General features: G+C 40.9%; 1 protein-coding gene across 1 annotated transcript; it reads right to left on the minus strand.

Annotated features, from left to right (window-relative positions):
* Window positions 1-49991: 49991 nt before the first annotated feature.
* On the minus strand, window positions 49992-50459 carry LOC145099107 (uncharacterized). Its single transcript, XM_079036694.1, has 2 exons — window positions 50351-50459; window positions 49992-50281 (listed from the first exon to the last, which is right to left on the minus strand). The coding sequence occupies exons 1-2, from the start codon at window positions 50457-50459 to the stop codon at window positions 49992-49994; spliced, it is 399 nt and encodes a 132-aa protein (XP_078892820.1).
* Between the last annotated feature and the right edge of the window lie 21630 nt (window positions 50460-72089).

Raw genomic sequence — 72089 nt, forward strand, 5'->3', positions numbered from 1 at the left:
TGCGCCATCAAGCCTTGCCCTTGCCCTTGGGCTCAAATGTACCTGAATCAAATCCACAAACTATAAGCTAATGCTTAGTGAGTTCCCCAAAGCATACCCCACACACAATCCACATAACACATATCATATTAGCTACAAAGCTATCTCTACCATATATGCTATGCATACAAACATATAAGGATGCCATGGGCTCCTCCCAAGGTCTTACTCTAGGATGCCATGAGCTCCCCCACATGGTCTTACACCTAAGTGTCATGGGCTCCCCCATGGTCTTTAGATGGACAGTCATGGGCTCCCCCATATGGTCTTACATCCAAGTGACGTGGGTTCCTCCTATGGTCTTTAATTGAAAAGCCATGGGCTCGCCCACATGGTCTTACATCCAAGTGTCATGGGCTCCTACCATGGTCTTTACTTTAAAATCCATGAGCTCCCCCACATGGTCTTACCTCTAAGTGCCATGGGCTCCCCCATGGTTTTTCCCTGCAAATGTCACATATATAACTAGCATATCAACAAACATATCTAACTATCATACCACATATCTCTACAACAAGTAGACCACACATCTCTACACAACAAGTATACCATCTATCATAAAATAGGCCGACCTTGGTGCCTTAGATGTATTGGTATGGTGAGAAGACTCATCTCTGGTGAATGTAGAACTAACAAGCTAAAATTATCTAATCCCCCACGTGCTACTCAAAATCTACCGCCTATAATCATCATGTGATTAACTCGTCAAAATCTAGTAGACACCCTTAATGGCAACCCTGGTCAACAGTCAAGGTCAACAGTACATGTTAACCTCAACTCGTCAAGTGCATCCACCAACTCGTTGAGTTTTCTAAGTAATTCATCCACTCACTGAGTTACCTACATAACTCGCCGAGTCCCTCTGGAAACTCATGAATACCGAACCGAAAACTCATGACAACCGCAAACTCATGAAACCTAAAACTCACTTGAAAGACCTGAAAACGGGTAAACCCTATTCGACTCTTAGAGTCAGCTAAGGGACTAGACTAGTTCCTTCAGTCTCCTTCAAGTTCAACCCTTTCCAGTGGGATCTAAGGTCCGAAACTTCAGATCCAAACTCTTCTAGTGCAGATACCACGTAAATTTGCAAACTTTACATGCATGCAAGGTCCTCCAAGGCTATAACTTCAAAACTAGGCTTCCTACAAGGTTCTCATGCATGAAAAGGGGCTAAGCTGGATAAAGTGAGTGTCTTTATGTCCTTGGGGATCTAGAGAGGTCCAGATCTAGAACCACTATCTTGTGATAAGTACAGATCTGAGTTTGTCCCTATTTTACACCCAAAAGTGACCACATTCTACCATGAAATGATATCTAAGTAATTACAGATCAAGGTGGCAAATTTTTACCTCTAAATGAATGCTCACAACCTGTAGATGCTGGATCCCAAGATTTGTCCCTCCTTCAAGCTCTTCTATCTTCAAGTTTCATTTTTCAAAGGCACAAATTTCACTCTCTAAGGTCCACACACACTCAAAGAAGCTCAAATATGCAGCTAGGGTTTCTTTCTGGACTGTAAGGATGATAAAGAGGCTACAATGAGCCATAAGTCCTTTAAGTAGGGTACCAGCCCCTAAAATTTAGGGTTTTCCTTTACAACACCTACTCATCGAGTTGGGCCTTCTGACTCGTCGAGTAGAGTCGAAATCCCACGTCCACCAAAATGTCTTTACTCGACGATTTGGACTCCCAACTCCCCGAATCCACGCACAAAACCCTAAAACTTAATTAAGTAATACGTGGAACAGGAGTTACAAATCTCCCCCACTTGAACTAGACTTCATCCTCGAAGTCTTCCGACCTAAACAAATCCGAGTAGTGGTCTCGCATCTCGTCCTCCGGCTCCCAAGTCCACTCGGAGCCCCTGCGGTGCTGCCATTGCATCTTCACCAGCTTCACTTCCTTGTTCCGAAGAACCTTGGTTTTCCTATCTAAAATTTAAACCGACCTCTTAATGTAGTTCAGGCTCTCATGCACTTAAATGTCATCCATTGAATTGACAGCTGCTTCGTCAGTGACACACTTCTGAAGCTGTGACACATAGAAGGTGTTGTGAATCTGGCTACGCTCATCCGATAGATCCAAATGATATACCACTTTGCCCACCCATGCCGTAATCCAGAATGGGCCTACATATCGGGGTCCTAGCTTGCCCCTTTTTCAAAACCTGATGACCCCCTTCCATGGTGGCACTTTCAGTAACACAAAGTCCCCCACCTGGAACTCAAGATCCAATTGCCGCCAGTTGGTATAACTTTTCTGACGGTTCTGCGCGACCTGCAGTCGGTTGTGCACCTGCTGAATCAGCCCGATGATCTTGAGCACTACCTCAGTGCTCCCCGTGACCCGGTGTCCAACCTCGCCCCAACAAACCGGGGTTCTGCATCTCCTACCATACAACATCTCGAATGGTGGTCGGTCGATACTGGCATGGTAACTGTTGTTGTATGAAAGCACTTCCAACAAGAGGTATGTATCCCAAATCCCTCCAAAATCCAACACGCATGCTCGAAGCATATCCTCAAGTGTTTGGATAATCCTCTCGCTCTATCCATCTGTGTGGGGGTGGTACGCCGTGCTGAAATGCAGCTGAGTGCCCATTTCCTCATGGAACTTATTCCAGAACCTATGTAACGCCCCGATTCTCAGGTATTGTTTAAATAAGACTTATTGGGTTAAGCTCTACTCGACGAGTTGGTTGACCTACTCGTTGAGTAGCAGCGGGGTGGGATCGCGTGTTAAGTGACCTACTCGACGAGTCCATATTGGGACTCGGCGAGTAGGAGCTGGCAGATGAAACCCTAAATCCCGTGGTTTGCACCTCTATTTAAAGGAGCCTCAGCCTCCTTTGGCCTCTTTGCAGTCGTTGAGAGCCCCTTAAAACCCTAATACGTGTGTGTGTGCCCATTGTGTGTTTGAAGCTTGAAAAGAGGATCTTTGGAGGGAGAAGGCTTGGAGGAGAAGGAGATTGGAGCAAGTAGAGTGTGGGAATCGACTCTTATCTCAATTATCATCATCTGGAGGTAACCACATCACCTTTTTCCTTATGAATCTCTTCTATTGGTTGAGTTTTAGGGTTTTTGGTGAGATAATAAGTTGGAAAGATGAGCTATGGGCTAGATCTGAGGTTGTAACTTCAGATCTGGACCTTCCTTGGATTCTAGAAGCATAAAGTTACAGTTTTGGACATGATTGAGGTCCCTCTTGAGCACAAAGCTCCATTAAGAACATAAAATAGGCATTTAGAGCCTTTATAGCCATGCATGCATGTAAAGTTTGCAAATTTACGTGATAAGCATGCCCTAGAAGCTTGGATCTTTAATTTGGAGCCACTGCATGGCTCAAAACAAGTCTATATGGAACAAGGACTGAATGGAATCGGCGAGTCGCAGGGTTGACTCGACGAGTCACATGAAGATGGTCGTGAACTCGACGAGTTGGATGAAAAACTTAGCGAGTCCGATGAAGATTACCATAAGACTCGACGAGTTGAAGAACAACTCGGCGAGTCGGATGAGTTTTCCGTAGGATATGTATGCGTGTGAATCCGTCGAGTTGCAAGGAGGGAACTCGACGGGTGGCCTTGAAGTTCGAGCGAGAATCGAAGGAACTCGACGAGTCACCCTGATGAGTCGGCGAGTTGGAATGTAGTTTAAGGAAATCGGGGAGTAGCCGAGGGTACTCGGCGAGTTGGGGTCAACATGGACTATTGACCTTGACTGAGGACTTTGACTTTGACTAAGGGTTGACTGGTGGGTTATGGAGTACCGTATAAGCTTAAGCACTTATGAGTATATTGTTGTATGATCATAGGTGGTGGAACCTGTGTCAAGTGATCCGAGAGTTGGAGTTTATCTTCCGAGTTGACATCTATAAGGTGAGTTACCCTCACTATATCGATAGGGTCTACGACACCGAGGCTGGTCCTTTAGTAGTTATTGTTATGGTATGCTTCATGTGGTTATGATCTGTTAGATCGGAATCAGGGTAGACAGTATGTTATGCTCTTATGATCCGTAAGGATTGGTATGTTAGTGACCTGTTAGGTCGGTACTCTAGTTACGAGAGAATTCTATGATTGATGATCAGTGTGATAGATATGTTTGATGTTTGTATATGTCAATATATGATAGTTATGCGCACATGGTTATTTGCTTGTTGGTTGGGTTGAGGCGGTCCTGCTTTGTGATGAAGGCCAACATACCCTATGAGCGGTCCGGGGAGACTGCAGGCCCACGAGGCGGACCAGTCATGCCGAAGGCTCGTGATAGATTCAGATACACTGTAGGCCCAGTAGGGCGGTCCAGTCAGGCTGATGGCCAGTATGCATGTTTATTGGTTGATTGTTACTGATATGGCATTGTCAGTGTGGTAGTGGTATTTTGGGGGTTGCTCACTAAGCCCTCGGGCTTACAGTTTCGGTTTATTGTTTCAGGTACTTTAGGAGTTCATGGCAACGCGAAGACGTGACCGTACCGCTCCTCATCCTTATGTTATGATTTTGGGACATTCTGATGGATATTGATTTGAAAACATTTTTGATTTTTATTTATGATCGAAAAAGTTTAAATTTGGTGTAAAATTTATTGATGTTACAAGTTGGCATCAGAGCCTTGGTTTGAGTGAATTGGAGGAACACTCCTGTGAATCCAGTCTCAAATCAGGAGATTTTCGAAAAGTAAGTTTTAAAAATGGTTTTCAAAATAAAGGATGGAGGATGTAGAGGGTACGATCAGCCGGAGCCTGTAAGTAAACCCCAAAATACCATACTGTTATTTGATATTTTGATATGTTAGAACAGCATGCTAGTGCTAGGCTAGGGATCTTCAGGAATCGCATGTTAGATTTGCCTTATTATATGATACCTAATACCCTAGGGTTTCTTGTATATGGAATTGACATCATAACTATAGATGTTTAGTATATGCATCACGACTATGTATAGCCAAGATCTTATAGCCTGAGAATGTTTGATTCGAACTTAGTGTAGGATTGGATATTCGAAAGTCTATCGGGTCCAGCGTTATGTGCGGCTAGCAGACCCTAGCGCTGCTGGGGCTGATGGAAGTTCCATGGAGGTGTGAGTTGTGCAGAGCTGTGGGATCAGTTGTGAGATAGGCAATGTCCCCTAGTAGTGAGGGTTGAGCGCACATTATGTTGAGTATAGTATTAGGGCATTGTGGTGATACTTGAGACAAATATGGGTAGGTGTGGAAGGTAATATGGGCCCATACTACTGGAAGCACAGGACCCATACACGTAGCAAGGAAGTCACAACCCCTAGGGTTTGTGGGTTTTGGTCTCCCGATATTATGTTGTTTATCTGATGTCTTGAGCGTACCTTTCAGTATGGTGGTGATGAGACGTTTTGCTGCCGGGTCCAGATCAGGATCGGGATCCGGATCAGGGTCAGGGTCGGGAGACAGAGGGTCAGAGGTGCCGGTAGCACCTGAGCCCGTGGTTTAGATAGGGACTGAGGAGCTGGATGCCAGGATCCGGGAGATTCTGCACGATGAGGTCGTTGCGGCTTTCCGAGCGTAACTACCAGAGATGTTTGGGTCGATCAAGACCGCGATAGTCGAGTATTTTGATGAGCGATATGCAGCTTTGGCAGAGACATCAGCCGCTGCAGGAGGAGCCGACAGGGCTTTCCAGTATCGGGACTTCGATAATACGAAGCCCCCGACATTTGATGGTACACAGGATGCGATCAGAGCTATGCGGTGGTTGTCTGACGTGGATGGCTATTTCTTCACGTGCTCATGTCCTGCTGACCAGAAGGTCAGGTGTGCTCTGAACCTGCTTAGGCTCGGGGCAAAGGACTGGTGGAGATTGATGAAAGGTTCATATTCAGATGATCAGCAGGTTGCTATTATTTGGGATCAGTTTCGGGATATGTTTCGCACCCGCTACGTTCTGCGCGTGGAACAGGAGCGGCTTGCTCAGGAGTTTTTGACATTAAAACAGGATGCGGAGTCTGTGATGGAGATTACCCGGTTGTTCATTGAGTGGGCTATGTTTTTCCTGGAGTTTGTGTCTGATCAATCTCAGATGAATCGTTATCTGAGTATGCTCAAGATGGATATAAGGCAGTTTGTGGCTACACAGTGTTGTGATACCCTCCTGGATCTACAGGAAGCCGCGAGGCGGCGTAAGTTGGAAATAGAGCTGCATCTGAAGGAGTAGTGTCAGGCACTGACACAGTCTTAGTCGACGCCTAAGTGGTCTAAGACCGCTGATATTGATCTGGGAGTCAGCAGAGCCGCACTTGTGGAAAGTGTGGCAGGAGTCATTCGGGAGATTTTCGCGCAGGAGGTGGGTGCCACAAATATGGAAAGGAGGGGAACTATGCCAGGGACTGCCATCAGTCCGCCCCTCTAGAAGATATAAGGATTTGTTACCATTGTCATCAGGTTGGTCATGTGAAGAACAACTGTCCGCAGCTCGCCGCCAAGCCGACGCTGGGTCCCACGCCAGCAACTGTGAGGATTGGAGATGGGAGGCCAGTTAAGGTGGAGCCTCCGAAGGCTCAGGGTCGCGCCTTCCAGCTCACGCCCGAGGAGGCCAAGGCAACACCGTATGTGGTTGTTGGTACGTTTCTATTCTATGTCTCAATTATTGTATTTGTGTTATGCTTATGGATTGTGCCTTTGGTTAGGTACGTTTTTAGTGAACTCTTTTCCCGCTTTGGTATTGTTTGACTCGGGGGCGAGTTGGTCTTTTGTATCTCAGACCTTCTTTAGAGGGTTCAGTGTGTCGATAGATGATCTTGACTGTCCGTTGCGAGTTTCGATCGCTAACGACCATAGGGTTTCTGCTTCTTCGGTCTACCGGGGATGCGAGTTGAAGATTTTTGGGGTGTCCTTCCCGATAGATTTGATTCCTATCCCAATGGGGGATGTATGCGTGATTGTAGGGATGGATTGGCTTAGCCGTTTTGGTGCCATGATCGACTGTGAGGGACAACAAATGGTGGTTCGAACCCCAAGTAGGGGAGAACTGGTAGTATATGGTGAAGGCACTAGGTCAGGATCAGGGTTTTGTTCGGCAGCCAGGGCACGATATATTCAGCATGGGTGTGCCGGTTATTTGGCGTATGTGGTAGATACGCGGGTTAGAGAGCAGCTCTCAGTTTCAGAGGTCCTGGTGGTTAGAGAGCTTGCTGATGTGTTTCTGGAGGAGTTACCCGGAGTGCCTCCGGTGAGGTAGATTGAGTTCAGGATTGATCTAGTGCCAGGTGCGGCCCCTATCGCCAAGGCGCAGTACCGATTGGCACCTCCGGAGATGCAGGAGCTATCATCTCAGTTGCAAGAGCTGCTGGGTAAGTATTTTATTCGTCCAAGTAGCTCACCCTGGGGAGCACCGATCCTTTTCGTCAAGAAGAAGGACGGTTCGCACAGGATGTGCATTGACTATAAGGAGCTGAACAAGTTAACGGTGAAGAACCGTTATCCGCCCCCGAAGATAGATGATATTTTTGATCAACTGCAGGGAGCATCTTGGCTTTCTAAGATCGATTTGAGATCAGGATACCACCAGGTCAGGCTGAGGGAGGAAGACGTGGAGAAGACCCCGGTTCGGACTCGTTATGGTCATTATGAGTTCGTGGTGATGCTGTTTGGGCTCACCAATACACCAGCAGTGTTCATGGATTTGATGAACCGAGTCTGCAGACCGATGCTCGATCGCTCGGTTATTTTGTTCATAGATGATATCTTGGTGTAGTCCAAGACCCGAGAGCAGCATGAAGACCATCTCAGGGAGCTGCTGGAGGTTCTGAGGCGAGAACAGTTGTTTGCCAAGTTCTCGAAATGCGAGTTTTGGTTACGAGAGGTCCAGTTCCTCGAACATCTCGTTAACCAGGAGGGGATTTTGGTCGATCCGGCCAATGTGGAGTCGGTTATGCAATGGGAGACTCCGAAATCTCCCTCAGGCATCAGAAGTTTCTTGGTTTTAGCAGAGTATTATCGGAGATTCATTCGTGATTTCTCCAAGATTGTTGTACCCTCACTCGTCTAACGAGGAAGGGGGTGGATTTTCGGTGGGGCCCTGAGTAGCAGAGGGCGTTTGAGACCCTCCGGCAGTGTTTATGCGAGGCGCCGGTGTTGACACTCCCCGAGGGAGTGGAGGATTTTGTGGTATTTTGCAATGCATCCATCGCAGGCTTGGGGGCAGTCCTCATGAAGAGAGGACGGGTGGTAGCCTATGCATCACGACAGCTGAAGCCGCATGAGACGAGATACCCTACGCACGATCTTGAGTTGGGAGCGGTGGTTTTTGCTCTCAAGATTTGGAGGCACTATCTGTACGAGGTTCGTTGCACTATATACATGGATCACAAGAGTTTGAGACACATCATGGATCAGCCGAACCTAAACATGAGGCAGCGCAGGTGGCTAGATGTGGTCAAGGACTATGATTGTGAGATCCTTTACCATCCTGGTAAAGCGAACGTGGTTGCGGATGCTCTGAGCTGCAAGTCAGCTGGGTCCTCGACCCCAGCCAGGTGTATGAGGATAGCGGTGGATTCCTCGCTGGTGGGTTTGGTCAGGGATGCTCAGATTGAGGGTATGAGACCAGAGAACTGGAAGTTGGAGAGGATTAAGGGCGAAAGCGCCCGATTTGTTCAGGATAGCCGCAGATTGTTGACCCGTTACGATTGGGTTTGGGTTCCGATGTCCGGAGGGGTCCGACAGACAGTGATGGAGGAGGCTCATAAGTCTCGTTTTTCGATTCACCCGGGAGCCATTAAGATGTACCGTGATTTGAGTTCGAGTTATTGGTGGCCTGGCATGAAGCAAGATATCGCTTGGTTTGTTTTGAGGTGCTCGACATGTAGGATGGTCAAGGCCGAGCATCAAAGGACGCATGGTAAGCTGCAGCCTCTAGAGATTCCATGTGGAAATGGGAACGGATCGTGATGGATTTCATCACGAAGTTGCCGAAGACGGAAAGGGGGTTCGATGCTTCATGGGTCATCGTGGATCGATTGACCAAGAGTGCCCATTTGCTAGCCATACGGGAGAGTTCGTCGGCAGACAAATTGGCCGACCTGTACGTCAGAGAGATTGTCTCTCGCCATGGGGTTCCAATTTCTATCATTTCCGATCGAGATGTCAGGTTTACTTCCCGTTTTTTGTAGAAGTTCCATGAGGAACTGGGTACGCGACTGCATTTTAGCACGACGTTCCATCCGCAAACTAATGGGCAGAGTGAGCGGACCATTCAGACCCTCCAGGATATGTTGAGGGCGTGCGTCATTGATTTCGGTGGGAGTTGGGATTCCCACCTACCGCTTGCAGAGTTCGCCTACAACAACAACTATCATTCCAGTATTGGCACCCCGCCTTTCGAGCTGTTGTATGGGCGGAAGTGTAGGACCCCAGTTTGCTGGGGCGAGGTTGGGCACAGGGTGATGGGTCGGACAGAGGTAGTTCTGCAAACTACCGAGATGATACAACATATTAGGCAGCGACATCAGACCGCTCAGAGTCGGCATAAAAGTTATGCTGATCGGCGCCGATCTGAGCTGGAATTTCAGGTGGGTGACACGGTTCTCCTGAAGGTCTCACCTCGGAAGGGTGTCATCCGCTTCAGGAAGAGGGAAAATTGGGTCCCCGTTACATTGGGCCGTTCAGGATTGTTACCAGGGTTGGCTGGGTGGCTTATAGGCTAGAGCTTCTAGAGGAGCTTAGCCGGATCCACAACACATTTCATGTTTCGCAATTGCGAAAATGCATTATGGACCAGGCGGCAGTGGCATTGTTGGATGACATTCAGGTCGATGAGCGTCTGAACTATGTGGAGAGGCGTGTGGCTATTTTGGAAAGGAAGAAGAAGATTCTGCAGAACAAGGAAATACATTTAGTAAAGGTACAGTGGGAACATCGGAAGGGATCCGAGTGGACACGGGAGCCGGAGGCGGAGATACACAAACATTACCCGACATTGTTTATTCTAGCGGACTACGAGGGCGGAGTCTAGTTCAAGTGGGGGAGAGTTGTAACGCCCCAATTCTCAGGTATTGTTTAAATAAGATTTATTCAGTTAAGCTCTACTCGATGAGTTGGTTGACCTACTCATCGAGTAGCAGCGGGGTAGGATCGCGTGTTAAGTGACCTACTCGACGAGTCCATATTGGGACTCGACGAGTAGGAGCTGGCAGATGAAACCCTAAATCCCGGGGTTTACACCTCTATTTAAAGGAGCCTCGGCCTCCTTTGGCCTCTTTGCAGTCTTTGAGAGCCCCTTAAAACCCTAATACACGTATGTGTGCCCATTGTGTGTTTGAATCTTGAAAAAAAGGAACTTTGGAGGGAGAAGGCTTGGAGGAGAAGGAGATTGGAGCAAGTAGAGTATGGGAATCAAGTCTTATCTCAGTTATCATCTTATGGAGGTAACCACATCGCCTTTTTCCTTGTGAATCTCTTATATTGGTTGAATTTTAGGGTTTTTGGTGAGATAATAAGTTGGAAAGATGAGCTATGGGCTAGATTTGAGGTTGTAACTTCAGATCTGGACCCTCCTTGGATTCTAGAAGCATAAAGTTATAGTTTTGGTCATGATTGAGGTCCCTCTTGAGCATGAAGCTCCATTAAGAACTTAAAATAGGAATTTAGAGCCTTTATAGCCATGCATGCATGTAAACTTTGCAACTTTACGTGATACGCATGACCTAGAAGCTTGGATCTGTGATTTGGAGCCGCTGCATGGCTCAAAACAAGTCTGTATGGAAAAAGGACTCAATGGACTCGGCGAGTCGCAGGGTTGACTCGACAAGTCACATGAAGGTGGCCGTGAACTCGACGAGTTAGATGAACAACTCAGCGAGTCCGATGAAGATTACCATAATACTCGACGAGTTGAAGAACAACTCGGCGAGTCGGATGAGTTTTCCCTAGGATATGTATGCGTGTGAATCTATCGAGTTGCAAGGAGGGAACTCGATGGGTGGCCTTGAAGTTCGAACGAGAATCAAAGGAACTCGATGAGTCACCCTGATGAGTCAGCGAGTTGGAATGTACTTCAAGGAACTCGGCGAATAGCCGAGGGTACTCAGCGAGGTGGGGTCAACATGGACTGTTGACCTTGACTGAGGACTTTGACTTTGACCAGGGGTTGACTGGTGGGTTATGGAGTACCTTATAAGCTTAAGGACTTATGAGTATATTGTACTATGATCATAGGTGGTGGAACCTGTGTCAAGTGATCCGAGAGTTGGAGTTTATCTTCCGAGTCGACATCTATAAGGTGAGTTACCCTCACTATATCGATAGGGTCTACGACACCGAGGCCGGTCCTTTAGTAGTTATTGTTATGGTATGCTACATGTGGTTATGATCTGTTGGATCGGAATCAGGGTAGACAGTATGTTATGCTCTTATGATCCGTAAGGATTGGTATGTTAGTGACCTGCTAGGTCGGTACTCTAGTTACGAGAGAATTCTATGATTGATGATCAGTGTGATATATATGTTTGATGTTTGTATATGCCAGTATATGATAGTTATGCGCACATGGTTGTTTGCTTGTTGGTTGGGTTGAGGCGGTCCTGCTTTGTGCTGAAGTCCAACATACCCTATGAGCGGTCCGGGGAGACTGCAGGCCCACGAGGCGAACCAGTCTTGCCGAAGGCTCGGGATAGATTCAGATAGACTGTAGGCCCAGTAGGGCGGTCCAGTCATGCCGATGGCCAGTATGCATGTTGATTGATTGATTGTTACTGATATGGCATTGTCAGTGTGGTAGTGGTATTTTGGGGGTAGCTCACTAAGCCCTCGGGCTTACAGTTTCAGTTTATTGTTTCAGTTACTTCAGGAGATCATGGCAAGGCGAAGGCGTGACCATACCGCTCCTCATCCTTATGTTATGATTTTGGGACACTCTGATGGATATTAATTTGAAAACATTTTTGATTTTTATTTATAATTGAAAAAGTTTAAATTTGGTGTAAAATTTATGGATGTTACAACCTAGATGTAGACTGAACATCCCTGTCAGAGACTACCAACACTGGCACCCCGTGTCTATCCACCACTTATCGCACATAAATATCCGCCAACTTCTCAGCGGATATACTCTCAGAGATCGGAATAAAGTGGGCACTCTTCGTCAATCTGTCCACAATCACCCATATGGTGTCCGCACCCCTCTCCGTCCTTTGTAACTTCGTGATGAAGTCCATAGTGATCTCTTCCCACTTCCACATGGGAATGGATAGTGGCTGAACCTTGCTATGAGGCCGCTGATGCTTGGCCTTGACCTTCCTGCAGGTCAAGCACCGCTCCACAAACCAGGCGATCTCCTGCTCCATGCAGGGCCACCAGTAAGTCAGTCTCTGAAGGGTCTAGTTAATGGTTTGGTCTAGGCTTTCATTGTAATCGGTTCTTTTGAGTCTGTATGCAGTTTTGGTAGGTTGGTTATTAGTTTACGGCCATGATGTGAGTTTACATTCATAAGCGTGTTTACGGCCGTAAACCTAGAGTCGGCCCAAGTCCACTATATATAAGGGTTATGTAGGTCATTTGTGGTTGTTGATGCCACCAGAGTTCACGGTCACAGAGCAAGTTGTACCAGACGTCTTTATTCAATATAAGTGTGTGTAAGCTTGTTCCAATTTTTTTTCTACTCTATTTCTCATTCCATTGATTGCGTGATTGCTTGATCATTGGTAAAGATCCATTTTCAGGACCTTACAAGTGGTATCAGAGCGGAACTGGTGTCAAAGCATCATTTAATCGAAATTTGTTAGCCGTTTGAACTCATATTCGTTAGTGTTCGAGATTAGGGTTTGGTGTTTTCATAGCAAAGGGGGTCAAATCGGAATCAAGCTTGCATTTACTGCGATTTTTGGGAGTTTCCTGCCAAAGGCTTACGACCGTAAGTGTCACACCCCAACACCGGAACGGCGGAAACGTTCTGGGGTGGATGACGTCATGTCTAGTATCACAACATATGCAGTATAGTAATCAAAGTACAACAACCATTGCATTAATAGTAATAGTTTTACATGGTTTACATTTCATAGAGACATTAAAGTAATACAAGTAATAATATAAGTGCAGCTTGGTACTAAACTGTCTTCACCAAAAGCTCCTGGGTTGTACCTGTCTATTGCTGACCTGAGAATACAAGTTATTTGAAAGTGAGTATCAGTATTTTTATAAATGCTGGTGAATTCATAAGTATTTAGTGTCATTTTATTCAAATAACTTTATGCAAGTAGTAGTTTAGAATCAACAGTGTATTAGAGTCCTTTCCAGAAAATCCTATATTTTCTAAATAAAAGTAGTCTTCTACCAAGACCCGATAGTGTTATGTTTTAAAGAGAATTTCCCGAAAATATTATCATTACCAAAATACGGTATTTGACTTTAAAGAAAGTAGGAGAATATTACTAGTTAAAGTACTAAGGGAAAATAACATATGCCTCAGCAGAAGATACTGCTGACTAAGGCAAAGAAATCATAGACTCCAGGAGAGTATGGAATGAACGACATGCCTGGCTCAGTCTAACAAAAGGAGACACAGACCCCCGACGGTATCAAATGTACGATACGACTAGCAAGGTCAAAAACAAAGAAACGCAGACCCCAGAAAGTATCAAACGAAAGATACAACTAACAATGTCTAAACAAGAGTAATTCTAAGAGTGAGATAAGACCATTTAGCATCCTAGAACACCCCCACCATGAGTTTACGGCCGTAAACTCATGGGGAGTTAGTCTTAGGGCCGTGAACTCTATAAAGAGTTTACTCTTGAAGAGTAAACTCCTTATCTAGTCCATACATACCCATAGATGTTACCCGGGACAGCCCTAGCACTTAATCAAAGTGTTTTCCGCACTTTAGGATGCGTATACGTGTTTAATTAGTATTATATTTACTAATTTTATGTAAACATATGTCATCATATGTTAATAGGTCACTAAGTGTGTTCAAGCCTTTACTTGACACCGAGCACCCAACCCGCACCTTCACCCGATCCACTTACACCAGGTGAGTTCACACCCCTGAATTAACCTTTTAAATATTTTTACATGCTTTTATGGGGGTAATACAAGTTAAAACATGCTAGTTATCATATCAATCGCATGTAATTGATAACCCGCATGCACAAAGATTTATTACATTGTCAACTGATTTACCAAGTATGATACTGTAAATGGTTTTCCAAAACGTCTCTAATTGTTCAAAGCTTTTCTCAAATTGTCTCTCGTGCTGTATGTTTTATTTCAAATTCAGTTACAGCGGCATTTTAAACAAAGGTTTTCTTTACTTATATTGTTTTATCAAAGTTATAATTAAAACTTGTTTATGAAAGATTTTCAAGGGTTTTTAAAGGTTTTCAAACTTATTTTACAAAAGATTACCAAGTCATGATTTTCTTAAGTATAAAGGTTTTCCAAAGTTTTCATCAAAGTTTTCTTCCATGTTTTTACACTCCTACTTTGTTAGATACTACTGCTTCGTTATACTTCTACTTAGTTAATGCTCCTACTTAGTTAAATGCTACTACTTTGTTAACGCTTCTACTTCGTGATACGCTTCTACTTTGGTAACGCTCCTACTTCGTGAAACGCTCCTACTTATTAACGCTTCTACTTTGTTAACGCTTCTACTTCGTTAAATGTTTCTACTTAGTTAAATGTATGCCTGTGCTTGTATAGTTATATAAATAATGTTTAAAGGACTTAGGAAGGCTAGTTCACCCTATTTCCTTTTCCTTGTTTGGATGTGGTCTGGTGGGATCGGATATCCGTCCGAAGGTCGTTTGATCATTAATTATATATTATGTATACATGTATAGACATATAGGTTTACATCGATCAGTTCAGCTATGAGTCTCTACTGCTAGTCTAGCACTTACATTAGAATTCACTGTTCGAGATACATCTTCAAGACACGGATCTCCCCGTCGTCGAGTTGGTAACCAAAGTCTCTTGTAGGGAGAGCGGACATTGTGTGTATAGATCTATACGGGAATGACACCCCCGCACCTTGACTGCTAGCTATAGTCCACGGCCTACCAAGCCAACGGGTGACAAATGTCATACTTACACCGACGCTTGCAGGGCGTCAAGTACTCTAGTGTCGATCAGTATGGTTACGAGTATCTCCATGTTTACCTTATAATTCATGGCCTTAAGGTAACGATGTTTAACACTGTATGCTGGAAACACACTCTTAGAATTACTCTTTTTTAGACCTTGCTAGCTATATCTTTTGTTTGATACTGTCTGGGGTCTGCGTTTCTTTGTTTTAGACCTTGCTAGCCGTATCATACATTTGATACCGTCTGGGGTCTGTGTCTCCTTTTGTTAGACTGAGCCATGAGTGTCGTTCATTCGATACTCTCCTGGAGTCTATGATTTCTTTGCCTTAGTCAACAGTATCTTCTGCTGAGGCATATGTTATTTTCCCTTAGTACTTTAACTAGTAATATTCTCCTACTTTCTTTAAAGTTAAATACCATATTTTGGTAATGATAATATTTTAGGGAAATTCTCTTTAAAACATAACACTGTCGGGTCTTGGTAGAAGACTGCTTTTATTTAGAATATATTGGATTTTCTGGAAAGGACTCTAATACACTGTTGATTCTAAACTACTACTTGCATAAAGTTATTTGAATAAAATGACACTAAATACTTATGAACTCACCACCATTTATAAAAATGCTGATACTCGCTTTCAAATAACTTGTATTCTCAGGTCAGCAATACACAGGTACATCCCAGGAGCTTTTGGTGAAGACAGTTTAGTACCAAGCTGCACCTATATTATTACTTGTATTACTTTAATGTCTCTATGAAATGTAAACCATGTAAAACTATTACTATTAATGAAATGGTTGTTGTACTTTGATTACTATACTGCATATGTTGTGATACTTGACATGATGTCATCCACCCCAGAACGTTTCCGCCGTTCCGGTTTTAGGGTGTGACAGATTGGTATCTGAGCATTGTTTATAGTGAGCTAAGTATATCAATTCATAAAAGATATACAACCTATAAATACATAGGGATAAAACACTCTGACCAAGTATTATACTTTAAAATATAACCACATTTTACCAAAGTATAAGAACATCCATAATCTAAACACTCGAACAAAAGTATCACAAGAAGAACAAGAATAAAAGTCTTCGAATGTTGAGTATTACCGTCAAACCTGGGCAGTTATGTAATCGTAAGCTGGAATAAATGTAACCTGATCAACTACATTTATTCGAGATGCGATGAACGTTTGCTTGGGAGTGATAGTAGTGTTGCAACAGGTCTGGAACTTACCAACTAGGAATGCTAGAGCCAAACATAAAGTTTAAAAATACTATGGGAGTATTTTGGAATACTAAAAGACTCACATTAATCCCAGAAGCATATTCAGAAGTTAAGAAACAAACAAGAAATTAAAATACCATAGGGGTATTTTAGGATCCATAGATAACCTTGTGTGAAGAACTAAAAAGATCCTTATTGATATACCTACAATTACAGAGGGTATACTCCCAAGGTTATATATAATAAGGATCCCATAGGCTAAGAATGTGTGGTTTCGCTCTACTTCCTTTTCCTCGTTGGGATATAGATATAGAGTAGTATCACATATTCGAAGGCCTATCGGATCTAAGCTATATATGATTTGTAAACCCTATGTAATCATAGCAGGACTCGATATGGATCACCTAGTGAAATGTTAATAATCTCTTAGGATTCTTTAGACATTTCCATTCTTGCACGAACCCTGTAGAAAACCCTATCCACTTCAGTGCTTTACAAAAGAGTTGATTCAGACCCAGAAGAGGTTCATTGAGAAGATTTCCAGTTCGGAAATAAATGAACTAGGACGAGACTATTGAGACCACCAAGTGCATATATCTTTTTAGGGACATGGTGGGAAATCCGCCTAAACTTCCGAGAATTCCAGTCTTCCATCATGAAGTGACGACACCCAGAGTCGGATTCAGAAGTAAGGTGGGGTAGAAATTCAATATGTCTATAGGAGAAGAGAACCCTAGGTAACTACCCGAAGGAAACCAACGCCGGTCCCAGTCAAAGATACGAGGTAGACAGAGGGAGCTAGTACATGGAACCCGAGAAGTGTCGTTTCCTCGTGTTCGTCACGCTAATACACCCATAAAATGATACAATTTAGTGAGTTAGTGATTACACTACTCACACTATGTGTTAGGTAAATCGCCTTTTCCCGTTGCAAGTAATACGATTAGAGCGGATCCCCACACCTCTGTTGAGGGTGTTTAGCCATAAGTCTTCATGAGCCTTTCTTCCCGCGGTCTTCGTTCCAAATTGTTCTCAAATCTTTCCAAGCCAGGGAGTGAACCTTTCCCAGCATAAAGGTAACTTAGTAGGAACGATTCCCATCTTATGGCTTTTTCCGATACTCATACTCCTACCTTGAATACCCGGACTACATCATAGAGATGTAGGTCGACACTCAGACAACCAATATCCGAAGCACGGGAAAAATCTATGCCTAATATAGTAAGGATTGATACATCCAGGGTTAACCATCGTCTCTCATCAGCTTGTGTTCTTTTCCGTGCAGGAAAAACCATGCCTCCGAAGAAACGTAACCCATCTGCTGGCAAGAAACCGACTCCTCTATTCGATGAAGCTATGTTCCAAGCTGCAGTCTCGGTAGACGTAGCAGCTGTCATGGCTCAACTGAATGCTAACAACGCCCACGTTAGCAAGAGCCCTATCGGGAATTCTGATCCAATTAATGGACAGCAGCAAGAAACCTCTGTGTACCCAGCCACCCAGGAACCTCACCCAAATCCGCTAAAAAGAAAGTTCAAGATCGAGGAGGGAAGTACCTCGGCTCAAGGACCTTTCGAAGGGCAACGAGCTGAGACAGTCAATACCCCTGCCAGCTCTTCCATCCCGACTTCAAGAAGACCATACCTAGGAAACCTTCCCCACTGCAGCAAATGTAGCTACCATCATCATGGTATATGCCGGGAACTCTATTGTGCTAGGTGCAACATGAAGGAGGCATACTGCTCGTGTCTATAGAACCCCGGTTGAGTTTATTACATCAACCACCAATGTGGCGGCCAATACAGTTTGCCGTCTATGTGGTGAGGTTGGACACTTCAAGAAGGACTGTCCAATGGAAAGAAAAGACAAGGACACAGGAGGATTCTAACTCTAAAGCTTGGAGAGAAGCATCAAGGAACCCGATAGATTTTTGGTACGTCTCTCAATCTCAGATAACTAACCGATAACATTAAAAGACTAATTCTAAATGTAATTACTTCCCCGTTAAGGCGAAAGTCGCAACACTATTATAAAATTTAAAAATTTCATCAGGTAAAACTATAATGGCTAGATATATACGTTACGACCATGTATAATTGAGATGGATAGACCTAGAGTGAGTGAATGCCGCCTCATTTCCTGTTCCTTGTTTGGTTGTGGATTTAGGGCGGAGTCGCTCAGTCAACAGTCCTCCCCACCTTAATTATACATGACTAGTATATGTTAGGCGATTATAGAAATGCCTCGTGAGAATCCATTCATGAAAAGGTACTCTACCCAGAGACACTCAGGACCCTCTACAGTCCGTGTCGACTCTATCGGCCCGAGTATTCGCGATAGAGATACACGGGACGAAACCCGAGATGCCTAGAACTTGTGTGCTTGTTCGGCACATGACTCTATGGAACCTCATTCTATGTCATGTCGAAGTGTGCCCACTTCAACACCTCTATCAATCATGGTTCGACTTCGTGCAACCATGTGTAACTCCCTAGTGCTGTGTAAAACGAACTTTCACCGTAGCCATTTCGGCAGATAAAGGTTCTTCCGAACCTAAACAAAATAAGAATAATAAAGACTAATGCGATCCGTCGGTCGTCCCTCTTATTTCAAACCTTCCGAAGTACCCAGGAGAAGGGTACCGCGCGCTGTTAACCAACCCTCCTTAGATAGAAAGAAACCGAAGCGAAGACACTGCAGGTATTCCAGAAGACGATAACCACCCGAAGCAGCCACCATAGAAACCCAGAAAGACTCTCGCACCTCGCAATCGGGTTCGTGAATCAAGAGGATAGAACTCATAGGACTGACCACTATAAATGAGTATATGCATAAGGGTGGTATATAATTGAGATCATAAAGATTTAAGATGTGTGCTTCCTCCCTACTCCCTGGTCCTCGTTGGGTTGTGGGTCTGGGGTGGAGTCGCACAACTGAACGTCCTGTCGACCTCAATTATATACGGCTTGCATACACCAAGTATTAGTGGTTAAGCCAAGTATGAGCTCTACCACGAACCTCATATTAAAACCCTTCATCCTATCCCACAGAATAGGAGCTAGAGTCAAGAGAACCACGGCAGGTTGAGCTACTATAATGACCACAAATCCGAAATTTGTTGTCATCCTGGTTGAACCAACATAGTAGCTAACACCCTCGGTTGGTAAGGAAATCTGAGTCGTAAGAGTCAAGGACATTGACTACGATATCCATTCACGCTTAATTCCCCGAATTGAGCATCTTAGCGAATATCCCGGAACCCTGGAAGGTATGATAAGTTAAACTCTGAGAAGAGTAGATGAGGAGATTAAAGTTCCGAGTGATGGAACCCTATACTTACTAGATTTGACCTTGAACGAGAAAACTCAGAATCTTCGGAAGAGTAGTTGCAGAAGATGTTCACACTACTCAGGCACTTCGTCCACCCCGTTACCGACGAGTAGTGCCTAGGACACTCCGCCCCCTTACGTGGAAGAAGTCATTGTCGCCCTGTAGACGATATACTACATTTTCCGAAGTGAACACTAGAATACCAAGAACCACAGGATAACCTCCGAAACCATGAATACTTGAATAAAGTGCGAGAGTAGGTTGCGTTAAGCCTTATAACCCAGATCCCGAAGAGATTATAGACTTGACACCAGTCTAGGTGTTAGTCGATGGGTTATACAAGAGCACGCACTTTCTGTAACTGAAATAAACCAACGCCTTAGAGAATAGGACATGTCTTAGAGATCTATTGGACTGTTAGGTGCTCCACGAATACTATCTCACACGGAAATAGTAGAACCAACTCCCGAGATAGTCCAACACTTCAGAAAATCTCTAAGGATTGAGTTAGCCCGGAGCAGAGCCTGATGTTCATGAAACAACAAGGCAAGTAAGAGCATGATCCTTTCCCGTTAAGGATCATATCATGAAAGCGCTAACTAGACGATGATGTAAAGTTTAAAAATTTTCTAAGCACTCGTTTGGTGAAACCCTATCTCCCCGACCCCGAGGGTTTCCGTTAGAAATATCTCAAGAATCAGAAGTGCAGGTTCATTTTGCACAAGATTGAGATAGACACTCTGCAGCAAACAGATACCCGTAGGCATGCAATCCATCCGATGACCCAGAAAACCTCGGAGAGCCGATCAACAGGGAACATGAATCCAAGGACAACCCGAGCTTTCTAAGAAACAACCTGAAGGACTACACTTCCAGTATGAGAGAGAACGGTTGGAAATTCGGAATGGCGATCATGCCAGTGATGATCTCGCCATAGAAGTACACTATGTTCTAAGTACTAAAAAGCTCTACCCTTCCGAGTGCTTAGGACCATCCGAGATTCTTTAGGTAGATTGGTCCAACCCTCATCAGACCACTACTACTTTCGGAAATTCCACAAGTTTGACCCCAAATCAATCCACTTCTTAGACTTGATAAGTGTTGTCTGACGTCACTCTTTGTATCCCAGTCATCTTGATAGAAACCAATGGGAACCCTAACTTCGTAGACGAACCTGTAGGAATCACTAACTGATCAAATCGGATTCTGCATCCCGTAAGTGAAGGTTTGTCAGAATGACAAGCAAAGGACAAAGTTCACTTGGGAGTGCGAGGACGAACCGAATAGGAAGTTCCCTCATACCTCTACCCGATTGTTCATGATTACTTCCTTGCCTAAACTTGAATTTCGGGAAGAAATTCCCTCTAACGGGATGATGATGTGACAACCCAAAAGTTCCCGTTAGTTTTAACGTCGAAATTAATTACGTCAAAAATTAGCCAAATTTATCACAAAAATATTTTTGACCGGAATTAAACCTGTTGGAATATTTTATATAATATTCGTCAAGCAAAAATAAACTCGTAAATTATCTTTCCATTTTATTGGAAAAAGTTTATTTTTAATTACTACCATTTAATCGGGTGCGACCAAAAGCCCCGTTTAACGGCAGTATCGGGTAGATTTCCACTGAGCCCCAACTCAAACCCCTATATAAGGGTGAGTGGAGTCCATTTGAGACTTTCCACTCTCTCTCTACACACACTCTCTCTCTACAACTTGTTTTCGAGCCAAAAACGCCGGTTTCGAGCCCCAAACTAGTAAGTAATCTATCCCAACTTGTTGTATAGCTTAGTTATCATGCAAATTCGTGTTTGAGACATCAAATAGGGGCAAGATTATGTGTTTACGACCCAAGAACACTCTTGGACCGTGAACACCCTTAAGTGGGGTTTTAAGCCCCAAAACCCCTCTAAACTACCCCTAAGGCTTAGATATGACTTGTGGACTTACACCTTCGAGCTTAGAACACTAAAACCTTGCATTTTGGAGAGTAAACATGAGTTTACGGCCCAAGAACACTCTTGGACTGTAAACCCCTCTTCAGAGGCCGTGAACACCTTTTAAGGTGTTTGAAATGCCCTCAAACACCTCCTATGGCCTTGGAAAATGTCTAGAAGCAACCCCCATTGTAGTAAAGACATTAAACATCAATTAAACCAAGGAAATAGGAGTTTACGGCCGTAAACCCCCTAGAATTGGTCCATCGGCCGTAAACTCCCAAAAGGTGGCCAAATGATGCCGTAACACCCCCATTTGACTTGGAATAATGCTTAGAACTTTATACTCTATCAATTAACTTAGGTCTATGAAGGAAATGACCAAGTGAGAGTTTATGGCCGTAAACTCCTTGTTTAGGGTCGTGAACTCCTTAAATGGTCCATTTGTTGCCTTAAACCCATTCACATGCTTTATATTTGGACCTAGCCTAATTCTATGAGTGAGATAAGACCATTTAGCATCCTAGAACACCCCCACCATGATTTTACGACCGTAAACTCATGGGGAGTTGGTCTTAGGGCCGTGAACTCTATAAAGAGTTTACTCTTGAAGAGTAAACTCCCTATCTAGGCCATACATACCCATAGATGTTACCCGGGACACCCCTAGCACTTAATCAAAGTGTTTTCCGCACTTTAGGATGCGTATACATGTTTAATTAGTGTTATATTTACTAATTGTGTGTAAACATATGTCATCATATGTTAATAGGTCACTAAGTGTGTTCAAGTCTTTACTTGACACCGAGCACCCAACCGGCACCTTCACCCGATCCACTTACACCAGGTGAGTTCATACCCCTGAATTAACCTTTTAAATATGTTACATGCTTTTATGGGGGGGGGGGGGGAATACAAGTTAAAACATGCAAATTATCATATCAATCACATGTGATTGATAACCCGCATGCACAAAGATTTATTACACAGTCAACTGATTTACCAAGTATGATACTGTAAATGGTTATCCAAAACGTCTCTAATTGTTCAAAGCTTTTCTCAAATTGTCTCTCGCGCTGTATGTTTTATTTCAAATTCAGTTACAACGGCATTTTAAACAAATGTTTTCTTTACTTATATTGTTTTATCAAATTTATAATCAAAACTTGTTTATGAAAGATTTTCAAGGGTTTCTAAAGGTTTTCAAACTTATTTTACAAAAGATTACCAAGTCATGATTTTCTTAAGTATAAAGGTTTTCCAAAGTTTTCATCAAAGTTTTCTTCCATGTTTTTATACTCCTACTTTGTTAGATACTACTGCTTCGTTATACTTCTACTTAGTTAATGCTCCTACTTAGTTAAATGCTACTACTTTGTTAACGCTTCTACTTCGTGATACGCTTCTACTTTGTTAACGCTCCTACTTCGTGAAACGCTCCTACTTATTAACGCTTCTACTTTGTTAACGATTCTACTTCGTTAAATGTTTCTACTTATTTAAATGTATGCCTGTGCTTGTATAGTTATATAAAGAATGTTTAAAGGACTTAGGAAGGCTAGTTCGCCCTATTTCCTTTTCCTTGTTTGGATGTGGTCTGGTGGGATCGGATATCCGTCCGAAGGTCGTTTGATCATTAATTATATATTATGTATACATGTATAGACATATAGGTTTACATCGATCAGTTCAGTTATGAGTCTCTACTGCTAGTCCAACACTTACATCAGAATTCACTGTTCGATATACATCTTCAAGACACGGATCTCCCCGTCATCGAGTTGGTAACCAGAGTCTCTTGTAGGGAGAGCGGACATTGTGTGTATAGATCTATACGGGATTGACATCCCCGCACCCTGACTGCTAGCTACAGTCCACGGCCTACCAAGCCAAGGGGCGTCAAGTACTCTAGTGTAAATCAGTATGGTTACGAGTATCTCCATGTTTTCGTTATAATTCATTGCCTTAAGGTAACGATGTTTAACACTATATGCTGGAAACACACTCTTAGAATTACTCTTGTTTAGACCTTGCTAGCTGTATCTTTCGTTTGATACTATTTGGGGTCTGCGTTTCTTTGTTTTAGACCTTGCTAGCCGTATCGTACATTTGATACCGTCTGGGGTCTGTGTCTCCTTTTGTTAGACTGAGCCAGGCGTGTCGTTCATTCGATACTCTCCTGGAGTCTATGATTTCTTTGCCTTAGTCAGCAATATCTTCTGCTGAGGCATATGTTATTTTCCCTTAGTACTTTAACTAGTAACATTCTCCTACTTTCTTGAAAGTCAAATACCGTATTTTGGTAATGATAATATTTTCGGGAATTTCTCTTTAAAACATAACACTGTCGGGTCTTGGTAGAAGACTGCTTTTATTTAGAAAATATAGGATTTTCTGGAAAGGACTCTAATACACTGTTGATTCTAAACTACTACTTGCATAAAGTTATTTGAATAAAATGACACTAAATACTTATGAACTCACCAGCATTTATAAAAATGCTAATACCCGCTTTCAAATAACTTGTATTCTCAGGTCAGCAATAGACAGGTACATCCCAGGAGCTTTTGGTGAAGAAAGTTTAGTACCAAGCTGCACCTATATTATTACTTGTATTACTTTAATGTCTCTATGAAATGTAAACCATGTAAAACTATTACTATTAATGCAATGGTTGTTGTACTTTGATTACTATACTGCATATGTTGTGATACTTGACATGACGTCATCCACCCCAGAACGTTTCCGCCGTTCCGGTTTTGGGGTGTGACAGTATGCCTTGTTTATGGTCGTAAACTCAAGCACATTCAATAGGCATAAAGTGTGTTCTTGAATCGTAATCAGTGCTTCTTAAATAACTGTAAACTGCCTAACTGTAAACACCTCAACCGTAAACACCCGACCGTAAACACAGTTTACGGCCATAAATACATTAACCGTAAACTCAAATTTTGACAATTTTTATTTTTCTAATTTTTAAGTTTGAAAAATCAGAATAAATGGATTCTCAAAGTCAAACACATCATCATGAACTGGATTCTGTTATGGTGTGACAACCGTCAATTTTCGGTCAAGTCAAAGTCAACTAAAGTCAACAAGTCAAACCGGTCAACTCAATTTGCTCGTAGGTACTAGAGTTTACGTTATGTAATTTCTAAACAACTCTCTATTCTAATGAGAGATCATAAATCGAAAAGTGCGTACATCTAGATCTCCTTAACCTAAAACGGTGGTACATGGAGAGCCAAACCGATAAAACAATGTTACATACTCATCGGGAGTATGCAAGATCCTTAAACAAGGCTTAACGGGGTTTACGGACCTTGCATTGCGAAGCCGGACACTCAAAAAGGTCACCAATGAAACCTCTCTCAATCGTTTTCACTCCATCTCTTCTTATCAGAAATCTCTCCCAAATCTCTCTAAGTATGTGAAATCTCTCCAAAATCTCTCTTTGTATGAGAAACCTCTCCAAGAATGTCAAATCTCTCCCAAATCTCTCTAAGTATGTGAAATCTCTCCCAAATCTCTCTTTGTATGAGAAATCTCTCCAAGAATGTCAAATCTCTCCCAAATCTCTCTAAGTATGTGAAATCTCTCCCAAAGCTCTCTTTATATGAGAAACCTCTCCAAGAATGTCAAATCTCTCCCAAATCTCTCCAAGTATGTCAAATCTCTCCCAAATATCTCTCTATATGTGAAATCTCTCCAAGTATGTCAAATCTCTCCCAAATCTCTCTAAGAATGTGAAATCTCTCCCACATATCTCTTTGTATGAGAAATCTCTCCAAGAATGTCAAATCTCTCCCAAATCTCTCTAAGAATGTGAAATCTCTCCCACATATCTCTTTGTATGAGAAATCTCTCCAAGTATGTCAAATCTCTCCCAAATCTCTCTAAGAATGTGAAATCTCTCCCACATATCTCTTTGTATGAGAAATCTCTCCAAGAATGTCAAATCTCTCCCAAATCTCTCTAAGAATGTGAAATCTCTCCTACATATCTCTTTGTATGAGAAATCTCTCCAAGTATGTCAAATCTCTCCCAAATCTCTCTAAGAATGTGAAATCTCTCCCACATATCTCTTTGTATGAGAAATCTCTCCAAGAATGTCAAATCTCTCCCAAATCTCTCTAAGAATGTGAAATCTCTCCCACATATCTCTTTGTATGAGAAATCTCTCCAAGAATGTCAAATCTCTCCCAAATCTCTCTGAGTATGTGGAATCTCTCTCAAATCTCTCTCGAAATCTCCCCCAACTTTCTATAATCACTCGGGGCATTCCGACCCTCGAATTTGGCGAAAACAGCCCAAAAACGGAAGTCTACGCGAAAAACGGACTTAAGGAGCCGAAACCCCTCTTAGGAACCGAAACCCCTATTAGGAACCGAAACCCCTCTTAGGAACCGAACCCTTCTGAGCCGAAGGCTGCTGAACCGAACCCGAAAGGTCCTCTCGGGCCCGAACCTCGCCTGCCTTAACCGAACCCGAATGTTCGGCACCTTTCGGATTTGACCTCTTCTCTTCTAATGGCTACCGAACCTTCTCTTCTGATGGCCTGCCGAACCCTCGCTTCTAACCTTCGGATCGAGCCCTCGGACTAAGCCTCGCCTTCGCCTTCTTCTTCTGGCTCGCATTCGCTTCCGGCTCGGCACCAGCCTGACCGAACCTCGGCCTAGGACCGAGAGGTCTCGCTGGGAATGCTTTTTCTCCCGGTTTTCGACTAAATTTGCATTTTTGGCCTATTTTTAATTGTTTTAGCACGGGATTTTCACCCAAAACTTTATTTTAACATATAAGGACCCTTAACTATTAATTAATCATGTTTTTAAGGATAAAACCTTATCCAAAAGAGAGTGGGTGAAGTACAAAGGTAGAGTGTTGACTTTACCTTATTTTATGACACAAGCAACCACTCCCATACCCACTCCATGTCACTATTCACCACCAGCCCATCCCTAGTCACTTCATAGGTCCTTTCTCACTATTTTCAACTATTCCCACGTTCTTAGGGCTGGAACATCCATCCTCTCTCCTCACACTTTAGTCATTCTCTCATTTTTACCAAGAATCACACTCCAAACTCTCTCATCTTTTTTCTCTTTAATTCGAGAATTTCAAGGCATACTCCAAGACTCTTCTCGTACAATTAGTAAGTATCATCATCTTTCTTATGATTATTACACATCCTCCTACTCAAAATCAAAGATTGCTTACACAAACATCATCACATTCTTGTTAGATCTTCGAATCCTCAAGTGATTCTTCAAGTGTTCTTGGGTTGAACACTTCTCTTCTTCAACACTTACCTACTGAAATCACTCAAGGTGAGTTCATACCCCTACATTTTTATGTTTTCTTAAGTTTTTAGGGGGGGAATACAAGTTAAAACACCAAGAACATAACTAAATTTTTCTAACATCTTTCATCAGAAAAGTTGGACTCCATTCACGGACTGTTTTGGACAACTTAAACATTTTTGTTTGAAAAACTGTTTTAGGTGTAAGTAGTTCCAGTTCTTAGCTTTAAAATGACTACTTGCACATCTCCATACGATTTTTCTACAATTTATGGTGATTTTTTACAAAACTGCCTATCATTTCAAACACCAATCCGGACCAGTCTGTGATTATGGACTTTTTCACCCAAGTTGGAGGTCATTAAAAATCATGATAAAAATTATGAGTAAACTAGACACATTTTGGGAACTCTCAGAATTTACGGATTTAGTTTTCAACTTCGTATGATTTTTCTATGACTTTTCAAAAACAGTGTAGAAAGGTTGAAAATTTGTTAACAGCTTATAACTTTCATAACACTTTGTATTATGTTGAGCAAAGTGTATAACGATAAGTTCTAAATATTGAATGTGTTTCCTTGTTAGTTTATCATCATAAACTGAAATATAGTCATTCATGATAAGATTATTCATTCATTTAGAACACGTATATTAAGCTATAATGAGCTTAGTTTATGGATTCATAGCATTAAGGCATTTTCATAAAAGAATTCTTATACATTACAAACGTTTTGGATAAACTATAATAGGTATAGTTTATGTATCATTTACTTCTCAAACTTATTTACCAAAGGTTTTCAGTTTAGTTCACGTAAATCTGTTAATGAATAAATTTGTGAGTCATTCCCTTCGGGTTACTTCCAAAGTAACAAAGTCAAAAAGTCCTGTAAATTGTAACCAGAGTCTCTTGTAGGGAGAACGTGATAGTTGTGTATAGATCTATATTAGGTTTGACAAACCCACACCAGAGCTGCTTGCAACAGCTAGACCGGCAGGTCTGTGGTGACAAGTGTCATTTAACGGCGACGCATGAAGAACGTCGTATTACGAGGCCGTCTATGTCAAGTATGGTTATGATAGCTCACATTTGGTATTAACAATCATAAGATTTACGGGTTCTAACTTTAAATTAGCGAGTTATGTCTATTTAGCTCACTGAAATTACTTTAAGTATGGAAAAATACTTATACGCCTTCATATCAAAAAGGGTTTTATGTCGATTTAAAATCACTTTTTACATCAACAATTACATACTTTATTATATACTTTCGGTCTTGGTATTTAAGACTACACATCATTCATTAAGGGATTTTTCTCACATCAGAAAGGGTTTTATGCCGATTTAAAACCACTTTTATATCTTTAAGTATGACAAATAGTTGTTCATTTTCGGTCCTGGTATTTAGGACTACATAACTTTTGTAAGGAAAATATTGGATTTTTCTTGGTATCATACATCTCTTTACAAAGATCGATTTTCAAACTCTTACTGTCAAAAGCTTATGAACTCACCAACCTTTGTGTTGACACTTTTCAAAACTACTTGTATTCTCAGGAATTCAGTGAAACAGGAAATCAACCACGTTTTGAGGATGGGACGATAAATCGTCGAACAGTTCATTTTGTATCATAATGTAATTGATTTGAATCATGTAAACATATACTTTGGTGTAACTTTTTCAATTATATTTATGATGGTTGTATTTACTTTGAGCACTATTATACTCGTTGTTGTGATACTCTACATGAAGTCCTCCAGCCCCGGACGTTTCCTCCATCCTTGGTTTGGGGGTGTGACATATGGGCACTACTACACGCATTCCAAGACTGCTGTTTGCTGATGGTTTTCCTGAATGGAAATACCAGATAGAAAAATATATTAAAATGAAGGACTTCAAGATTTGGAGAAACATCATTAAGAATCCCGTCAGAATAACCACCATTGTTGCAGGGAAAGTAGTTGACAAAGCTGTTGAAAATTATACAGATGAAGATTTTGAGAAAGTGGAAGAACAGGAAAGGGCTCTGGCCACTCTAACCATGGCTCTATCTCCTGATATAGCTCAAGGTTTCAGAGAGTATACTTCAGCAAAAGCTTTGTGGGAAGCTTTGATTGAGGTATATGAGGGTAATGATGACATGAAGGAAAGCCGCCATGATATGCTGCGAAAAAGGTTTAATATGTTCAACTACATTCCTGGAGAAACCCTGAAGGCACAGCTGCAGCGATTCACAACTCTCACCACTTAAATGACTGTAGCTGGGATCTTCTTCACAAAGTTTGAAATAAATAAAAAACTACTGAATGCTCTCCCAAAGTCATGGGACATGAATGTGTTTGTTATCAAGAAGACTAAAGATCTAAGTCGCCTTACTCTTGCTGAAATGATGGCGATCATCAAGGCCTGTGATATTGATGATAAACAGCGGGAGATAAATCATGTGAATTCGTACTCAACTACAAACCTTGGGATCTCATCTAACAATGCTCTTTCATCTTTCACCTTTCCCTCTACTGGTTAGCATTTTGCTGCTCAGCAAGCTCAGACTTAATCCTTTTCCACTCCATCAACTACTTCACTTCCTGCTGCATCATCCATGCCTTTTTCTCAGAACCAATCGTTTGTTGCTTCTCAAGCTGCTTCTTCCTCTAATGTGGCTTCTTCCTCAAACTCCAAGGAGTGTGATGAAAATCTTGCTCTCGCGACAGGACTTGTTAACTGCTACAATGCTCTTGTAGCTGGAGATCTTCCACCGTAATTGTCATTTGCTGATCTGGATCAGATTCATCCATAAGACATGGAAGAAATGGATATTACATGGCAAATTGCCATGGCAGTTTTCAGGGCAAAGCATTTTGCGAAGAAGACAAGGAAGAATAACTAGGGGGATGAGTGCTGATAAAAAGGTAGGGTTCAACAAAGGAAAGTTGCGTTGTTTTAACTGTCATGAGCCAGGTCATTTTGCTCGTGAGTGCCCGAAGCCGGATAGAAGATTAAACAATGACCGGACAATGGTTGCAGTGGGAAACAATCGGGGAGGTGCTTAGTTCAATAGTGAGAAGGCTATGGTTGCTCAGTCATTTGAATGGGAGGACCAGATTCAGGCCCTGAATATATCAAGACCTGAAAATGCTCACTTGGCTCTAGTTGGTGATGAAGCTTCCATAGAGAGTGTTGCTGCTGATGATAAAGTGATGGAGCTGCAGTTTGCGCTGATGGTCTCTTCTACTTCTGAACCGAAGAAAAATGAGTTAAGTCTGCCTTCCTGTTCTCAGGCTTGTGTTGATTATGTTAAGATTCTTCGTGATGAAATAGATTCTTTACGTAGAGAAGTAGAGGACCTTAAATATGAGGGCTATCAACTTAGAAAAGGACAAAAACCCTTTAAAGCCCAATTAGAGACAAAAATAAAGGATTTTTGGAAACTTCAGGAGGACTATAGTAATAAATGCAAAAACTATGACTATAGTAAGAGACAAAATGTTGAGTTACTTACTGAGCTCGATACATTAAAAGCCAAATTTGAAATTCCTGATTTTGATTTTAAAAAATTTGATGTGTCAAGCGAAGTAGTTGTAAATATGATAGATCATTGTTTACAATTCAAAAATAACTAGCAGAAGGTCTAGGATATGATAAAGTGCCACCTCCCTTTGATCATACATATCAGTATCAACCTTTGTCCAAGGAGGAGACTGCTAATGAATCATTCATGGTTTCTGGCAAGCCTTCTGGTTTTGTTTCTGGAGGATTTATTAATGTTGAAAGTACTAACATTTCTACTTCCCCTACAGATCAATTCTTAGATCAGTCAAAGCACGAAGTTGAAGGATCTGTTTCTGATAACAAACCTGAGTCTGAATCTGAAGTTTTAGTTTCCAATAAAGATTTTTTTGTTTTTGATGTTCAAAAAGACAATGTTTTTCATGATACTTCTACATCTGTTTCTTTGATTTAAATTCTTTTGAAGTGTTTGATGAGTTGGTTGATGATTCTATTGGTTGTGATGTTTCTAATGAAAATATACCAACTCCACAGGTGATTTTATCTGATGCACCCTCACTTATCTCACAATCTGCTTCTTGTTCATGTTCATGTGGGAAAAGTAAGGGTGTCAGTAAAGAAAATTAAACTGAACAAAATTGTACAAATTCATATAATAACAACCATACTTGTTTTAATTGTGGTGTTGGTGGTCATATAGCTAGAAATTGTCCAAATAGGATCTTTGTACATTATATGTCACCCAGAGGAGAGAACGATTCTAGAGGAAGGTCTTTAATTAGAAAGTCCTCAAGAACTCGTTCTCAGAATGATGATTGGAAGGATGATCGAATTAGAAAAGGGCAGTTTTTAAAAAGAATAAAAGGATTTTTCATGACAGAGTCACCAACTATTTGCCAAAATCGAACAAGGCTCCGCCAAGAATGGTTTTGTCAAAGAGTAGTCCTGGGTCTTCAATCACTTTTGGTAGAAAGCCCAGGTGCTCAATGCAAACAAATAAGAACCACATTTCAAAATCTCAAGTGACTGTTAAGAAACCAAATTATCAATGGATGCCCGAAATAACTTCCTGTCAATCATCAGCATCCTCGAAAAAGACTTCAAATATTGATAAATCTGAGAAAATGAAGGGTAAACCAGGGAAAGTAATGACCTGGGTTCCCAAATCTAATTAAGCCCACTCATCTTGCAGGGACAGTTGTGGGGGGATGTCGTCAGACCTTGGTTCGTCGACAACGGCTGCTACCGGCATATGACAGGAGATATCTTTCAATTGAACAACATTCAATCTTTTTATGGGGGATATGTTTCCTTTGCGGGCGGAGAGGGTGGCAAGATCACTCAGAGAGAAACCGTTACAAATGGAGTGTTAAGTTTCGAGAATATCAACTTTGCTCCCGAGTTAAAGCATAGTTTGTTGAGTGTGTCTCAAATGTGTGACAAAGGCTATTATACACATTTCACTAACAAGGAATGTATGATTCTCAAGCCAGGCATTGTCATCCTAGAAGAATGGATTCTTGTCAAATCTAAGAGGGATGGAAATGCTTACATTATAGATGTGATAGCAACCTTCAAGAACAAGTTATGTGCCTCTTTTCAAAGGTCTCAGAATAAAATGCAATGCTGTGGCACTGAAGACTCGGTCATGCTAACGCCAAAAACCTAAATCGTCTTGAAAAGAATGAGATGGTTCATGGTCTACCCGTAAGAGATTTTTTAACGTTTGAGAAGTGTGTGTCATGTGCCCAGGGTAAACATCATAGAAAACAACACATGAGAAAACATGTTAACTCAATCAGTCAGGTGCTCCAATTATTACATATGGACTTGTTCGGTCCAATCAACGTCCGAAGTATCAACAGAAGTTCGTACTGTCTGGTTATGATTGATGATTTCTCTCGTTTTACGTGAGTCTTCTTCTTATCCAACAAATATGGGGTTTCAGAACTGATAAAGAAGTTCGTAGTGCTAATTGAGAACCAAACCAACAATCGGGTGAAGGCGCCTCGTACCGAAAACGGAACAGAGTTCAAGAATTCTATTCTAGATCATTTTTGCGCAGAAAAGGGGATTATGCGTCAATACAACTTTAAAAGACGCTGCAAGGATGATGCTGTGTGACTCCAAGTTACCAGTTTTCTTTTGGGCCGAGGCGATTAACACTGCTTGCTACGTTCAAAATCGTGTGTTGATCAACAAAGCTCAGATGAAGACTCCATATGAGATTTTGTATGGTCACAAGCCATCCGTCAGTCATTTCCGTGTATTTGGCTGCCCTTTCACCCTTCTTCACCTAGAATCCAACCCAAAGGTTAATGCCAAAGCCGATGATTGTTACTTCATAGGGTATGCTGCACGCACCACATATAGGGTCTACAATAAGAAGACGAAGCAGATTGTGGAATCCTATGACGTGCGCTGGTTGGAGGAGAATGAAACGGATGCTCGAGTGGGTCCGGATTGGTTATTTGATTACACATCACTTTTCAAGTCCATAAATGCATCTTTGGATAGCTCATCTGGGTCTTTCTCTAGTTCGAAGAATGTTTCTAAAGACAAAGACGAAGAAGTTGTATACAGACCCCCAATGGTATCCTCTTCACCATATGAGGGGGAGTCCTTTGCCTCACCTGAGGGGGAGTCATCTGTACCACCTGATAGTCCAAAATCTCCAGTTAAGAATGATACACCGCTCACTCCTGTTGAAAGAGAGTTCATGTCTAGAGATGCTTCTGATGTCACTTCAAATTTTATGGAACTACTCTTTCCTGAAGACATTTCTAATGAGTTTGTAGTAGATTCGTTTGGTGTGGAACAAACAGCAAATGAAGGAGGTTTCAATATTCACAATCTTCCCGTCTCACTTAATGATATCAGCCAGGAGATACCCTCAAGAATTCAACACGATCATCCGATCGAGAACATCAATGGTCAGCTGGGAGATGGAGTTAAAACCAGAAGTCAAAGTGGAGATGTCAATACATGTCTCTATTCTTGCTTTATCTCTCAGATAGAGCCCAAGAATGTTGAAATGGATTTGAATGAGCCAAGCTGGGTAGATGATATGCATGAAGAGTTGAATCAGTTTGAAAAACTCGGGGTTTGGAAATTTGTTGAGTTACCAAAGGGCAAAAAGTCTCTTGACACACGCTGGGTCTATCGAAACAAGCAGGATGATTCAGGGGTTATAGTGCGAAATAAAGCTAGATTGGTGGTTCGCGGGTTTCGACAAGTCGAGGGTCTTGATTATACTGAGGTTTATGCTCCACTAGCTCGCTTGGAGGCTATTCGTATCTTCCTTGCATATGCCTCCTACATGAATTTCACGGTTTATCAAATAGACGTCAAGACAACCTTCTTGTATGGAAAGGTGAAGGAAGAAATCTACGTTGATCAGCCCCCTAGGTTCATTGACTCGAAGTTTCCTAATCATGTCTACAAGTTGGACAAGGCATTGTATGGGTCACATCAAGCTCCTCGAGCGTGGTATGTGACTCTTACAAAGCATTTGCTCGAGCATGGATACTCTCATGGCACTATCGACCAAACTTTGTTTATCAAGCATGTTGGTAATGATCATATTCTGGTTCAAATGTACGTTGACGACATTATTTTCGGGTCAACCAGTCCGCAACTTTGCAAGGAGTTTGAAAGCGTCATGAAAAAGCGGTTTGAGATGAGTTCGTTGGGAGAAATGACCATGTTTCTGGGGCTTCAGGTTAAATAAAATTCAACCAGAATCCTGCTCCATCAAGCTAAGTATGTGGAGGATATTCTTGAGAAGTTTGGGTTTCAAGACACAAAACCTACATCAACACCGATGGCCGAAAGACTCCTACTGACTCCAGATACAGATGACGAATCCGTAGATCAAACTCATTACAGATCGATGATCGGATCGTTGACGTATCTTACTGCAAGCCGTACAGACATCATGTTTGCAGTTGGTCAATGCGCACGTTATCAGGCTAATCCTAAATTTTCACATCTTATTGCTGTCAAAAGAATTTTTCGGTATATCAAAGGCAGTCCAAAATTGGGTCTTTGGTATCCGAAGAATTCCGAATTTGATTTATATGCTTTTGCTGACAGTAATTATGGAGGATGTGAGCTTGACATGAAATCTACATCAGGAGGGTGTCAATTTCTTGGAGACAGGTTGGTGTCATGGCAGTGCAAGAAACAGCATACCGTCTCAACCTCAACAGCAGAAGCGGAATATGTTGCTTCATCTGCTTGTTGCTCTTAAGTTATCTAGATCCAACATCAGCTGTTGGATTACGGTTTGAATTATCTAGAAACCCCCATCTACTGTGATAATGAGGTTGCGATTCAAATTGCTAAAAATCCTGTTCAACATTCCAAAACCAAGCACATTGATATCAAAATTCATTTTATCAGAGATTGTTATGAGCGTTCACTCATTCGGCTGGAACAGGTTCCCACTGCTAATAATGTGGCGGATCTGTTCACCAAGCCTTTTAACAAAGCTCGATTCGATGTACTAGTGGGATTTTTGAAAATGATTCGTTTTGAGGATTAAATTTTTTTTTATTTTTTTCTCTTCTTCACTTATTTTAAGTTTTTTTTTTATTTCTTTTTCTTAATTATTATTTTCTAGTTGATTTTTGGCTAGGTTGGTTTAAATTTGCCCATTTTTATTTCATTTCTGTTTCATTCTCAACCATGACCAAATTTAGGGGGAGAAATAATCAAAAATCCAAAAACAATAAAAAGTCCAGAAAATTAAAAAAACTAAGTTGGTAATAATCTTGTTTGTAGGTGTTGTGATGGGAAGTGATATTACCAAGTGTCTACGATCTATGTTCGATGCACTGGTAGGAACGAAAATTTTAAATGGACTTGACTAGGTAGATTTGAACTTAAGGAAATTTGATAAAATTAACCTAGTTAGATCCGTTTAGCCTGACAATACGACGCTCAGATAGGTTGAGTAGGGAGATATACCTGGGAATCTACTGGTCACATTAAAAGAACCCGTATCTAGAACTTTGGATTGAATTTTCCTCGATGTATGAATTTTATCCTTAATCCTGGTATTGATGGGGTGACTAGGGAATTCCGATAAATTAGGTCTGTAGAAGATTATTTTCTTTCTCTCTATCGGGTAGTCATATGTTGCATCCTCTGCACGATCGAAAGATCCGACCTGGAATGTAACATATGCAACTTTATCTCTCTGGACCTATCTATGAAATTCTATCTATCTGTTAGCCATATACTTTCTCCTTTGCGTGACTTACAATCCGACCTGGTACACAGTATATGCATCATTCTTCTTCTCAATCCCTCTAAAACTTCAGTTAGTCATATGTTTCATCCTCTGGATGATTGGAAGAAATCCGACCTGGGTGTATAGTATATGCATTCTAAATCTATCTTCTCTCTTAATAATTTTCTACTCACTCGGTGTATGGAGTATTTTGGAAGTCCTTGATTGCTGGAGCATATTAGGAAGCGGGAAACATGTTCTAGTACAATTAAAATTGAACGCATATAGATTGTTTGTAGATCTCGCTGCTCAATTTAGGTAGACAACAATATCCCTGGTTGTAATTAGCTAAATGGTCCCTAGGAAATTTATTTATGAATAAGGGCTCAAAATATCGTGTCACTCTTAGATTGTCCAAATTTGTCACAAATGTTTCGTGTTTAAGTGGACCACAATACCGGTGATCGGTCAGACAAAGACATGAAAATAAAGGTACTAACAAATGGATTAGGGCTGTCCAACAACTTTGATCCCAGTGTCACAAAATTATTTTCAGTAATTACTGAGAAATTTAGTTTGTTTATTTTATTTTATTTTATTTATTTTTAATTGTCAAAATTTAATTGTTAATTTTAATTTTGGAAATTATTTTTAATTTTAATTTTAATTTTAATCCTCAAAATTTTATTTTTGAAAATTATTTGGGAGTTGGATTGTGCCTTATACTGTGTGGAAGACAGGTAAAAGTGTCTAGGGTATAAAAACGCGAGTTTACCGCCGGAAACTCACTTTTCTTCATTTTTCTATTTCCGGCAGTAAACTCTCTTGTTTCTCTCTCATCCCCGAAATTTTTTTCTTTGATTTTTGTGAAATTGATCCATTCATCTCATAGGTAAGAGGATTCCGACCAAGGATATGCATTCGCTTCACGAAATCGATGAGTTTTGAAGCCAAAATCGACGAAAAATGATTTGTCGGAGTTTACGGCCCAAACTTACGGCCGTAAACTCCGTTTGCTGCCCTTAGCTTATGACCATGGGTTTACGGTCTCAAACTCCAGTTTGACTGTAAACTCCATGTTTACCGTAAACTTGAATTTGGTCAAAATAATTTATTCTTTTTGGGCTAACTTTAAAATTAATTTAATATAATTAAAACATTAATTGCTCAAATATGATTGCTTTCTTACATGGCCTATTTTACTGCAGATCAAATGGCAAGTTTAAAATTTGCAGATATGCATAACTTGGCGATTGTCCTAGCAGATCCTCCTGCAGTACACGGAGAGTTCAGATTGATGATTCACAGGCTAAGGGAATGCTGCTTAGCATCTGCTATTACTGTCAATCCGATGATTTATCAAAATATCATTAAGGAGTTCTGGCAGACCGCTAAATTGAGAAGAGATGACGATGGAGTTGTCACTGTTGATGTGGTAGTTAAGGGATGTAAGATTGTGATCAATGAACGATTTGTTAGAGAAGCATTGTTGATCGATGACCAGCCCAACTATCTAACCGAAATTCGAATTGAGGACACTCAGAAAGTGCATAGAAAGATGGGATACGAAGGCACATTTCCTCCCATCGTGAAAAAGCTGCTGTTACCATACTGGAGGTTTCTGGCTCATGTATTTGTTAGCTGCATTTCTGAAAGAAGATCCGGTGCTGATGAGATCTCTTTAAGAAACACCGGAGCCATTGCTTCTCTGGCAACTTGAATAAAATTCAACTTTTCAAGATTCATTATGGATGAGTTTGTGGTGAACATAAATGCTATAACCAGGGATACTTTCTTGATGTATCCCATGTTCGTTCAATTGTTCATCGATATTCAATTTCCAGACATGGTTAAAGGGGGAGATACATTAGACATGAATTCCTTGGGTCCTCATACTGTTAGGCTCATCAAGCAAAACTACAAAGGCAAAGTTATATTTCAAGGACTACATCCGCTGGTAAAGTTTTGCAAATTTGTTGAACTAAATGAAAGTTCTGAATCTCATGGATCGTCGGACAAAGTATCATCAGAGCCTGATTCTTCGGAAAGGGTGGTTTTTGAAGATGTTATCACAGTTTCAGACCAGGGAGAAGGTGATGAAACAGCTGGTCAAAAGGTTTATGTTGCTGAGGAACATGATCTTACATCTGTTCCAGTTCAGGGTGACTATAATGAAGGATCTTCGAAGAATGCAACTGAAACTGACATGTCTGAAGATCTTGATCTTATAGGGTTTGATAAGGATGAAATCACTTTCAATTTTGGAATCAATGAAGATCTTCTGTCAAGTGACAATCTCAACACATTATTAGACGATATCGATGATGTTGCTCCCCAAGTAACGGCGATACGGGCTTCTGATGACATTCTTGAATCTAATGTTCCTACTTCCAAGCCAATGGCTAAAGCTACAACTTCAATGGAGACAGTATCAGGGATTCCTACCCGTGATGTTGTTGCTCCTACAACCGAGCCATTTTTTAGTGATCGAACAACAACCTCAACCTCTCAACCTCCATTGAAAAGGAGAAGACGTGACCCGAGGCAGGGAACTCTTGTTGCTGATCTGCTTCAAGACCTCACAGCTACACCAACTACAACCCCACCAATTATTTCAACTGAACCTTTTTCTGTTGGCCCCTCTACTACATTTGAAGCTGGTGATTATTCCGTTTCACCAGGATTCTCTCCTCCTAGGGCAGATCTTGATGCTGCCTCTATAAGGCTTGCTCTGCATGTAGCTCAAAATGAAAGTGTAGAGCCTTCTTCTTGCACCAAAGGAATTTCTTTCTGAGAAGGTCACCAAGGAGTAGATAATCCATCAGTTGATGAGCTTCAAAAGAAGATCAATGTCTTAGATCATAGGAACATTGGACTTGATATTCAAGTCAATGATTTGTTGAATGAGAATGCCAAACTGAAATCTCAAGTCTCTGATCTTTAGGAAGATCGAGCGATAAAGACAAAGAAAATTTCTGATCTTCAAGCCCATATTAATCTCCTTACCTCCAGTTACTTTGATTTGAAGAAGAAGCTGGAAGGAGATCTTGGTGAAAAATAAACAACATCTGCGGACGAGTACAAGATTAATCTACATGTTCAACCATTCAGACTTCATGGGTTGTAAAACGTTTTGATGAGGAGCCCGCTCATGCTCCCCATGTTGCGGCAATTATACGTGATAGACAAGCTCAAGCTGCTGAAAAAGGACAACTCTTATTTAAGAGGAGTTCTGACAAAAATGCACCTGGGGATCAACCAACAATCACCATTACAGATCTTGAAGTCGTACACTTTAGAGATACGTATGGTGATAGGTCTGGAATCATTTCCTGGGGATTTCATGATACGATGAACATGTGGATAGTACGAAGAAAGAGTGGCAACACTGAGCTATACAAAGACTGCCATGATTTCAATTCATGGACTAGGGTAGATCTATCAGAGTTATCACAATCTCCTTTTGCGAATTCCTCGGATAATCCACAGGCAACTCAATTCAAACACTTCCTAGAAGACCAGGTGAAAAAGAGTTTTCCTTCGATGAAGACTGCTGAGTCTGTTATCAAGCATTATCCAGACGTAATAGATCCCAAGACTGGTCATCCACTCCAAGTGGTGATGTGGCCTACAACCAACCAGGTTAAACAAATCCCTATTCTTCAAAGTTATCCATATGGATCCCTAAGCTCCATGCTTTACTGGGTTTTCGACGAGACTACATCGTCTGTTGTTATCATACCTAAAGATGGATGCATCCGTCGTTATGATCGAAGGGATTTGTTCCAGTTCAGGAAGTGGGATATTCATCATCTGAGTCATCATCAAATAAAAGTTGTCAAGTAGCGGTCGATCGGTTAGCATCTATGGTCAATCAATAGGTCTACACGTCCATGGTTGCCAAGATCATCAATAAGCGTATGTGGAATGGAGCAATGGAGCAGGCAGATGCGATGGTGGTCGACAAAGATTAAATTCGTGCTAGCACCAAACCAAGGGGGAGATTGAAGGTTATAGTTAGTGGTTTGGTCTAGGCTTTCATTGTAATAGGTTCTTTTGAGTCTATATGCAGTTTTGGTAGGTTGGTTATTAGTTTATGGCCATGATGTGAGTTTACGACCGAAAGCTTGTTTATGGTCGTAAACCTAGAGTCGGCCCAAGTCCACTATATATAGGGGTTATGTAGGTCATTTGTGGTTGTTGATGCCACCAGAGTTCACGGTCACAGAGCAAGTTGCACCAGACGTCTTTATTCAATATAAGCATGTGCAACCTTGTTCCAATTCTGTTTCTACTCTGTTTCTCATTCCATTGATTGCGTGATTGCTTGATCATTGGTAAAGATCCATTTTCAGGACCTTACAGTCTCAAATCCCTATATATTTTCATACCCCCTGGATTTATAGAGAACTTAGACCTGTGTGTGTAACAACGTAAATTTTCAAACAATTTTTTTTAAATTACTAACATCACATATCATAATACTCAAAATCTTGAGTGTCAATGTCATAACATATTTCAAAATAGTTTTCCAAAGTATTTAACACAATCTAGGATCCATAAAACATATAACTCCAGCTCTGTGTGTGTACAATCAAGCCAGTGCATCCCCGCGATCCTCGGAAGTATCTGAAACACATAAACACATAACACGGTAAGCACGAATGCTTAGTGAGTTCCCCAAAATACCATACACGAATAACTAGTTACTCGAGGCTATAACTCTTTAGGACCCTCTAGTCAATGTGTCTCAGTGGGACCCTCCAGTCCCAAAATTTGTTGGACCCGCAGGTACGGTCTGGTTGGGACCCTCCAGTCCCATGAATCGTTGGACCCTCTAGCCCGGTCTGGTTGAGAACCGTCCGGTCTCAAAGTGCGTTGGACCCTCCGGTCCGGTCTAAGTATCACATAATATAACATATAGTACATATCACATAATCATGCATAACTCAAGCAAGCACATAAGACCTTTCGGTCACACATAGTTACCATTCTAGGTAAAGTATAGTGAGAAGACTCGCCTCGAAGCTAGTACGAATAAATGCGCACTTGGAACTCCCGAACTATCCTCCGCCTAAATACATTAGACAAGCATCTAATCAATATATCTCTTTTACTTATTAAACTCCTATGTTATCTTATTCCCTTTTTAACCCCCTCAAGATGGGTAAAAGACCGTCTTACCCCTCCAAGGTCCCAGAAGCTCCTAATTGACCCACTCAGAAAGTCAACAGAAGTCCAAACGAGTCAATAGTCCAAATTGACCAGACTCACTGAGTACACTTGTGCGACTCATCGAGTCCCATCGTATCTCAGAGATTCTCAGAAAGTCCAACTCGACAACCTAACCTTAACTCGTCGGGTCATCGCATGACTCACCTCAATGGGGACAAACGCGAGTTGACTCATCAACTCGGCAAGTCTATTTAGACTCCCGCTCATTCAGACGATTTCAAGGCGGGATTCTTTCCCAAACTTCAAATCTTTTAGGGCTCAAAAGTCACGTAAAGACAATGACTTTACGTCCATGCATGGCATCTAGAGCAAGAAATGCCAAAAACATGGACAAAAGGGGTTATACACACTTAAAGCTTCATCAAAGCCAGATCTGGGGTTTTAACTTCCGTATGACCCCTAATTCACAAAAACCCCAAAAATGATGGAGAAAAAGATCCCTAACCTACCAAAATGAGAGATCTACATCAATGAAAGGGAAAAAGTCAAGTTCAATACCTCCAACTGAAGCTTGAGCATGAAAACCAGCAGATCCTACACCCTTCTTTGATCCTTTATCTTGACACCCACTTATTCCTTGCAATAACACCCACCAAAATCTCACAATAACTCTCTCTCTCTCTCTCTCTCTCACTCTAATCACTCAAGACTTGATTAAGGTTTTCTCTCCTGAAGGGTAGCCGCAATAGGAGGCCTTAAGTGCCTTTAAATAGGCCACATGCCTAGAAATTAGGGTTTCCTTCAACAACGCTGACTTGGCGAGTCGGCTAATGGACTCGTCGAGTCCACTCATTAATCAACGTCACCAGCCGTGACTCTACTCGACGAGTTGAGGCACCAACTCGTCGAGTCACTCCACATATCTCAAAAATAAATACTTAAAATATATACCTGAAAATCCGGATGTTACTATTCTCCCCCACTAGAATCACACTTTTCCCTCGAAGTGATGCTCCGCAAATAGCTCAGGGTGCTGCTCCCGCATTTCTGTCTTCGGCTCCCAAGTCAATTCGGACCGCTTCCGATGCTGCTACTAGACTTGAACCAGGGGTACTTCCTTATTCCTCAAAATCGCGATCGGTCTCTCAATATAGTTCAGGCTCGCATCAACCTGAATGTCCTCCAGTTGAACTATTGCTGTCTCATCGGCCACACACTTCCTCAACTAGGACACGTGGAAGGTGTTATGGATCTGGCTCAACTCCACAGGTAGCTCCAACTGGTACGCTACCTTGCCCACTTTGGTGGTCACTCTGAAAGGTCCAATAAATCGAGGTCCTAACTTGCCCCGCTTTCTGAACCGGATCACCCTTTTCTAAGGGGAAACCTTCAGGAGTACAAAATCTCCAACCTGAAAATCTAGTTCGGATCGCCTCCTATCCGAATAACTCTTCTGGAGACTCTGGGCCACGAATAATCTCTGTCTGAGCTGCTGAATCTGATCGGTCGTCTTTAGTACTATCTCAGTGCCACCCATCACTCTCTGTCCCACTTCTCCCCAGCAAATAGGAGTCCGACACCTTCTCCCGTAAAGAAGCTCATAGGGAGGCACCAATGCTCGAGTGGTGGTTGTAATTGTAGGAAAACTCAGCCAGTGGTATGTAGGTGTCCCAACTTCCTCCAAAGTCCATGACACACGCACGCAACATGTCCTTGAGTGTCTGTATCGTCCGCTGACTCTACCCATCTGTCTGCGGGTGATACGTAGTGCTGAAATGTAGACGCGTACCCAACTCCTCATGAAATTTCTTCCAAAATATGGAAGTAATTCGTATGTCCCGATCTGACACTATTGAGATCGGCACTCTATGCCGTGCTACCACCTCTCTCACATAAATCTCAGCCAACCTCTCTGCAGAAGAGCTCTCACTAATAGCAAGGAAGTGAGAACTCTTCGCCAGTCGGTCCACAATCACCCAGAACGCGTCAACACCACATGCCGTCCTTGGTAGTTTGGTAATAAAATCCATGGAAATTTGTTACCACTTCCATTAAGGAATCTCTAACGGCTGCAAAGTACCATGCGGTCGCTGATGTTCCGCCTTGACTCGGCGGCAGGTCAAGCACCTCTCGACTACCCACACAACATGTCTTCATACAGGGCCGCCAATAGTCTCTCTTCAAGTCCAAGTAAATCTTAGTGGCCCCGGGGTGGATCGAGAATCTCGATCTGTATGCCTCCTCCATCAGTATACCCCGAGCTCCTCCCGTATAGGGCACCCAAATACATACTCGGAAGTTCATAAGCCCTCAACTATCCATCACAAACTTTGAAACCTGACCAATCACCCACTCCCTCTTACGGTTCTCCGGCTTCACGGCCTCCGCCTAGGCCTCATAGATGGTATCCAAAATGGGAGTCATCACTGTCATCGTCATACACATGTCTCGAATTAAGGCACTCTCTGCCTGACGACTCAGGGCGTCAGCTACCACATTAGCCTTGCCCAGATGATACAGGTTCTTGCAGTCATAGTCCTTCACCACTTCCAACCACCTCCTCAGGCGCATAATCAGGTTGGGTTGGTCCATAAGATACTTCAGGCTCTTGTGGTCCGTGTATATGGTACACCAAACCCCGTATAAGTAGTGGCGCCAGATCTTGAGGGCGAACACCATCGCCCCCAGCTCTAAATCGTGGGTGGCATATCTCGTTTTATGAGGCTTCAGCTGCCTCGATGCATATGCTATCACATGCCCTCTCTGCATAAGCACCACACCCAACCCGGATATAGATGCATCGCAGTAAACCATAAAGTCCTCCATTCCCTCGGGAAGGGATAACATCGGGGCTTCGCACAATCTCTGACGAAGAGTCTCAAACGAGGTATGCTGCTCGGGACGCCAAGAAAAAGTAACGCCCTTTCGGGTTAACCTGGTGAGAGGAACGACAATTTTTGGAGAAATATCTGATAAATCTCTGATAGTAGCCGGCCAATCCCAGAAAACTCATGATCTCGGTGGGGGACCTTGGCACCTCCCATCTCATAACTGCCTCTATCTTGGCCGGGTCGACCAAAATCCCATTCTGGTTAACTAGGTGTCCGAAGAACTGAACCTCTCGTAACTAGAAATCACACTTGGAGAATTTGGCATAAAGCCTCCCCGATCTCAATACACCCAGAATCTCTCTCAAATGCTCCTCATTCTTTTCTCTGGATCTCGAATACACCAAAATATCGTCGATGAACACAATCACCGATCGATCCAACATAGGCCTGCACACCCCGTTCATGAGATCCATGAACGTTGCCAGTGCACTGGTGAGCCCAAAAGGCATCACCACGAACTCGTAATGCCCGTAAAGAGTCCTAAAGGCTGTCTTCTGGATATCCTCCTCGCAGACCCTCATCTGATGATATCCATACCTCAAGTCAATCTTGGAAAACCAAGACACGCCCTGCATCTGATCGAACAGATCGTCGATCCTTGGTAATGGATAATGGTTCTTGATCGTAAGCTAGTTGAACTCCCGGTAATCAATGCACATCCGTTGTGAACCATCCTTTTTCTTGACAAAAAGGATCGGCGCTCCCCACGGCGAGCTACTCGGTCGGATAAACCCTTCCGAAGCAGCTCCTGAAGCTGCGAGGATAACTCCTACATCTCGGGTGGCGCAAGGCGATAAGGTGCCTTGGCAAAAGGCGCCGCTCCCAGAACTAAATCGATCCGGAACTCCACTTGACTCTTGGGAGGCACACCCAGTAACTCCTCGGGAAAAACATCTAGAAATTCACTCATTATCGAAACCTCCGTGATAGAACTCGATCTCCCGACAGTTACCTGCATATCCATCACATACACTACAAAACCCCTGCAGCCCTGCTGAAGACTATGTCTCGCTCTGGCAGCCAAACAAAATGCTGACCCAGATATGGTACCTTCTCCATATATAGTAAGCACTCCCTCACTAGGCTCTCGTATCGTCACCATTTGGCACTCACAGACGATCATTGCTCCAAATCGGCTCAACCAGTCCATGCCCACAATAACACAGACATCACCAATCGTGATCGGTACCAGATCTATCGGAAACTCAACTCCAAAAATCTCAAGCACACATCCTATAGATGGGTAAAAGACCCTCTTACCCCTCCAAGGTTCCAGAAGCTCCTAATTGACTCACTCACAAAGTCAACAGAAGTCTAAACGAGTCAATAGTCCAAATCGAACAGACTCGCCGAGTGTACTCGTGTGACTCGTCGAGTCCCATCGTATCTCAGAGATTCTCAAAAAGTCCAACTCAAAGAGATAACCTTAACTCGCCGGGTCATCGCATGACTCATATTAATCGGGACAAACACTAAACTAGTCGCCGAGTCGACTCATCAACTCGGCGAGTGTATTCAGACTCCCATGCATTCAGACGATTTCAAGATGAGATTCTTTCCCAAACTTCAGATCTATACTTTTAGGGCTCAAAAGTCACGTAAAGTCATAGACTTTACGTCTATGCATGCAATGTAGAGCAAGAAATGCCAAAAATATGAACAAAAGGTGTTATACACACTTAAATCTTCCCTAAAACTGGATAAAGCAAGGACCTCAAGGTAGTTGGGACCTCCTAGGGTCCAGATCTGGGGTTTTAACTTCCTTATGACCCCCAATCCACAAAAACCCCAAAAATGATGGAAAAAAAGAGCCCTAAACTACCAAAATGAGAGATCTACATTAATGAAAGGGAAAAAGTCGAGTTCAATACCTCCAATTGAAGCTTGAGCGTGAAAACAAGTAGATCCCACACCCTTCTTTGATCCTCTAGCTTGATACCCACTTCTTCCTTGCAAAAACACCCACCAAAAGCTCATAATCTCTCTCTCTCTCACTCTAGGCACTCAAGACTTGATTAGGGTTTTCTATCCTGAAGGGTAGCCGCAATAGGAGGCCTTAGGTGCCTTTATATAGCCACTGGCACAGAAAATAAGGGTTTCCTTCAACATCGCCGACTCGGCGAGTCAGATAATGGACTCGTCGAGTCCACTCATTATTCCACGTCACCAGTCGCGACTCTACTCGATGAGTTGAGGCACCAACTCGTCGACTCACTCCACATATCTTGAAAATAAATACTTAAAATATATACCTGGAAATCCGGATGTTACTGTGTGTGACAATCTGAAATTTCTTCCGTTATTTTTAACCCACCTCTGTTAATAAAATTTAATTTTATTAAATTTTCCGTCAACTTCTTGGGTTAAGTAAATTAACTAGGATTATTTTTATAATTACATACGTGTTGGAAAACCAAAAATCATGCGAAAAACTCATGATTCCCTCGAAAAACGACGAGTTCACGGCTAAGGCGAGTTTACGGCCGTAAACTCGTGTACGCCCGTAAACTCTGTTTATGGTCGGTGCCAGGTGGACCCCACCACCGACTATACCCGTGGCCTATAAATACAGGACCCACACCCTCATTTCAACCTTCTTGGCCGGAAACACCTACTGTCTCTCTCTAAACCTCTTGACCGTAAACTTCTTAAAGCCCTCCTTTCACCCAAAAAACGCAAGAAATCGTCATTTGGGGTCGTTTGGAAGCCTCTGGAACACATTTTAGTCGAGAACCAGCACTCGTGTTCTTAAGTTTACGGCTGTAATCTCCCAGATCTTCAAAATCCGTAAACCTAGTTCACGGCCATAAACCCTGTTCACGGCCGTAAACCCGGTTCTCGACAATAAACTCTATTCACGGCCGTAAACTCCATATACGGCTGTAAACAGCTCTTTCGTGGGGAAACGCCTATTTATCTCGATTCAATCAAGTCCCGGTAACATTCCTTAACCAAAACCAGGTGTTTATCTAACACTTTATCTAACGAAATCGCTAATTTACATACATATATGTATTTATTTGATATTAGGATTTCGTTAAGTGACACACGCATTAACTCAAGGATCTTCCGATTCGATCCTTTACTACCAATTGTGAGTTCATACCCCTATGCTTTTATAAGTTTTATAACGTCTTCAGGGGGGAATACAAGCCTAACATAAATGTTTTCACAAGCTAAAAACTGATGGAATTACAACAAGATTTACATTGAACATTTAGAATATCTATCCCTTTTATATTATGCGGAGCATAAGGGACGTTTTCTAACCATAATTGCATAGTTTTCGGAACAGTACACGAACACAACTTACCATTCAAACTATAATTGGTATAGTTCGGGGAATTCAATATAGGTTTTATAGATTCAAACTACTTACAAAGACAAACACATAAACTATGAAAAATTTAGTTTATCCATTATTACATACAGACAATAAGAGTATCATGCTAAATAATTATTTTGCATATAATTATTTATACTCTACACCGTATACCAATGATTTCGAACACGATAACAACAGAACAACACGTAAACTAGTTAATACAGGATTGTGAGACCTATCTTCGTTATGCCCTTCGGGGTACCAGTAAATCCTTACCTTTAGTATAACTAGAGTGTCCTGGGGGGAGAGCTTAAAATTTGTGAATAGATCTATTCGGGACCGACAATCCCACACCTGAACTGTTAGCTACAGTTAGCCGGGCACGCCTGGGGTGACAAATTTTGTAATCGTACGACGCCTGAAGAAACGCCAAGGAGGTCATCAGTCATATTAGCATGGTTATATGAACTCACAATAGTATCAACTAACCTTTGATTACGAGATTTCTTTCTTCAATAGTTTTATTTAATTAATAAAACTACCTATCTACTTACTGGAGGGTATTCCAGGGATCCAACTCTTGGTTTTATTTGAGTAATAAAACTAATATTCATACTGGTGGTAGTCAGGGTTTTCAAACAGAACATACACTACATACTGGTGGTAGCCAAGGTTTTCAAACAAAACATACTTTTCATACAGTAATCAAAAAACATGCTAGAAAATATTGTATTTCCTTGGAAAGCATGCATGCATATTTTAGAACTTGATAACAAAGGTTTTCGCTACAAACGACATTTTACTTATAATGAAAAGAAATAATTTGTACAGATTCAGTGACTAGTTTTCAATACAAAAAATATGCTTATGAACTCACCAGCTTTATGCTAATACGTTTTCAAAACCGCTTGTATTCTCAGGGCAACGATAGACAGGTAACTTTGCCAACTTTTGGATAAGACGGAGCATTTTGGAGTCTAGTCTTTGTCTTTTGTTACTTTTGATGTACATAAACTATATTTTCAAACAGATGTAAATATTCTTATTGTAATGTAATGGTTGTGTTTACTTCGATTGCTATGATACGATTGTTGTGATACTACGCATGACGTCTCTCGCACCCGGACGTTTTCGTCGTTATTTCTGACGGTTCGGGGGTGTGACACTATGTGTCTCCTCCAATATCTTATGTCTTACTCCCCCAGTCACCGGTACCCACAGCCGGCCACACTGTGTCAGAAGACCTCGACTATCCTTAACAAACAAATGATATTGTCCCCGAATCCGCTCAATCTTCCAATTTTCCTTTATCACACCCTCGACATGGGCTTCCTTGATCATATCTAACAGTGGAGAGATCGCCGTCATCCTCAAACAAATGTTCCCAATTGAGGAACCTGCCACGTTGCAGCTCAAAGCATTGGCCACCATATTGGCCTTCCTGGGATGGTACAAGATCTCACAGTCGTAATCTTTCAGTACATCCAACCACCTCCTCTGCCGCATGTTGAGGTTCTGCTAATCCATCAAGTACTTCAAACTCATGTGATCAGTATAGATAGTTCACCGTACCCCATACAAGTAATGCCTCCAAATCTTGAAGACAAACACCACTGCCCCCAATTCCAGGTCATGAGTGGGGTAATTCACCTCATGAGTACCGCGCCTAACCCGGAGTACCTCGAGGCGTAAGCTATCACATGCCCCCTTTGCATCAGTACCGCGCCTAACCCGGAGTTCGATGCATCACAATACACCAGCAAATCATCTAACCCCTCAGGCAACAATGGAATCGGAGCCTCGCATAACCTCCGTCTTAGCGTCTCAAAAGCCAACTGCTGATCCCTGCCCCATCGAAATGTCACATTCTTCTTGGTCAAGCGGGTCAAAGGCGCCACAATCTTGGAGAAATTCTGGATGAATCTCTGATAATAGCCCACTAAACCCAAAAAGCTACGGATCTTGGATGCGTTCTTCAGTACTTCCCACCGCATCACAGCCTTGACCTTGGCTGGATCAACCGAAATGGCCTCCTAATTGATTATGTGCCCCATAAACTATACCTCTCGCAGCCAAAAGTCACACTTGGAGAACTTTGCATAAAGCTTCTTCGTCCACAAAGTCTCCAATACCTCTCTGAAATGTTGTGCATGCTGCTCCTTGGTCTTAAAATAGACCAGGATATCATCAATAAAAACGATCACCGACCGATCCAACATTGGTCTGCACACTCTGTTCATGAGATCCATGAACGCTGTTGGCATCAACATTGGTATATCAACATTGGTGAGCCTAAATGGCATCAACACGAACTCGTAGTGCCCATACCAAGTCCTGAAAGCTGTCTTCGGTATATCCTTATCCTGAATCCTCATCTGATGGTATCCGACCGAAGATCAATCTTGGAAAACCAAGACGCGCCCTGCAACTGATCGAACAAATCATCGATCCTCGGTAATGGATAACGGTTCTTCATGTTAGTTTGTTTAGGTCTCGATAATGCATATCCCCTGTGACCAATCCTTCTATTTAACGAACAGGATCGGAGCTCCCTACGGGGAACTGCTTGGATGAATAAACCTTCAGTGTAGCAGCTCCTAAAGCTGCGTAGATAGCTCCTGCATCTCGGCGGTGCCAACCGGTATGGTGCCTTCATTATTGGAGCGGCACCCGACATCAAGTCAACGAGAAACTCCACTTGACTCTCCGGAGGCACTCCCGGTAACTCCTCTGGAAAGATATCCCAAAACTCCTATACAACCGGCATACTACCCACATCTGTCATGGTCTCGATCCTCGTATCCGAGATATATGCTAGAAATCCCGTACAACCCTGCTGCAGAAATCTCCGAGCCCTCACTGCCGAAAAGAGGATCGGTCCCTACGAGGCCCTCTCTCCATGAATAACTCGTTCTCCACCGCTTGGGGTTCAAACCCTTACCAACTTGCGCTCGCAATCGATCATGGCCCCATTGGCCCCAACCAGTCCATTCCGACAATCACCTTTAGCCCTCGCAATGATATCGATACTAGATCAACCTGAAACCTCTCTCCAAGCACGTTCAGGACACAGTCCCGATACACCCTCGCAACACTCATAGTTCGGTCATCTGTAATCTCTAGCTTAAGCGGGGAATCTAAAGTTCCCGCCGCATCCCGAAACTTCTTGCTAAGTGTAAGAGACACAAACGATTGGGTAGCTCCTATGTCGAATAAAGCGTGAGCAGACATACCATTGACCAAGAAGGTCCCTATACATATGCACAATGTACACATAATCAATGCAATTAATTATAGAGCAGAGAAGAATAAAAACATACCAACCACAACGACTGGTGTTTCCCAAGCCTCATCAGTAGTCAATTGAAATGCACGATTCTTCACCCCTGGAGCATCCGCCTTAGCATGCCGACCATCGGTAGTCCTCATCGTGGCAGGCGCAAACACCACCAGTGCTCCTCCCCATCCATGCAACCTCGGATAATCGGCCCGTTTGTGGCCGGTCTGGTTACAATGAAAACAAATCAAGCCCTTCTTGGGGCAATCCCTGCTCAAGTGGCCCTGTTGTCCACATGCGTAACATCCTGAGCCTGTTATTCGACAAGCTCCACCGTGCGGCTTACCGCACTTGGCACACCGGCCCCGACGTTGCTAGCCCCTACTTGATGAATCCGAGGTCTTAGGATTTTTAGCTTGACCTACTACTGTCTGTTCATGCTCAGGCTTCCTCTTGGTGCGGAAGTCCAACTCCATCTCCTACTCATGGGCCTTCTCCACCATCTCAATCAGGGTTTTGCACCCTGTGAAGCTCACAAACTCCTGAATATCATCCCTCAACATGGAATGATACCGTGTTCTCCTCATGTCCTCATCGGTAGTGTATTGTGGGATCAACAATGCTTGTTCCCGGAACATGGCAGTGATCTCCGCGACAGTCTCGGTGGTTTGCTGGAGCTCCTGGAACTCTCTCACCATCCTCTGCACCTCAATGGCTGGTGCAAACTCCAAATGAAATCGCCAAACAAACTCGGCCCACGTCATCTCAGCTACACTGACTTTTCCCACCTGGCTAGTAACCTTGCCCCATCAGTCTCGAGTTCTGTCTATCAGCATACAAGAAGCAAAACCCACTTTTGCTGCATCCGAGCAAGAAATCGTGTGTTGGGTGTATTCAATATCAGCCACCCAGCATCGGCTGACAATAGGGTCCCTGACCTCGAAAAACTCTGGCGCTCCGCACACCTTGAACTCCCATAACGAGGGAGCCCGGGCCCCAACCTGGCCTGCAGCAATCTTAGCTCTAAATTCCCTGAGCCTCTCCACTATAATCTGCATCATACCCTCCTTGATCATCCCAAAGATAATTAGGGTAGTGTCAAGGGTGCCCCTGGTAACCTCTACTGCAATAAGCTCACGCAGCATCTCGTCGATGACCTCGGTAGTGTCACCTGACCCAACCCCGGATCCAGATCCAGATCCCGATCTCGATCCCGATCCCCCCGCTCCAAATCGTGTCATCACCATACTGAACTACAATGCGTAAACTATAATGATCAGAATGTCCAAATAGGGGATCTTTCCACACCGGTCGCCTCAGAGTTTTCAGATCTGACATTGGTTCGGGTACAGGTCATGTACTTTTAGTAATACGGGCCCAATACTACCTTCCACACCTACCTGTACCTTCCCTAAAGCTCTACCTGATAACTCTGATTCGTCCCAATACAAATCATATCCCACCGACTAGGCGACTACCACATATCTCAAATCCTAGGCGATCCTAATATTTGCTCTACTCATATCAATCCCATTAATCATAACAGGTTGCCTTTATGCATGCAAATTATACACAGAAAAGGATCAAATAGAGTTTCGATTAATAGATTCTACCTTAGGACCACAACCATACAAGGAATAGGAAATAAGGCCAAATAAATCATTCTAAGGCTATAAGCCCCTAACCGTATACAATTTTATGAGAATATACATAGCAAGATCCTTACGATTACCATAACTCAAATATCAGTATAAACTGGCTAACATATTAGGGAAACTACTTACTTGGCTCGGCCAATCACGCGCGTTGCACTCTTCTCTTTTCCATTCTTTAAAAGTTTTAACTTTCATTTTATTTTGAAAACAGTTTTTACCGTTTCCTTAGTTTGAGTCTCGACACGCCTGAGGGCATGCCTGAATCCCTCAAACGAAGGCTCTGATACCAACTTGTAACAACCCAATTTTAAAAAGACTTTTTTTCATTTTTATTTAACCAAAATATTTCCGCAAACCATGAGGTTTCCAAATACAATTGTTTCCAAAACTCATAACCATAACAAATTTATTTCAAATCATCAGAGTGTCCTATAGAATGCTTGAGAGAGAGTGCACGCCGTGCCATCAAGCCTTGCCCTAGCCCTTGGGCTCAGATGTACCTGAAACAAATCCACAAACTATAAGCTAATGCTTAGTGAGTTCCCAGAGCATACCCCACACACAATCCACATAGCACATATCATATTAGCTACAAAAGCTATCTCTACCATATAAGCCATGCATACAAACATATAAGGATGTTGTGGGATCCTCCCAAGGTCTTACTCCAGGATGCCATGGGCTCCCCCACATGGTCTTACACCTAAGTGCCATGGGATCCCCCCATGGTCTTTAGCTGGACAGCCATGGGCTCCCCCCACATGGTCTTACATCCATGTACCATGGGCTCCTCCCATGGTCTTTACTTGAAAATCCATGGGCTCCCCCACATGGTCTTACATCCAAGTGTCATGGGCTCCTCCCATGGTCTTTACTTAAAAAGACATGGGCTCCCCCACATGGTCTTACATCCAAGTGCTATGCCCCCCCCCCATGGTCTTTCCCTACAAGTGTCACATATATAGCTAGCATATCAACAAACATATCTAACTATCATACCACATATCTCTACAACAAGTATACCACACATCTCTACAAAAAAAGTATACCATCTATCATAAAATGGGCCGACCTTGGTGCCTTAGACCCATTGGTATGGTGAGAAGACTCACCTCTCGTGAATGTAGAACATGAAAAGCTAAGATTAGCTAATCCCCCACGAGCTGCTTCAAATCAACCGCCTATAATCATCATGTGATTAACTCATTAAAACCCCATATACACCCTTAAAGTCAACCCAGGTCAATAGTTAAGGTCAACAGTCCATGTTAACCTCAACTCGTTGAGTGCATCCAACAATTCGTCGAGTTTTCTGAGTAATTCATCCACTCGCCGAGTTACCTACGTAACTCACTGAGTCCCTCTGGAAACTCATGAATACTGAACTGAAAACTCATGAAACCGAGAACTCACGACAAACGAAAACTCGTGAAACCAAAAACTCACTCGAAGGACCCAAAAACAGGTAAACCCTATTCAACTCGTCGAGTCAGCTAAGGGACTCGACGGGTTCCTTCAGTCTCCTTCAATTTCAGCCCTTTCCAGTCGGATCTAAGGTCCCAAACTCCAAATCCAAACTATCCTAGTGCTAATTCTAACTCCCTAATCTGCTTGTGTATCAATCAGATCCGTTTGATGGTGCGGAATCCCAATCAAACAGATGATGTCAGATCAAATAGAAGAGAAGGAGAAGAAGAATAATATGAATCTTGTTTGAATTGATTAGAATGAAGCTCCCTTACATGATTCACACACAACACACACTTGTTCTTCTCTCTACCGTACACTCTCTATTGTTCATCAATCTCTATTCCTCACCCCTAACACCTATATATATACAAGGGAATATGGGCTAACTGAACATGGGCGGTAAATGGGTTTACGGCCGTAAACCTGTTTACGCCCGTAAACACAGCCGTAAACATGTATACAACCGTAAACACCAAGTTGTTTATGGTCCAAAACATAATAATACATTTTTCTAGAAAAGTAAAGTATAAAACATATTTTTCACCCAACAATCTCCCCCTTGGTTTATAACTTTCTTTTCTTAATTGACCCAACAAGCTCCCCCTAAAAAGTAGCTGGCTCTTATTCTTAATCTTCAATGGGAGCTTGGCTTCAGATTTAACCTTTGATTTCTTCACAGCATCAAGATGAACATATGAATATTCAATGAATGACTTCATCTTGAGTACTTGAGGTTTTCTTCAGAATTTGGCATTGAACGCACATTAGGTGAGGAGGCTTCTTGTACTGATTCTTGAAAGATGGCGCTTTCAGCTTGAGAATCTTCAGAGAGAACATACGAGAGAACAAATCTTGTGGATCACTTCAACAGGTACAACGATAGCAGCAGACTAATTGAGGAGTCTTCAATGCAATCCGTCACATAATCTTCAATTTTTTCTTCACCTTGCTTCTGGGGTTGAAGGATTGAATGTTGAAAGAATAATCTTCATTTCTTGCTCCTTCGAATGAGAATTCTTCGATGCTCACGGACGAGGCTTTGGCTCAGAAATCTTCAACACAAACTCCATGAGTTTCATCTTCACCTGAAATCACTTTTCAAGACAAAAACAAAACTAAAAGAAAACTTAGAACAAAAAGTAAAACATAAATAACACTATTTTTTATTTTGATTTTTTTTAATTCTCCCCCTTATACTTAAATTAGAAGAACACTATGAACAAACTTAACAAAAACAAAAATAATAGCTAACTTTAAGAGTGATTTGGGATCAAAGTTTTTAGACAGCCTTTATCCGTTTATCAGTACCTCTCCCTTCATGAATAGATCTGGTCAATCACCGGTATTGTGGTCCACTTAAACACGAAAAATTTGTGACAATTTTAGGACAATTTACCAATGACATGACACATACATATAGATGATTATAATTTTATTATCATGATTGGCCCTAATTCTTAAATAAAATTTTTCTTATGACCATTTAACTAACTACAACCAGGGATATTGTTGTCCACCTAAATTGAGCAGCGAGATCTACAGACAACCTGTATGTGATCAATTTTAATTGTACTAGAACGTGTTTCCTGCTTCCTGGCATGCCCCAACCATCAAGGACTTCCAAAATACTCCTTATACTGGGTGAGCAGGCAATTATTAAAAGAGAAGATAGATTTAGAATGCATATGTTGTACATCCAGGTCGGATCTCTTCCAATCACGCAAAGAATGACTAACTGAAGTTTTTAGAGGGATTAAGAAGAGAATGGTGCATATACTGTGTACCGGGTTGGATTATGAGTCACGCAAAGGAGACAGTATATGGATAACAGATAGAAAGAATTGCATAGAGATAGAATTGCATATGTTACAGTCCGGGTCGGATCTCTCGATCACGCAGAGGAGGAAACATATGACTAACAGATAGAAAGAAAGAAAATAACCTTCTACAGACCTAGTTTATCGGAATTCCCCAGTCACCCCATGCAACCGGAATTAAGGACAGAATCCGCACATCTAGGTAAAGTGAATCCATAGTTCTAGATACAGGTTCATTAGTGTGACCGGTAGATTCTCATGTATATCTCCCTGCTCAACCTATCCGAGCGTCGTATTGTCAGGCTAAATGGATCTAATTAGGTCAATGTTTGTCAAGTCCTTGAATTTCTTAAGTTTTAACTCCTCCTAGTCAAGTCCATTTAAAATCTTTCGTGCCTACCAGCGCATCGAACACAGAGCCTAGACAATTCAGATTCAGTCCCTTACACAGATTCCGATTGCCTATTATCACATGATTATATCACTTCCCAAAACATCTCTTGAAAGCACATTCCATTAACACTGTATTTTGATTTTCTGATTTTCTAATGTTTTTGGATTATTTAAAATTTTCTAATTTTTGTTTTGTTTTTATTTCTCCCCCTAAATTTGTGCATAGGAGAGAAACGAAAGTAAATGCGCAAATTTAAACTATCCTAAAACAAAAATTAGTCTTTAAAGCGAATCAGCTTAAGAAAAACTTAGGTGTATAGAGAAGAAAACTCAAACCGTAAGTCACCGATTGAATTTTCATCCAAAAGGTCTAAGAACAACACGCGTAATCTCAGAACAGATCCGAAAATTCTTCATGTCATTAAGCACTAACCCCGTTTGTGATCTCTTCCTTTCTTCCTTTCCCGCAAAAGGACACATACTCTCAAACAAAGGTCTGAATGCTGTACAGTTGAGAGATGTCCCCTATCATATGCCTGGAACAGCCACTACCAACAAACCGAAGTCTGATGATATGCCTCCATAGCTGATCCGACACAGAGCGAGATCAGTTGGTCTTTAGAACCCAGTCCATTTTGAAATTGGTTTGACCTGTTTCATCAACACAGGGTACTCTCTCCCATGACATATCCTGCTTATCACAAACAGAAGATGATGAAATATTATAGTCATTAGAAGATTTGGGAGTTTTCACCTTTGGTACCCATCTATATTCGGGTTTAACCCATTTCTTGTTCGATCCGATGGGTGCCTCGACACTTAATTTGGAACTTGAAGCCGGCTGCCGAGATGGCTTTGACCTAACCGCTCTTGACTTCATAGGAGCATCTCTTGAACTAGACTTTTGGGCCAGCATTCCCTTATTGTTCTTGGGAGTTGGATGCTTGGCCTTGGGAGTTGAATTCTTGGCCTTCATGGCATTCCAGTCGGCATTGTTTGAACGTGACCTTGAGGGGTTTCTTTTGAAAAATCTCCCTCTTGGCGCGTTTTGCCAGCCTTGTGCATAGTAGGGAACATATGCGCGATTAGGACAATTTATGGCAATGTGTCCGGGTGTTCCACAGTGAAAACATGTCTTTTTCTTCACTGTGAAGTTGTTTCTTCCTGCCCCTAGTGGCGTATCCTTGCCTTGTCTCTTGTTGTTCCCACATGCACACTTGCAACAAGCACTCTGTTGCGCTGGAATTGGAGGCCTGTATTTCTCAACGACAAGTTTGTTAGATGTAACAAAATTCGAAGCAACAGATTCTGAGTTCAAGGAGTCATTGGTTTGTTCAGTAGTGTTCTCCTTGTTCTCATCTTCTTCTACTTTACCTGCACATGAAGTAGAAACATTAATATTTTCAACATTAATAACTCCTCCTAACACAAATCCAGCTCGTTTGCCATATTAAAGATGTGCCTCCCTGTCAATTTCTTCCTGTGTCATAGGGATGGATGTGTAGTTATGACTGAAAGGTGGAGGAACACTATCATACCTTAGACCCTTGTTTTGATTATCTTTAAATGTTAATTGTGTTTCAAATAAGGACTCGATTGTCTGACTTGATGCAGTATAATTTTTGAAACTGACATCTGTTTTTCCACACTTAATTTTCAATGTGTCAAGTTCTTCCATTACAGCAGCAAGTTGTCTCTTAATATAGTCATAATTTTCACACTTGTTGCTATACTCTTCCTGAAGCTTCGTAGAGTCTTTGGTTTTTGCTTCTAATTCAGCCTTTAGGGGTTTCTGTCCTTTTCTGAGTTGATATCCTTCATATCTTAGGTCCTCAACTTCTCTTTTTAATAAATCAATGTGTTCCCGAAGAAATTTAATCGTAGTTTCACAAGCTGGAGTACATGTAACTTCAATGACCAGAATGTTTTCAGAACTTATTGTTTTTCTACACTTCAAAGCATCAAGTTCTTCAATTACACCAGCAAGACTAAGATGATTGAGATCTTTTGTCTTCTTGATGATATCCACGTTCATATCCCATGATTTCGGAAGTGAATTCAGTAGCTTTTTGTTTATTTTAAACTTAGACAAGAAGATCCCAACTATATTCATCTCAGTAGTAAGTGTAGTAAATCGTTGCAACTGAGTTTCGAGGGTTTCTCCAGGGATATAATCGAAAATGTTGAAATTTTGTCTTAACATATCCTGACGACTCTCTTTCATGTTTCCAACTCCTTCGTAGACCTTAAAATCAATTAAAAAGAACAACTAGAAGCCAAAGTCAAACCCTTTGATTATAAAGCTCAAAAGTCAACCTTAAAAGTCAAATTTAAAAAGTTAAACTCAAAAGTCAAACTTGAAAAGTCAAACCGAAAAGCTAAATTTGAAAATTTAAAAGTTAAACGAAAAAGTCAAAGTTTAAAATCAAAGGTCAAACCTAAAAGTCAAAATCAAAATTTTAATTAAATCAAAAATAAAAGTTAAAAATATTTTTTTTTAAAAATTATTTTTTTTTATTATTATTATTATTATTATTATTATTATTATTATTATTATTTATTATTTATTATTTAATTTTAATTTTTTTATTTTGGATGAAAAATGAATTTAAAAATAAAAGAAATTGAGTTTTTGGGCTGATTTTGTCAAAATTTCGAAACTTGCAAGCCAGAAAGACGGGTTATGATTTAAATTTCGGAGGAATGACACAAGCAGCTTGCTAGCCGAGATGGTAAGGTGTTGTGTTTGTGAGATGGAGGTCGCGGGTTCGATCCCCAACACCTCCAATATTCGCTTCCTTTTTACTGATGCGAGGCTGCTGAGTGCGAGGCTTGCTGAACGAGCTACTGAGTGCGAGGTTGCTGAACGTGCGAGGTGCGAACCGGAAATGATGCTGAGCCGTAAACCACCGAGGACCGCAAACCGAGGCCGTAAACTCCGAGCTACAAGCTCGGACTGTGAACCTCGGGCTGCAAACTCCAAAATCCTAGCCGCCGGCCGCAAACTCCGCCACACCCTCGCAGATTTCGACTAAAAACACCGATTTTTGCCCCTTTTTGCTCCAAAACTCGATCAAAAACCCATTTTTATGAAAAACGCGAAGAACAAACCCCCCCAATTTTCAGAGATCTATCCAAAATCGCAAAAATCTAACGAAAATAAGATCAAATAATGCTCCAAATCTGACAAAACTGACTGATACAACCTTGCTCTGATACCACTTGTAAGTCCCTAATATGCTTGTGTATCAATCAGATCCGTTTGATGGTGCGGAATCCCAATCAAACGGATGATGTTAGATCAAATAGAAGAGAAGGAGAAGAAGAATAATATGAATCTTGTTTGAATTGATTAGAATGAGGTTCCCTTACAAGATTCACACACAACACACACTTGTTCTTCTCTCTACCGTACACTCTCTATTGTTTGTCAATCTCTACTCCTCACCCCTAACACCTAGATATATACAAGGGAATATGGGCTAACTGAACATGGGCTGTAGATGGGTTTATGATCGTAAATGGGTTTACGGGCGTAAACCTGTTTACGGCCGTAAACACAGCCGTAAACACGTATACGACCGTAAACACCAAGTTGTTTACGGTACAAAACATAAAAGTACATTTTTCTAGAAAAGTAAAGTATAAACCATATTTTTGACCCAACACTGATACCATGTAAAGTTGCAAACTTTACGTGCATTCAAGGTCCTCCAAGGCTATAACTTCAAAACTAGGCTTCTTACAAGGTTATCATGCATGAAAAGGTCCTAAGCTGGATAAAGTGAGCGACTTTATGTCCTTGGGGATCTAGAGATGTCCAGATTTAGAACCATTTCCTTGTGATAAGTCTAGATCTGAGTTTGACCCCATTTTGCACCCAAAAGTGACCACATTCTACCATGAAATGAGATCTAAGAAATTAGAGATCAAGGTGGAAACTTTTTACCTCTAAATGAATGCTCACAACCCGTAGATGTTGGATCCCAAGCTTTTCCCCACTTCAAGCTCTTCTATCTTCAAGTTTCCTTTTTCAAAGGCACAAATTTCACTCTCTAAGGTCCACACACACTCAAAGAAGCTCAAATATGCGGCTAGGGTTTCTTTCTAGACTGTAAGGACGATACAGGAGGCTACAATGAGCCATAAGTCCTTTAAATAGGGTACCAGCCCCTAAAATTTAGGGTTTTCCTCTACAACACCTACTCGTCGAGTCGGGCCTTCCAAATCGTGGAGTAGGGTCTAAATCCCACGTCCACCAAAATGTCTCTACTCGACGATTTGGACTCCCAACTCGCCGAGTCCACGCACCAAACCCTAAAACTTAATTAAGTAATACCTAGAATAGGTGTTACATTTTTCCACCGCCGATCGAGGGTGTGACATTGGTGTAACTCATCTACCGACCCTGCATGGTAACCAACTGCTCCTATACTATCTGAAACAACTCATCTGTCTTAATCATGATTATCCGTGGTCGCTAGCACTTAATGAACAAACTTGCCCCAACATGTAGACGTCTTACACTTCCTACCATATGGCAATTCAAATAGAGACCTTCCTAGTGTAGATGTCTCCATGTTAACTCCAGTTTCAGAACATAGACCTATCCTTATTATGACAAATAAATACAACTATCTCGATTAACAGTCGAAACCTCCCCTAAAAAACTCACGTATTTGGTGTCTCATCCTGAAACGCCACTCCCTGGAGCTTTTTCATCAACTCCAGCAGATGAGTAAATGTTTCATTCATAGAAACAACTCCCAAAGTGGCTCATTAGCCGAATTTCGACTAAGAGCATCAAAAACTACATTTACTTTACTAGGATAGTAAAGTATCTCAACATCGAAATCCTTAACCATCTCTAGCAACATATCCAAACTCCTTCAAGCATATAAACGACTAATCCCTTAACAAGGAACTCTACCACTCCTTAATGAAGTCATATCTTGATCAACACATCCTTAACATCTCAATAGACACAATGGTTCTGGCATTATATAAATCTTAGCACTCAAGTTGTCTTTCTGACAAATCAACACTTCCAACTACATGGACGAGGCATACCCTTTATACTGGCTAGCGATTTTCCATTGATATACCCAACTCATACTCCTACGTTATTCTACTTCACATTCAAGATCTTGTTCCTTGCTTTGAAACCTATAGCATGGTATGCTCATCAATCAATTATTAAAAAATTAGGCTAACTAATCTAAAGATGCATGCAATACATACAAATTGTAAGCTCATAACCAACCATTTTGGGTCCATATGCATGTAACCACCTTGATTCTAAATCAGCATGTAACATCCCGATGTTAAGGTATTTATAGTTTTCAAGCTATAATTTTATTATATTGCAATTTGGACCCTAAGTAAAAGAAAGAGTGCAGTGAAGGCCTTAGTGGCATTTTCAGAAATTGGGAGTTTGGGGAGTATGCCATACGTATGTGTGTACGCTGAGTGTACTAGGGTGCGCCCTAGTACGCAGGGAATACGTGCCAGGCATGCAAACCCTAATTGCTAGGATTTGGATCATATTCAAACCCCATTATAGCCTCATTTCCCCTCACTTCATCAACCTCCATCCTCTTGATATGTTTTTGCAACCCAAATCCATCTTGAGATGCATTTCTAAGCTTAAGAGTGTGTGTTTTGTACTTTTGAAGAAGAAGGAAGGAAGGAGAGACAACCTTAGAGAAGTGAAGCTCTTGAGATCTAGGATCACACTACCTTTTGGCACCATTTGAAGGTATAAAGTTCTGACTTGGTGAAGTTTCATTTAGATCATGTGTTTGAATGGTTTTTGGTCTTTTTTGTCCCAAATGTGGAGATTTATGAACATAGTGTGTTCTTGACCCATTAAGTTGTCCTTTCAGACCCTTGGAAGGGTCTTGAGTCATAAAAATGGGTTCCAAATGGTTGGTTTTCTTCCATGCACCATTTAGAAGGTTTTAATGGATTAAGAAGTTGAGTTAAGCACTTAATGGACATACAAAGTCATAAAGTTGGAAACTTTATGACTCTTGAGGGCATTTCAGCCATGGATCTGAAAAATAGACAAGAGAGCTTAAGCTATTGAGTTCTTAATAATATTTTGGGGATTTGGGAGTACGCCTCGCATACTTGGATCACATAAAAGGTCAACCACCCCAATGGTAATCAACGCTCAAGTACGCCCAACCTACCTTTGGAGTACGCCCCATGTATGCTCACTGTGTCGACTCTGCTGGGTTGACTCAGTTGATCTGACTAGTTTGACTTTGACTTTGACTAAGTTTGACCTAAGGGTATTTTAGGATTATGATTAAGATTTGTTATTTGGTTGGATAGATGACAGTTAGAGCTGAGATTTGGAGTCGGGACCTTATCAGCTTTTGTCTAGTCTGTAAGGTGAGTTTTCCTCACTATACTTGCGGGTCGAAGGCACCAAGGCTGGCCTATTGGATTAGATATCCTGCTATGTGATAGTTTGTTATCGTGCTGTAGTGATCTGTTAGATCAATATCCTGGCATATAGCATGACAATATGCTTATGGATCTATAGATCTGCCAAATGTATGTTGACTGTTTATATATATGTTTATCTGTTATGTATATGTCAACATGTTATCTTTGGTGGGGTTGAGGCGGACCAGTATAGACTGAATGCCAAGATACCCAGGGTGTCTTGCATAGGTTGAAGGTCTGAGAGGCGTACCAGTCAGGCTGAAGGCCTAGATAACGGTCCAGATAGGCTGAAGGCCCGGTGAGACGGTCCAATCATGCTGAAGGTTCTATGAGCGGTCCAGATAGTCTGTAGGTCGGTGCGGCGTTCCAGTCAGGCTGAAGGCTCTGTATACATGTTGTTTGTTATTATGTTTATGTGGTGGTACTTTGGGGGAAAGTCACTAAGTGTTGTCTTAGGTTATGGTTTCAAGTACTTCGGATGATCCCTAGAAGGCAAAGGCGTGACCGTACACATCCTCTTGTTTATGAATTATGAGTTTGGGACACTCTGATGTTTGAAAAATAGTTTGAAAACTATGATTTATAAAAAATTTATGAATTTGCGTTGATTTTAAAAGTTTAAATATCTTGTGATTTTTATGGATGTTACACAATCTATCCAAATACCGAATACATGATTCGATGTTGATGACTCAAAATTCCTTACGATCATTTTCCAAAACAAGTTGCACCCATTTTAGACAATCAATCCCATGACATTCTTGAATATATAATAGGTTGTAATGATACACCATTCCTAAGTTGAATTATCAATCTTTGAGTGTTGTTTTCTTTTCCACTTCCCTGTACGTGTCACCTGAAAAAGACTAGAAATTTCGAAAACCTGCAACAGCTGTCTCAAGTCCTCCCTACCATCTCGAGGTTTGCACAATCCCTAGACAGTTTCCATGGATAGGTAACTCTCCCTTACATGGAATCTGACGAAAATACATCGGTACTCATTGATTGGTCGAATCACATATTGTCCTAGACGAGTCATATGATTCAGATTATAAGTGGCCAAACATAATAGGAAACTAAGTAGACCTTTTCCTTCACCAAAAGAATTGGAGTTTCCCATGGCAAACACCTACAAACTCCCACGACCGATACATCGTCGACTATCTTCTTTTCTACTTCACTGCAAATATCTGTCACGAGTACTAAATATTCAATACTATAATGCAGTAGGTAACTCTGAGTCCAGCGACATGACATGTAATTGTGCTCCAACTAGGGAAACGCCGTGTATTAATGGTTCTCCCCTATTTGGATTTGAACTTGCACATATTTGTGATGACAAACAATCCCTGCACCAACCTACCCATCCATCTATTTTCACTACCAAATAAAGCTCCTGCATCTCTATTGAAATTAAGTCGATCGATAACTTCTCGGTATAAACCTAAAAGGTACAACCTTAGTAACCATAAGTAACATTCACTGTCTATTGTCAACGACTTCAACCACAAGAGGATGAAATAGACTCTTGATATACCGACCCAGTTGATCCCAAAATTATGATATATAAACAAATGATAACCTAACCATCAACAATCACTAAGGTGGTTGAGTAACTAATGCTACTTCAAACTCTTAGAGTAAATATTAGTTCGGTCGGTATTACACCGATCAAAAATACACTCACTCTTGACAGTCAGTCGATATTACATTAATTTATATCTATTCATCCATGCCTACTCCAATACCCATCCTGAAGTAACCAAGTCGCTTATTGCTGACAATTCTAGCACCGATATCTACACTGGCATGTGCTAATACTTCTCATAACTTACTAGAAATCCCACCGAAATTTGTTATTGGTCATGGAAGAAACTTCTATTGATGTCAACTAACTATCCTATCAATATAATTGCATACAAAAAAATTAAATAGTCTTTCGACTGAAAGATTTTGCACTACAACGGTTAGGATCAAACGAGAGTCGCATAATAGATTTTACAACAAAACGGTTGGACACAGATGAGAGCTGTGTACCAGGCTAAATCAGGCATTCTAAGTCTATTTAGTTCCTATTGCATACAACCTAAAGAATTCACTTAACAACCTATTAGTACTAGCACCAATTCCAAATAAACACATAACAAGCATCCAACATACACCTTATTTCCTAGAAAACAATAAACCACATCAGATCATTTAACCCTTTCTTATGGATCCGACTGACTGTACACACTGCGTCCTCAGTCCCTATTTCCAAAACCTGTTATTTTGTTTTTACAAAAAATTCTTTCAAAATAACTCTCGATCCACAAACTTGAGTTCTGAACTCACCGAAGTGAGGTTGATTCTCTCAAGCTGTGTTGTGATACCAACTTGTAACATCCCAAATTTTGCAATAAATTTTAACTTTTTAAATCAACATAGGTTTAACTAAAAATCATATCTTTTATTAAAGAAAGTTTCAAAACTAATCCCCCAAGGAGACAACATTGGGATGGTGTCGATTAGCTACCATGGTACACGAAGGGTATTTCTAAGGTTGCTTAGAATAACAGATCATAGTGGCCACACATGCTCCAATTGTGGTTGTATATGTGTCAAGCAAGGTTCAGACATGTCCCTGAAATGGGATAAGAAGACTATGACATGGTAGTACCTTCCATCATGAAGTAGTTCTCTATAACGATGTCCGAGAGGTAATATCTCCTTCGGATCTTGAATTATGTCATAATGGGTCAATTTTCCTCCACATTACACCCTTTGAACTGAAACAATGTTGGAAGGGATCTGAACTTAGGGGTTGCGGTAAGAGCTCGAGGAAATAAGAGATGTGCTTGAATGTCGTTTGAAAATATTTTGTATTTAGCTCCTGAAGTTGACAAGGCATTTTCATCTTATGCATTACGTTATATTCCACATATGTCAAGGGGTTCCTAAACTTATGAGATACTTATTGTTATACTAGTTGCACACTACAGGACAACTAGAGTTCCATCCTTATAGCATCCTAGGGAGACTAGTGATATAGCTTGGCCTGTCGGTAAGGTATGCGCTGTAAAACGATGAAGATGTCAACCTAAGGAGTTGATGAAACAACCGAATGGTGCGTAGGTATCTTGGATAGGTTACTAACTACTAACCTCTTCCCCAGACTCTAATTCCATAGAAGGGTCATTTTCTATTTCAGTACTAGGTTAGTTAACTAATGCACATCTGGTAATGTATCCTCACGCGTCGCCCGATCCGGGAGCATAATACATAGAGTTCGACCCAAGGAAACTGTACATAAGGAATCCTAGCATTTAAAAGCAATTCAATAGCCTAATGTAACTTGGTAGCTTTGTGCGCCTAAGGGTTTCTTATTTTTATTTAGTGTCTAAGAAGATCCTAGGTTATTCATACCACTGACTATAACCGATTCCGGTCTTGCACTTGCTATTCCTTAATTATACATAGGTGATCAGGCTATGTATAATTAGGGTCCAGTAGTGCACTACCAGATTTAGTTATACTAGAGGGTATGATTATTAACTCGTTGGTTATAGTTTAGGCTTTCCCGAGGGAAAGGGAAAACTGTTATTCTTTATAACCTTCGACTCTGATACCAAATCTGTCACACCCCATTAAAGCGGAAACACGAAGGGTGACATGCTAAGGTCTCATAACACAAGGTAAGTAGGATTATCAACTAGAATCATTGAGCATTTTTATGTTTACATCATATTCGAAACAATATTACATCTTAGTTCCGTATTACATAGTCTAGTACATAACAAGAGCAATAAACATAAATCATTATGGCGTCTTAAACTGGCTCACTGACCGTTTCCTGAAAAGCATGAAAAAACGAGGGTCAACTTTAAAATAGTTGGTGAGTTCACGGGTTTATAAAAGTACATCATTTCAGTAAGAAAATATACATTTGTTCAACAAAAGCTCCAACTCAAAGTGAGTGTTTAATGCCAAAGCACTCTGTTCACAACCAAGCCTAACGACCATTCTTGCCCCATTCCATCATGTTCATGTTTACCATGATGTCAGTTCACGGAAATATGTACTCACAGTTCTGGGTGAGTGGGGGTGGTCTACCAGTTCTCAAAATGTTCCCAAACCTAGGAAAAATATTAGTTTGTGCTCATGAGTCCTAAGACCCGGTGTTGTAAATTCATGCGCTATTAAACGAAAAATCCGAATAAAATACCAAATAGTGACCACATTGAATGAAACTTTAGTTGGCTTCTTGATTTTGTACATAAATAATTTATACAATTTTTTAGATTTTAATCTCATCTGTAAGTATTTATTTTGAATTTTTTGGCCATTAAATCGTTAGTTTTTTGGAGAAAAATAAAGAATTTGTTCTAGCACTTGGGGTTTCACAGAACATCTACTAATAAGATCAGTTTTCATAAAAAAATTTGGTTTATAATTAATTCAGAGCTAAATGGGGGTATTCAACACCAACAATTTTAGAAATGTAGCACTAAGTAGTGCATGAGTTCCAAATGTAGCTAGAAGTTCAACAATTTTTGTAGAAACTTCTATAACTTTTTTGTTCATGAAAATTTAGGTCTTCTGGGAAAAATGTGTTAACTTCCTAAAATAATTTTATCCAAATTTATTGTGGGGTTTAAGGGCCTTGATCATGTAATGCAAAACTAGTGATCACAGAAAAGTGTTGTTTGCGCAACTGTCCTGTAAAATTGTCAAATATCATATTTTTAATTTTTACAGTAAGGCCAAATGGGTTCGAAATTTAACTCATGGAACTCGTCCTCAGAAAAATAATATCGTGATTTGGTCAACAAATGAGTGATTTATGCCCTTTTAAAGTGGAGTAAACAAATCTGAGAGAATGTTGAAGAGTAAAACTGGTGAAAACATAGTTCAAACTTCTATTTTACCTAATGATATCATTTTCTTTTGCTTAGATTGAGATAGAAAAACATGATATTAAAGATATTTTGTAGAAATACTTGTTTCTAACCATTTGATCTTACATGCAACCAAGCTAGATAAGACTAAACTTTTGAAAATCGGTTTTTGGTGCTAGATAAGGCTTACATGTGCTCGCCTTTCCTCTTGACTTTGGTTTGATCATGGATCAACACCATTTATAAAAAATTCAACATTTTTTTGTTGGTGATCTACAAACATCAAGATCAAACAAAGGTTCTTTGCAAGAACATGCCTTAGAAATCGAAAATTTGAAGGAGTAAGTGAGTAGAACTTGTAAAATTTGTTATGGATCTTCAAGAGGTGTATGATAAGAACTTATCCTTTGATATGAAGCTTCAAGAACACCCAAAATATGGCTGAAATTTTTTGGTTGAGGGGATTATTTTTAGAGAGAGAAAGTGAGGTTTCTAGAGAGAAGGAAGAGAGAAAGTGAGATTTTGCCTCTCTAGATAGACCATCTCTCTCGTTGTCTCTTTGGGTCTATACTCCCCTAAAAGCGTCCACAAAAATCCAGTAATGTGAGTTAACTTATGAAAAACGAAATGGAAAAATCTGTCCTAGAGAATATGTTTCTAAGATCTGATTTCCTCTCTTTCAAAGCCATGCAAAATCTGACCTCGGGATTTTTCATAAAGAAGCAAGATATAATGAGTGAGAGATAGTGTGTGTGTGAGGGTTGTGTATAGCCGAAATTTTGGGGTGAAGAGAGACTCTATAACGCTCATTAAAGCTGGATATCTTTAATAATGTTGCCTCTTAACCATTTTTATAAAAATGATCTTTAGTTTTTATAAATATTCTATGTATTTTGTTAAACTTCCACGAGTTTATTTCTTGGTTTTTATTCAAGTATTTTGTTTTTATAAATAAGTCGTAAACTAGTATCCTCTTGAGTTAAATTATAGAAATGATAACATACGGTTTGATTTTTATAAAATCAAATTTTATATTTCATATAAATGAAACAAAGGTTCACATATGAATGTGGGATTAGACAATCCTTGGATTATATTTTTGACTCATAATTCAAATCATGATATGTGGATATTATTTCCAACTTGTAATTAAGTCAAATTATGATTTAATTAAATTGAGTTTTCTAAGTACTCAAACTAGTTAAGCACGTCATATGTTCTGATTAATATATTAGGGTATTTAACTTACCCTTGAGCCATGATCTATTGAGCATGGTTTTGTGTTTAGTTTCCAGATTGAAATTTGGCACTTTATAACCTAGTTAGAGTATTAACATATCAATGTCACTTCTTAGTACAAGCTAAGTTACCCTACTTGTTCCAAGGAATCTATGAAGTCGCGATCCAGCTCAACTTAGTGCATCTAAAGCTAAGTTATGTACATGAATGAAAATGAAAGGTTCCAGATGACTCCTAACCTGAGTTTTGTCGGTTGTCACATCGACTAATCCCATCCCCCCTTACTCAGTGTGTTGAGCCCTTGGTATGTATTGGCTAAGCCTGATCACCCGAACCTGATGGTAACATCGTGATGTTTCACCCAAAATTTTTTCTTTTTTACTTTAAATTCGTTTTAACAAAAATATGTTAGCGGAAGTCTTATTTTAAATATTGCGAAAATATCACCAATGTTACTTTATTATCAAAACAAGTCCATCGAAATAAAAGTTTTAAGAAACTTACACCAAAGTAGATTCTCAAAACCAAATGTGATGAAAACTCAACAACATGTCTAAGATGGTATCAATACTAAGACATAAACTAGAATATAACTACCCAAAAGATCCCCATCCTCTCCAAGCATCTTATCACGATACTTGTTCCGATGCAAGGCCAATAGAAAGCAAAGAAACAAGTGTCAACATAAGATAAATGAGTTAATCATAGTATTATGCTATAGAACACACATATCCCAAATGGGTCAAGCAAACATGCAATCAAACACTCACATAGCATGGTATCGCAGACATCACATAACTAACACAATTAAGCTTAATTAATATTATTCATCTTTAGAGCTTGTTTATTTAGTTACACTTCATTATTCATCTTTGTAACTAGATTTTATTACTTCATTCATCACTATAGTATTATTAACTAATATTGATCTTCGCTTTCATCATTAATAATTACCCTCTACTAGTCACATTTCTAATTATTATAATAGTACTTCCTATTCACGTGTCTAATTATTTGTCAGAAACCCTAAAGAAAATATCCCATTCACTACTAACATGACTGGAATGACCCAATACACTAAGTGAGGCACGACTCTCACCCGTAACATTTCTCCTTGTTCGATGTTTTCGCTACTCCGATGTTACATGTACGTATACACTCATTGTCGTTAAGGATTGATACAAGCGGTGCCAATTCCACCGTGTTACACCTCTCAAAGCCTAGGTGATGTTTACGTTGGCCCCACCGCATGGCCAACATCACCCCGGTCCATGCACCGCAAGAACCATATCCCGAGTGATTGTCTAGAAACACCACTCGATGTCTCTTTTGGCTTAATCTCTTATCCTATAGGTATCTTTCAACCCACTAGGCCATCAAATAATCTGGATAGGGTGCATACATATGTCTAGGTTGCTACCCTTCGTCCCGCTAGTGTATTCCCTTTTTATTTAATTAGTTATTAATTCATATTTTAATAAAATTTACATATGACCTCCATAAGTAATCATACATATTAATTGTCATCTTTTTCTAGCATATTACTTCAGAAGTTCTTCTTATGTAAATATACAAACTATGAATTACAAGTTATAGCATTTTATATCACATCCAATTTCCATACACATATCATCATTACTGATATCACTTCACTAGTATGCTTTGTCGTAAATCATCACAGACAAATATTTTCCAAGAAACCATGGCATGCACACATCCTATAACATCAACACAAGGCACTCGTTCTATCATGGCCCTAACACACCTCTCACATCAAAAGAATTAGAATTTAGCATGCAAACATCCTAAATTCTCATACACAAAAGGAAGCATAGTAATCAATAGCATATCACATACAATAGGGGTACATACAACCTAAACAACCTAGGTTCATTGCAATCCATCTAATTAAGGAATTTCTTAACAAGGCACTTAAACCCACAAAGATTAACTCACCTTTGATAAATACATGTTTTTCTCCACTTCGGGTATTGTAAATGATTGAGGTGTCAAACTCCCCCCTAATACAACACAAATAAGCACATTACTTAGTATTTTTCAATTTTAATACTTTCATGACTATGATGTTAGTAATACAATTATGTTTATTCCTATTTCTATTTAAATTTTATTATTTCCCAGATTGACCCCCGCTCAGTGTTTTGGTCATAAATCCGAATCTACAACTCCAAATGGGACATAACTGGACTTTTTGAAAACTAGACTCAATTTCCAGTAACTTTTCTCTCTGTCTATTTTCCCGAATTCAACACCTAATTTCCTGATTGTTGGTTACAAGTTCAAGGCAGGTTGCGGTCTTCCCGACCGGTTAGCAACCATAAAAATACTACCCATCTATTTGCAAAATACCCTCTTATGGTTTAAACTTCAACTTAATATGTATTAAGAAAACTAAATGTGTGCCCGCACAAAACAAAGACGATAAATAGATCTTTTGGCGAATAGTTTTGTTATGGTGAAATAATTATTAAATTTTATTATTAGTTATTATGTAATAAAAAAATACCACTTTTAAATAAAATATTTATCTTTATAACTTATATTTATATTGTTTGTTTATATATTTTATGTAACTTAATTATTTTTGGCGTGTAGTTTAAGAAATGTAAATTAATTTATATAGGTGAGTTTAATATTTTAAAATTGTCATTTTGCTCAAAATCATATTTTTTAATGACTTTTCTTAATTTAAGTTTTCAAACTTTTGACAAGTATTAATGATTTGTTTATGTATAATAGGAGGAGGCTAGGTCGGGACATTGAGCACGAGAGTTATTCGACTTCATTGAGGTGAGTCTTCTCACTATACTGTACTTGGAAGGGTACCTATATGTGACTGAGAGGTCTTGTATGATATGATGTATGTGCTATATGCGGTTATGTGATATGTATGTTATGTATGATAAGGACCGGAAGGTTAAGATGATATTTATGTATGTGCTATGTATGTTATGTATGGTATGGACTTGATTTGTACAAAAGGCTGCGTATCTTATACATCTTAAAATTCAAGATATAACTAATATATTTTGTAATATATTATAATATATATCGATTAAATATTTTTTTAAACACTTAAGCTATACTTTTGAAAATTAACTTTTTAATATTCATTAAACCATTGCAAATCATAAAGCTTCACTGTCACATCCTCAATCTAACACATAATTAAGCTTCTTTGGTTTATAACTAAACAATTCGGGTGCATGGATGTTAAGTAATAAGCTCATCATGCATATATTTAAACAAATACCATTTAATCTGTACACTAATTTATTAAATAAAACTATAACCGCATATGTAATTTAGATGATACCTTCTTATAGCTACGTTGATGAAATTCATCTTAAACATTGATTCCTTAACCCAACAGGACGCCCTCAAATTTTCAGACCCTCCGATTAAACATATTTTTTTTAAAACAAAAGTCCTCTCACCGGCCCAATTATATTTGCTTGGTTACCCATCTCAATATCCCACGTATCCTATCACTTTGTCTTTCTCGTTGTAAAGTGCCACTCCCATTGCGTAACCATTGTTGGTCCTTTTCCCATGTCAGAACTTTCATATGGAGGAACAAGAACAATGACGACTTGGAAATCCATTGTCAACTGTGACACCCGAACAAATTTCATTAATCACTTCCTAACATCCATCTCTCTTGTTCTTTTCAGTTTCCGACAGACAAAACGGATACGGTCCACGGGAACCCCTTCGATTGATTCCAGCCTCGTGACCTAACCTCGTGCTGGAAAGAAAATCGGGATGCACTATGTGTGAGAAATAACAACACAGTTGAATACCAAGTAAACAAAAAAAACGTATCTACCAAAACAGAGAAAGGAACAGGGCAA

The sequence above is a fragment of the Lactuca serriola genome, chromosome 4, assembly GCF_051521515.1.
Source record: "Lactuca serriola cultivar US96UC23 chromosome 4, Lser_US96UC23_V15, whole genome shotgun sequence".
Taxonomy (NCBI): domain Eukaryota; kingdom Viridiplantae; phylum Streptophyta; class Magnoliopsida; order Asterales; family Asteraceae; genus Lactuca; species Lactuca serriola.

Bases quoted from the DNA above. Each gene is read 5' to 3' on its own strand.
- LOC145099107 (XM_079036694.1), bottom strand. From the start codon at position 50,459: ATGAGGACTACCGATGGTCGGCATGCTAAGGCGGATGCTCCAGGGGTG. The intron at 50,282-50,350 runs GTATGTTTTTAT...GCATATGTATAG, and splicing joins AACACCAGTCGTTGTGGTTG to GGACCTTCTTGGTCAATGGT.